The following is a 72,089-nucleotide window of genomic DNA, read 5'->3' as shown; positions in this document are numbered from 1 at the left end:
TCAAAAAAATAATAATAATAAAATAGCCCAAATTAATGTGGAATTGCAAAAATGTTCCGTAAATTTTGTGGAATTAATTATACTAATTAGTTTAATTGAACTGTAATTTTGTGATTTATTTTATGATTTTGTAAAACGCAGAATTAATTTGGTTAAATGTAAGGTAAATTTTGAGTGGTGGCAAAAATTAGTTTAATTTTAGATAACTCTGGAGGAATTATTTTAATTGTGTTTAACTTAATTATGTTGTACGATCATGAAAATATAGAGTTATTTTGGTGAAATGTAGGTTAGTCTTACAGATTAATCATAGTTTATTCTTAATTTAGATTAATTATATAACCGAGGGATAATTGAAGTATATATAGTATAGAAAATTAAAAATGTTGTATTAATTTGGAAAGGATAGAATAATTTTGTAGTTTTTCATTAATTTGGAAAGTGAAGAATTAATATATCATCTCTACATGATAATGATGGTTTTAGAGGTGTCTCTTCAGTCTTTGAATTATTCCCTTGACTTTGATGTTTTTCCTATTCCGGATAAGGATCGGTGCCATTACTATTAGGCTATTAGCCACCTAGACTAGAGTACACGTATACCTATTCTATATATGTTAAAATATTGAAACTTCTGTCCTGCTTCTAACTACAAAGAACTTTCTTAGATTCTCTTTTTAATGACGTTTTAGTGGAGAAGCCAATTTTTTAATAAGGGGAACCTAGGTTTAAGACGAACTAAGTACATCGATTAAAAAAATAATCTGCATTTCGTCAGCTCCACGGCTCCACCTCCACGGTTGTTACTTGTTTAAAAGTAAGTAATCGTTGTATTATTGCTTCAAACACTTTATTTCGGAACCAACCAAAGAGATGGAAACACGTGTAATTTCTCACAACGACAGCCCAAATGTATCCCTGATTTGTCTGCAATTCCCCAGACAAAACTTCTAATTCTACATGTTATCCAATAATGTAACTAAATGTTCAAGATCTATTCACTTCAATATTGGATAATGCAGCATTCACATACTGACATATTGATTATTCATATTATATATATTTCATAGTATATTTAGCATTCTCATCCTTCTTGATACAATACCTGCATAATAAAATAGTAATTTTTTTTAAAAATATATTTCAAAACAAATTTGTTTAAGATATTAATGTAGTATATGCTTGTATATATTTTGTTCTTTGTGGCGTATGGACTATTAGTTTGAAATTCATTGTTTGTCAAGTATCTATTATTATTTGTGTTCAGAGAAGAGTGAACAAAATACTTAATACTTGAAGAAGAAAAATTGCCCCCTCTTTTTTGACATTATTTTACCATTATTTAACTAGAACTCTATTTTTTTTTTTTAATTTTAGATAATTAAGATGAATGTTAAGTATTTAAAATTTAGATATAATGTTATCCATCTAAGAAACAAGATAAGATATGTAACAGAGGTAGAGAAAAGGTTGAAAATTATGTAACTGAGTGGTTCTTATCCAGACGCCCATAACCATAACCATAAGGCATGCATAAGCAAAGTATGTTAAAATAATTGCAAATTGTAGAATTAAATAAGATTGCAAGTAATGGTGAGGATGGTGACTTGGTCAGAGACAAAAGCTGCATGTAAATGGTTTGGGCCGCGCGATTCGCGCGGGATCTGTTTCTTGTCAGGTCACATTTCAAATCGGTCACTTCCATCTGGGCCCACACCAAAAATACAGCATCGTTATCTCGGCCCAAACAAAAGATACATAAAATAAAATCACCTCCCCCGTGACCGTGACCCACCTCAGTCATATTTCATACATAAAAAAATAAACCCAGGTAATAATTCTTCATCTCCCCGTCAACGTACCCATAAAGAACTGGGGAGAAATAAATGTTGCGCCTCTACTTTATTGTCTCCTTCGACAGTTACATTACATATCAGTATATCACAATCCAACGTGATGCGTAATTTTTTTAACAGTAAACCTACACGTATCTTTGACATACGAGTGGACAAGTTTGTTTTATTTTATATATTCTTTTCTATAATACTCCCTTACAAATTTCGATTTGCAACCCAAACATCTTCTTTTGTTTTCCCGTTTTGTACGCCATGAATATGATTGTTGATATTAACACTACAAATTTAATTATTAACACAATATTTCAGTTTTTTCATTTCCAACTGCGCTTTTAAATGTTGACTTCATTTTCTTAAGTTCTATTCATTAGCTGTGTTGTTTTTATAATTGGTAAATCTTCTTCGTTGGGAATCAAGGGAGGAACCAAGGGGTGCAAGAGGGGCCAGGCACCCCCCATCAAACTATGAATAGCACTGCTTGAGCTCATCTATACACAGTCAAACTATGAATAACACTCTATTTATATACAGTTGTTTACAGATGCATACCGATTAGCACTTCCAAAAACCCCCAAAAAATTTCAATCCCCCGAAATTCAAATCCTGATTCCGCCCCTGTTGGGAATAATCTTCTTTGATTGAAACATAAAAGATTAAAAAAAGATAACAAAAAATTGTAATAGCTTCTGCCAGGGGCGAATCCAGGTTTTCTGTCAGGGTAGGGCACTAATCGGATTCAAATTATTTAATCGGGTTCAAACCCATTAACTAATCGGGTATGCTAACTGATTTCTTCTCGCAAGAGATAGAAATGGAAGATCGTTGGATGAGCGCTTCTTCAGAATTGAGTAGATGCTTTAATCAATCCAATCCAATTTTAAATCACCTTAGGCTAAACAAAATAGGGATTAATTTCTAAGCAGTTTTTATTTTGTCAGTTTAATCTCTTTTCTATTGCAGTAAAGTAGTGGCAAACAGAAAACTGGTAACTGTTGCCCAATTAACTTTTTTTTTTCTCAATGGTCTTTTTTTTTCGTTTGCTCTCTGGCTCCAGAGACGCAAGGGTCTTTGTTTTTTTTTTTGGTTTTGCTCACCTCTCCTAGCAGCCAATGAGAATTAAGTGACTTTTTTTTTATTTTGTTGCAAGTGAGTCAATCAAAGCCTCAAAGCAGCGGAGTAGTATTTTATTTATTGGGCCAGCGAATCAATCAAAGATTCAAAGTAGTATTTTATTTAATCGGAATTAGGTAGCGGAGCAGTCAGATCGAAGCCTGTTATTTATCTTTTAATTCAATCAAGCGGAGGGGGCCTTGTTATAATTTTATCTGGACCAGGGTTAGGCACTGTATCTGAGCCAGGGTTAGGCACAAGAGTAAAAACGTACTGGGCTTAAAAAAAATTTCAAATCCAGGGGTAGGCAAGTGCCTACCCCTGGGCCTATGTGGATCCGCCAGTGGCTTCTGCTACCTTGAGCGGTGTGCTTCTGAGTTAACAATACTGCCACAAATCTAGACATATTGTACCGCTTTTGTTTTCCAATAATTTCCGAATAATTACTCAATTATCTAAAAACAAAGATATAAAAATGAGGTATGAAACATATGAGTCATTGAAACTCTCCTCTATTTATTTTGATAAGACATATCTTTACATTTATTATTTTACCAAGTACTTATTACTTTGAGAATGATTTTTTTTATTTAAATACACATTTGGCTTCGTAAATAAATAATATTCACAGTGTACCTATTGATAAAATTGTTAAATATACAAATCTAAAATAATTATGATATCTATAAGAATTTATTCAATAATTTGTTTACTTAATGAATTGAGCGTTGAAGGAAGAAACACGATCTAATAAAGAGGAAAAATAGCTTGTGAAGAAAATGAAGGGCAACATTAAATATTTGTAAATTTAAAAGTTTATATAGGATTGTGTCAATAGCAAAATTTGTCTCGTTAATATCATACCCTGACCCAGGTCCAACTATATATGGTTTCCATATCCGAATTTTAAACTCATGATCTCACACTCTTAGAGGATAGTCTTTGACACTGAATCAAATGTTAGTTTTCTGAGTAAAGCTATATATGCATTGTACTATGTACCAATATTTTTATTTTCAAAGTCTAAATGGTCAATCTGAAGTATTTAATGTGATATCTATAAGAAAATGTACTTGTAGATCAAATTTTATGTTTTACATATTTTTCTACTATTTTTTTAAATAGATAGAATATCACTTGATTTAAAGATTCATAATTATTAATAAATAACAAGGTTCTAAATAGCGTTTATAGCGACATAGCGGGGAGACAAAAAAAAAAAAAGCTTTGGCGAATAGCGCAGCTATAGCGAAAGCTATCATACATAGCATTTTTTTCCTTTTAAAAATTATATTTTATATTTACACTAATAATAAACATTATCTAATGTCCCATAGAAAAAAAAGACACCAAATTAATTAAGAAGTTATAATATTATTTTAGAGACTAGGTTTTGTTTTAATTTCTGAAGAAACCAACACACAATGCATGATACAAATAATTTAATTGATATAGCCAAACACATAATGTTCAAATTTATTGATATAGCTTCTTAAATTAAAAAAATAAACCCATGTAATTTAATTTTGGTTTGGACTTTAAAACCCATTTAAATTGCAAAACAATAATAATAAGCCCATGTAGCATAGCGGGCCGCTATTGCCGCTATGCGCTATAGCGGACCGCTATTACCGCTATAGCGGTCGTAGCTTGATTAGCGTAGTTTTACTCTGTAGCTTAGCTTTTTAGGTTCAAAACCGCTATAGCTAGCTATTTAGAATACTAATAAATAGTGGTTTTATATATATATCTAAATAATAGTAAAATAATTCTAAACATAATAAATTTTTTATGCAAATACATTTTCATACATAAATCATAATGAACAGTTCAGATTGACTATTTAAAATTTGAGAAGAAGAACATTAATTCATAATTCATTGCACATACCAATCTGTTCTATTTTTACAAAAAATAATGTGGCCACTAAGTTTACAAAAATAATTAGTCCGGTAAGATCTGCAGACTAGCTAACGCTTGTAGATTTCTTTGTTTTCAAATTTAGGTGGAGTGTTCAGTAGAGAATAGAGATGCTTTTAGAGGAAACAATAATATCTGTATGAAAAGCTGAGAGGGTGGGATACAAGGACAAACGGAGAGAGTTCTGCCACACAATTTAAAATTGTACTCCATGTAGACCCCAGTGCAATCACGTCGGTTGTCTCATCCTGGGACCCATGTCTTCTATTCATATTATCTCCAGTTCAACTTGTACATCGCTTGCTTAGTTGTCTACGGCCTACGGGCTTCTCTCTCTCTCAAAAAAAGAATAAATAAACTTGTACATCGCTTCTGGCTCCCTATCTTTTTCGACACGTATTAAAATAGTTTCGATGGGATAAATGTCACTAACTTACTTATCTTTAATTGTCGGTTTTATGTTTGATAGTGTGTAAGGTAACAAGGATAGTTTCATTTAATTCCAGTTCAAATGAAGCTGGCCTTAATTACCTGTGGCTGTGTGCCGTGACTGCCGTCTAAAGAATAATTATATTTTAATGCAAATTAGTGTATCGATTATTGCATGCAAAATTCAGAACTTGTTTGGTTGTATGACTGGAATGGAAAGATCTCTATCTGTTCCAAGGTCCATGAATTAAAATTGGGCTTTGACACTGTCTAAAGAAAAAAAAACATCCAATAAATTGGGCTATAATTGTAAACCATGAAAGTAGGTGGGCTGAGTACAAGAAAATGTCTTCAGGCTGCCCGATCAGATATCAAATGTCTTCATATCCTTCTGCCGTTTTTTTTAATCTGATTTACACTAACCCATCTTCCTTCTTAACATCTATCCCCACGCATAATCGGAAGTGTATCCTTTTGAGTTGATGGATTTGCGGATCAAATTTTAAGCTTTGCCTTTTAGAATTTACGGGTGTATTAATAGGAAATAGTTTGCATGCTTTAAATTTTTTGTGACAAGCCGGTTCAGATTTTTACTCGTATCAACTCAACAGTTATTTGCATGGGGCAGCTGGTAAGGACCGATTCAAATCAGCTGAGCAGATGCATGAAAAGTAATCCTGAAATTCCTGAAATTTCGAATTCAACCGTTGAAATATTTCGAGATGCGTGCACAGAAAAACCAGCTATTCCGAGATGCGTGCACAGAAAAAGTTGACGGTTGGATTTGAAATTCCAAGAATTTCAGCAGTACTGTTTATGCATTTGGATTTCAGCTGATTTGAATATGGTAAAAGACTTATAGTCCTACGGGAGGATACGAGTTCTATTATGCATGGAAGCAGAACTAGGGTCTTGTGCGTGCTTACAGACTATATAAATATAAATATATATATATGGATGGGCTACGCTACTCTATGGAGTAAAACGCGTTTGTACTCCACGTCGTATTTTCATTTTGAAAGTCCAAACGACCGATCCGAACCGTTAGATGTGATCTCCATATTGAAATGTGCTTGGAGACCAAATTTTACATTTTTTGGAATTTTTTATAGTATTTATCAAGCAATTTTGAAAATTATTGTTTTGTTGTGAACAGTAAAAATTTCTGGACCATCGGATCAGCGATTTTCAAAATTGTTTAATAAATAGTAAAAAAATTCCAAAAAATGTAAAATTTGGTCTCCAAGCATATTTCAATATGGAGATCATGTTGAGCGGTTCGGATCGGTCGTTTGAATTTTCAAAATAAAAATATAGTGTCATGAAGCACCAACGCGTTTTACTCCATGGAGTAGCGTAGCTCATCTCATATATATATATACTAGTATCGTGTCCGTGCGTTATAACGAGGACATATTATAAGATTGAATAGACTATGAAAAGACCTTTTTTGTTTGACATTCACACAAAATAAATAAATATTTAATGAAAATAAAAGACAATGAAAAAAAAATAGAAATCTAAATAATAAATAACAATAAAAGAAACAACAACAAATGAAAAAAAGAAGATCAAATTTAACATGAAAAAAAATCTTGAAGTATCATTGTGATTTAATATCTAATTTTCTCCACAATCAAGACAGGTCATTAAATGATTTAGAGGATAAATGATTTGTAAAGAAACAAAATTAAAAAAGATATGATTAAATGATTTAAATAAAAATTTTCTTTACATATATATTCTTCATTGAAATTTCCCTACATATCATTTCTCTACACAAAAATTTTAGATATTCTTCATTTTCTCTCTATATCAGAAAGATATGATTGTTTACATTAGCACAAGATCTGCTATTCATATATTCACAAAAATACAATAGTCCTAAACAAAATCCGAAAAGATATATGATTGTTTTTATTTTCATTGTCGAAACTATAGATAGCTGTAAGGAGAAATAATTTAATTGCTAGAATCAAAGATAGCTCTAAGGAGAAATAAGGAAATAGATCGATAGGGATTTATTCAATTGTAATGTGATAAACCATGTAGTAGTCTGTGTGACGAGTATATTTTTAACTAAAGTTAGACTTATACACATAAAATAGATGTATTTAATCAAAAAAAGATAGGTTATGTGATGGAGGGTTGATATTCAATTCGAAAATTAATATTTCAATCTCAACCGTTGGAGGATCAGGACAACTATGTGCATAATATAAGAATGGATATATATAGGAATATGCTAGCATGCTATGCATATCATAGAGCCCCTCCATGCAACGCCTTGGATTTTGACTTTTCAAAATCCTAACGGTCGATCCGAACCGTTCATCTTGTTATCCATATTAATATGTATTTGGAGACCAAATTTTACATTTTTTGGAATTGTTTTACTATTTCTTTAGATTTATTGAAAATCGCTGTTTTTTTATGGTCCAGATTTGCTGAAAACAGCGATTTTCAATAAATCTAAAGAAATAGTAAAAAAATTCCAAAAAATGTAAAATTTGGTCCCCAAATACATATTAATACGGAGAACAAGATGAACGGTTCGGATCGACTGTTAGGATTTTGAAAAGTCGAAATCCAAGGCGTTGCATGGAGGGGCTCTATGCTATGCATAGCATGCTAGCATATTCCTATATATATATAGAGGAGGGATCGGATGACACCCTTTTTTGGTGACATCGGATAACATCATGCATTTTCAAAGTTTTTAAAGTCCAAACGGTCGATCCAAACCTTTCAACTTGATGGATATGTTAAAATGTGCGTGCAGATCAAATTTTATATTTTTTGGAATTTTTTTACTATTTATTAAGTATTTAACAAAATCGCTATATTCAGACCATTGAATTTTTGTACCCATCTTAATATATATATTAAGATGTGCTTGGAGACCAAATTTTACATTTTTTGAAATTTTTTTACTATTTATTAAGCCACTTTGAAAAATCGCTGATCCAATGGTCCAGAAAATGTAAAATCAGCGATTTTGAAAGTGGCTTAATAAATAGTAAAAAAATTCCAAAAAATGTAAAATTTGGTCTCCAAGCACATCTTAATATATAGATCGCATCTAATGGTTCGGATTGACTATTCAAACTTTGAAAACGGAGAAAAATGATTTGAAAGATAGGGTGCATTTGGGTGCACAAAAATTTGGGTGCATTTGAACTGTCCTCAAGAAACAAATATATCAATGAAAATAATAATTACGTAAAAATTAAAACACATGTTAATAGAAAATTTATATGATTATGTATTTTTAATTAACTTTAATCGTGATCTCTGATAACAATTTGATGATGTGATGATTTTTTATTTTTAAGTACCAATGATATCAAATAATAGCTCGATTTGAATCTAATATCAAATATCATACAACAATTCAATATCAACATATAATATGATATCAAAAAATATAAATAAAAAGTATTATCGTATGTATGTATAGGATACACACAAACATATTATAAGAAAAATATATATTCACATACACGTTCCAATTTATATTCTTCTTTGTTTCCAATTTAGAATACACACACACACACAATGATATATTATATATCGGAAATATATTTTAAATTGCCCACACCAATATGTATAGAAACAAAGAAAGAGAAATAAGGAAATAAAAAAAAATAATTTCCATTGTGATCCATATAGAAACGAAGAAGTAAGGAAACAATAAATAAGAAAATGGAAGATGAAGTCTTCTCAATTGAAGAGGAGAAATATGGAAACAAACAAAATAAGGAAACTGATAAATATATCGCTAAATTTCAGAATTTATTTAATTTTAATTGTAACGTATCGTGTGGCAGCATATGTGGTGGGTATGTTTTTAACTAAATTTAGACTTTTATACATAAAACAAATGCATTTAATAAAAAAAAGACAAATTATGTAATTGGAGAACTGAGATCAAATCTGAAGTTTTATCTCTCAATCGTAGCCGGGCGGATCAGATACCCAACGTGCTTAATAATAGAATAGAGATAGGCTAATGTGCTTTCGGTAGCATATGGGCTGAAATACACACGGTCCAAATTTAAAATTTCAAAATCCAAAAAGTCAATCTGAACCGTTCATCTTGTTCTCCATATTAATATGTGCTTGGAGACAAAATTTGACATTTTTCTGAATTTTTTTACTATTTATTAAGCCACTTTGAAAATTGGTGACCCAACGGTGGCTTAACAAAACAGTAAAATCGTTGGATTAGCGATTTTCAAAGTGGCTTACTAAATAGTAAAAAAATTCAGGAAAATGTAAAATTTGGTCTCCAAGCACATATTAATATGGAGAACAAGATGAACAGTTCAGATCGACTTTTTGGATTTTAAAATTTCAAATTTGGACCGTGTGTATTTCGGCCCATATGCTACCGAAAGTACATTAGCCTATCTATATATATATATATATAGAGAGAGAGAGAGAGAGAGAGAGAGAGAGAGGAGGGTTCAAATGCACCCTATCTTTCAAATACTTTTTCTTTGTTTTCAAAGTCCAAATAGTCAATCCGAACCGTTAGATGCGATCTATATATTAAGATGTGCTTGGAGACCAAATTTTACATTTTTTGAAATTTTTTTACTATTTATTAAGCCACTTTGAAAATCGCTGATTTTACATTTTCTGGACCATTGGATTAGCGATTTTCAAAGTGGCTTAATAAATAGTAAACAAATTCCAAAAAATGTAAAATTTGGTCTCCAAGCACATCTTAATATGTAGATCGCATCTATTGGTTCGGATTGACTATTCGGACTATGAAAACAAAGAAAAAGGATAGGGTGCATTTGAACCCTCCTTATATATATATATATATAGAGTTAGGCTGGGGTGCTATGGATAACATAGTGGCCTCTATGCTACGGCTCAATATTTGAGTTTTCAAAATCCAAACGGTCGATCCGAACCGTTCATCTTATTCTCCATATTAATATCTGCTTGGAGACCAAATTTTATAATTTTCTGAATTTTTTTACTATTTATTAAGCCACTTTGAAAATCGCTAATCCAACGGTTTTACTGTTTTGTGCAGCCACCGTTGGATCAACAATTTTGTAAAATACTTAATAAATAGTAAAAAAATTCAGAAAAATGTAAAATTTGGTCTCCAAGCAGATATTAATATGGAGAATAAGATGAACGGTTCGGATCGACCGTTTGGATTTTGAAAACTCGAATATTGAGCCGTAGCATAGAGGCCACTATGCTATCCATAGCACCCCAGCCTAACTCTATATATATATATATATATATATATAGACGGGCTATGGTGCATTGCAATGCATGGAGGGGTTTGTGCATTGGACCATAAAACTAAAATTCAAAATTCAAATGGCCGATCCAAACCGTTCATTTTGTTCTCCATATTAATATGTGCTTAGAGACCAAATTTTACATTTTTCTGAATTTTTTTTACTATTTATTAAGTATTTTACAAAATTATTGATCCAACGGTGGCTGCTGATTTTACTGTTTTGTTAAGCCACCGTTGGATCAACAATTTTGTAAAATACTTAATAAATAGTAAAAAAAATTCAGAAAAATGTAAAATTTGGTCTCCAAGCACATATTAATATGGAGAACAAGATGAACAGTTTGGATCGGTCATTTAGATTTTGAATTTTAGATTTATAGTCCAATGCACAAACCCCTTCATGCATTGCAATGCGCCATAGCCCATCTCTCTCTCTCTCTCTCTCTCTCTATGAGTAGAACTAGGGTGTTCTTAAGCTCACCAAAGTGTTTGGTGAGCTTAACTCCAAAACCTATTAGATTAGCTTTAAACAAAAAATCCAAACCGTTGAAACCGATTTAATTCAAGAGTGATGAATTTACATGTAAAGTTTTTAAAATTTCGAATTAATTTTGTATAAAGTCAAATGGTCAAAAAGTGTTAAAAAATGAACATACTAAAATTAATTTATAAAACTTCTAATTTTGACCACTTGACTTTATATTAAAATAATTCAAAAGCTTAAAATTTTTACATGAAAATTCATCACTAGTGAAGTAGATGGATTTCAACGGCTTAGATTTTTTGTTTGAAACCGATATAATATATTTTGGAGTTAACCTCACTAAACACCTTGGTGAGCTTAAGAACACCCTAGTTTTACTCTCTCTCTCTCTCTCTATATATATATATAGGGATGGGCTACGCTACTCCATGGAGTAAAACGCGTTTGTACTCCACGCCGTATTTTTATTTTGAAAATCCAAACGATCGATCCAAACTGTTAGATGTGATCTCCATATTGAAATGTGCTTGGAGACCAAATTTTACATTTGTTGGAATTTTTTTTACTATTTATTAAGTATTTTTCAAAATTTCTGTTTTGCTGTGAACAGTAACATTTTCTGGACCATCGGATCAGCAATTTAAAAAAATGCTTAATAAATAGTAAAAAAAAATCCAAAAAATGTATAATTTGGTCTCCAAGCACATTTCAATATGGAGATCACATCTAACAGTTCAAATCGGTCGTTTGGATTTTCAAAATAAAAATATGGCGGCGTGGAGCACCAACTCATTTTACTCCATGGAGTAGCATAGCCCATCCCATATATATATACATACATATATTTATGAGGAGGGATCCACTTACAGGATCGGTTATTAAAAAGAACTTATCTTAATAGTACATACATTAGGATCAGTTCTTTATATAACCGATCCTAATAGTATCAGAATCGGTTATTATAAAGAACCGATCCTAATGTATGCACTATTAGGATCGGTTCTTTATAATAACTGATCCTAATAGTGCATACATTAGGATCGGTTGACCAAAAATACCGATCTTAATAGTTTTTAGGATCAGTTTTTTTAAGAAAACCGATCCAGATAGGTATTAGTATCGGTTGTTTCATATAGTTGATCCAGATAGGCTGATACTAATTTCAGTTTTTCCACTAGTGATTGTCTTCAAACGATGAATCCAAACCATTAAATGCACCTACTTAATGAGTGATTAATGTACATAATTTTTTTGGAAGTTTCAAATTCATTTAGTACAAAGTCAAGCAGTAAAAATAACTGAACATTTTATAAGTTGTTACTTGTATTCATTTTTCATAAATTATTTGTCCGCTTGACCTTGTACTAAATGATTTCAAAACCTTTAAAATTTTGCATGTAAATGCATCAATCATGAAGTAGATGAATTTTCGATCAACAGTTTGATTCGTTGTTTGAAGACAATCTGAATACTTTATGTATATATATCATAAATGATAAAATGAGTACTTTATAATTTTTAAATGAGTTTTAATAGAAAAGACAACAAATTGAGTATATGTGTGAGTTTTAGAAATTTAGACGAGTAAATATGGTATTGTAAATTTTAGACGGAGAAATATGTAATTTTGAGGTTTTTGAGGGGCATACATGAAATTCTCCCTCCCTCTTTTACATCCATTAACTTGAGTGTAGGAATAATATCTGATCTATATTTGATATGTATTCGAAATATTATATTTAGATATTCGATATCTGAGTACCTATGTGGATATGTATACATATATGGTTTTTCATTTCAATTATCCGTATTGAATAGTAGATACATACCATATAGTTTAATATATATTATGAACAAATTATTCTATTCATTGTTATAATTAAATAAATATAATAAACTTTAATATTTTTTAATAAATATCCGACCCGATTAGTCTCCATCTAAGATCTGACCACTTGAGTGTCTTTTCTTTTTTCAAACTCATCCTTTAGTACTACTTATTTATAAAAATGTGTCATATATAGGTTCTAAGAAATTACCAGAAATGATCATAATCTTGCTTGATATCTATTACTATTAGAATTGTTAATGGGATTCAATCTGATGTCCTGGATAGCTTAGGATCTAGCAGAATTAAGGAATATGTAGTGATCATCAGCAAAGAAAAACTTCGGGGAAGCGTAGTATATAGCATTAATGGATGAATCCATACTATTTATAGCTATTAATTAATTACCTATTCCACAATAGTTCTATCATCCTTGATTTAGTTATCTGATCTAATACAATTACACGTAACTGGTCGATCGGATGTATAATGAAGGATATCATCTTTTGTAATTAGCTCAAATTTTTCATTAATTTTCATTTAGATGGCTCAGGTGCAAATTAAGATGGTACTGTTTTTTTTTACCTTGGTAGCTACTACTAAGTTTTCAAAAAAAAAAATGGTACTGTTTTATCAGGAAAAACTATAGAGTCGACGCTAGATGCATGTAATGATGATTTTTTGATATGTCAGCTATGACATCATAATAATAACATCGCATTTTCAATTGGAACTTAATTTATTTATATATAATGTTAATTTGAACTTGATATTTTCTTGGGAAAGATCTACAGTATTAAACGTATGTATATGAAAATAATGAATTGGTACTTATGTACTTATGTGACATGAAAAAGTGCAAAGAGCAAATTAAGAAGCAATACACATAAACTATTTTTTTTCCTTATTATATTAAAACAAAAGCCCTGAACTTGTCTAATTGGGCTTACAATTATTGCCTCCTTATTTCATGATACAATATATAGTAAATTATTATTCTTTTAATTAATAAGGCTTCTGTCCAACGTAATTTCCCCTCAGATAATAACTGCATATTATAAATACGCCTTTATTATTATTACACACAACCCTTGCACACCCAATTTGGGTCGAGCTGCTCCATACCACTTGGGTGTAGTGACCGCATACTTTTCCAGTTGCACATGTGTTTGTATCATAATTGTAGTATTGCTTTTCACTTACCCAAGCATTCACTGCATCCACCCCTGTATAAGTCGTAGAAGAGCCCCAAAAAAGGTTCTCACCATATAATTGACCTCCAGAGTGGATCAAGCTGCAATTGTTCATCATTGAGGTGGCATAAGTTTGTGCGTACAATGCAACTGTGGTGTTCCAAGAGACATTGCTTACACCAACAGCAGTTCGTGCTGTGTTATGGGTGTTGACATAGTCTTGTGGGTTATTTTGAGCTAGTGTTGTGTGCGCTAATATGGCAACGACCATGACACAAGCCAAAGAGAGAGCATTCATTTTATTATGCATGCTAACTTGTAGAAATACTATAAAGAGAATATGATTGTGGATTGGTAAGGATGAACAAGGGCTCATTGAGGTTATTTATAGCAAGGGTGGATAAATAAAAGTATAGGTATTAATTGCTTGAAAAAGGAAAAGTATTGCTTTGAAAGATGAGAACTACGACTCTCTAATATACTAAAAAATTAATTATCATTCTTGGCTTGATTGGATGACCGTTATTTTATAAGAAAAAAATTGTGATAAAAATATTAAGTACGGTTATTGTAAAACAACGAGATAGGAAGATATATATACATGATATCACCTGTTTAATGCACTATTTTCATTTCATTTTGTCCAGTTAATTCAATCTAAGATGATCCAAATACTCATAATTAACAACGTAACTCTACAAATAATTTATTCGCTCTATAATTAAATCCAATAATCTCTCTTTAATTTGGAAACTATTGGAGAGACAACTCAAAGTTTCATATTGATAATTAAATAATTAATTAATTATGCAACCAGACGTACACATGCAAGTGGAAATCTTATAGACTATAAATAGACTGTAAACGAACTATGAATGCTAGCCTAAGACATAAGCACCTGAAGATACATAAACATATCATAGCTTAGGTTTAATTATGCACTTTTATTGAATAAGGCATGTTTGATCCAACAACATGAACTTGCATCCTCGATCTCATATGACTTCCCAGTCAATTTTTAAATGATGTAATTTAGAAAGTGCTATCAAACTAATTTGGAAAGCAGATGCATAGCACCTTTTTCACGCATAACCTGTCAATTAATTTTATCTAAACAGTTTGATTGCAATCATGGATGGAGCTTGGTGAACATTCGATGGTTCACATGCATTGAAAGCTGCCAAATTAAATCATATATATGCGGCTGTAGACCCTGCGGTGCATATGGATCACTGGGGTTCTTACTTCTTTGCAATTTGCTGGTGCTTATGGCGGAGCCGCAATAAGCAAATTTTTGAAGATACTGGTACAGATCCAAAATGGCTGGTACAGTATGTAGTGAAGGAAGCAAGACTTTGGATGAAGCATATATAGATAGGATGTCATTTTAGAGGTTAATGTTGGAAATTTTAGAAAGATACAACAACAGAGAGAAGAAATTTGCTGCTGAAATTAACTTCTATTGCTTCCTTAATTCGGATACAAAATACATCTGAATTTATAGCTAAACAAAAAGACTAAATTTAGAAACCTACTACAACTCATGACTCAACTAAATTTAGAAAAACTAACCCCACTACCTGCACTAATTCTGTCTAGAGTAAATAAGGAAACAATTAACTCCACTACACGCCTATAGCAGAATCTAAACTTAGTGAAGCACCAAATCCTCTAACATAGACTTCTATTTTTGGTAGACACGTCACAGACTTCTATTTCTGGTAGACACGTTATCTCCACTGAATCATAGGTTTCTAATTCAGTGTTGTTAATTTTGGATCAATATTCAACACTCCCCCTTGATTCAAAATCGGTTACTCCAAGCTTCTTTCTCAAATTTTCAAATGTGCTTAGTGCCAACGCCTTGGTTAGAATATCTGCCTTATGATTTTCTGAAGTAACAAACTTCAGCTCAACTATCTTCTCTGCCACTAGATCTCTGATGAAATGAAGTCGAATGTCGATGTGCTTTGACTTTCCATGGAACACAGGATTCTTCGTCATGGAAATGGCTGATTGATTGTCACAATAGATAGGTGTTGGCTGCTGCTGCACCTGTCCAACATCTTCTAGAATTCGCCTAAGCCATACTGCTTGACAAGCAGCTGAATTGACCGCAATGTATTCAGTTTCTGAGGATGAAAGTGCCACTGTTGCTTGTTTCTTTGAGCTCCAACTAATTGCACTTGATCCAAGGGAGAACATGTGACCCGAAGTGCTTCTATCTTCTGAACATCCTACCCAATTGCTGTCAATATAACCAAATAACTCAAAGGAATTTGTGTTACCGTACCACAGCCCGAAATCTGTTGTACCTGAGATGTATTTCAGTACTCTCTTTGCTGCTCCAAAGTGATGCTTGGTCGGATTATGCATGTACCTTGATATCACTCCAACTGCATAGGATATATCTGGTCATGTATGGGTTAAGTAAATCAAACCTCCAACTAGGCTTCTAAACTTTGTTTCATCACAAAAACCCGTACCATCATCTCTTGTTAACTTCTCATTATTATTCATGGGAGTAGTTGCTGCCTTGCAACTATGCATACCGAATTTCTTTAGCAAATCCTTTGCATACTTCCTTTGAGAAACAAAAATGCTACCATGGTCTTGCTCTACTTCCAAACCGAGAAAGTAGTGCAACAAACCAAAATCAGTCATCTCAAACTCCCTTTTCATGCTAGTCCGAAATTCATTCAACAAACTTTCACTTGTGCCCATATAGATCATATCATCTACATACAAACACACAATCAACAACTCTCCTTTTTCACCCTTTTTAACATACAAATTGGGCTCACTCATGCTTCTTTTAAAACCTGGATTGATGAAGTATGAATCAATCTTGCTATACCACGCCCTTGGTGCTTGCTTCAAACCATACAATGCTTTGTTAGTTTGCAAAACTTTCCTTGCCTTTCACTTCAAAACCTATTGGCTGCTCTACATAAACTTCCTTTATCAATTCTATTGAGAAAGGTAGATTTGACATCAAATTGATACATAACTCTTTTCATTTGAGCTGCCAAAGCTAACAACAATCTCACCGTTTCAAACCTTGCAACCGGTGAAAATGTTTCTTCATAATCTATACCATATTCTTGTGCATAACCCTTTGCCACAAGTCTAGCTTTGAACTTTTGAACACTTCCATCTGCACCGAATTTAGTTTTGAAAACCCATTTTAAACTAATAACATTTTTACCTTCATGACGCTTCACCAATTGCCAAGTTTTGTTCTTCTTACATTGCTTTGCACCATTCCTCCTTTTATGTGGCCTCTTACATTGCTTTGAACCAATTGCCAAGTGTTGTTTCGTACAGCTCTTGTAAGGTTTTGAATTTCCTTGATGGCATGTCGGGTATAGACTCAACAATTGGTCCACCCGAACTGGAACTACTGCCTGCAGGTTACTGTTGTGCAGCCATTTCTTCTACTTCTTCTGTTGTTTCTTCAATCTGTGGTTGGTGTGCAATATCCTCCTACTGCCATCTTGTTTCTTCATCAAACACCACATTTCTACTTATTAAAATCTTACCACTTTCTGGACTATACAACCGATACCCTTTAGATTGTGTACAATACCCAATGAAAACCCATTTTCCAAATTTTTCATCAAGTTCCGTTCTCTTTTGTGGATTAACAAATGCATAGGCTATACATCCAAATATTCTTAAATGACTTACCCCTGGTTTCCTCTTGAACCATGCCTCAAATGGAGTTTTATTCCATACATATTTTGTTGGTGAAATATTCAACACATACACTGCAGTTGCAACTGCCTCAGCCCAGATTGGTTTGGTAGGTTCTTGCATTTGAGCATGCTTCTACCCATCTCAACAACTGTTACATTTTTTCTCTCTGCCACCCTATTTTGCTTAGGTGCATAGGGTGTGGTTAACTCATGGTGTATCCCTTCGTTTTCACAGAAATTTATAAATTCTTTTGAGACGAACTCACCTCCTCGGTCCGTTATTAATGCCTTCAACTTCTTTTCAGTTTTCTTCACTACAAAAGCTTTAAAGACCTTGAAACTTCTGAATGCCTCTCCTTTGCTTTGTAGGAAATACACCCAACTCATCCTACTATAATCATCTGTGAAAAGAAGGAAATATTTGCTACCTCCAAGAGATTCGGTTTGCATTGGATCACACAATTCAAGTACTTGTGTTACTCTCTTGGCTTGGCCTTTTGGGAATGGAAACTTGGCTTGTTTATCGAATATACACCCTTCATAAACACCTATTTGGTTGATTTCGGGTAGACCATAAACCATTTATTTTTGGTTCAACCATTGATATTCAAATGACCATATCTAAGATGCCATAACTCAGATTGGTTCAAATCTTTTGCAACCATTGCTCTTTCCTTTACATTTGACACCGCCAAGGGAAACAATTTATTGGTTGTCATGTTCAGCTCTACCAATACCTGGTTTTCAGATTTTATTACACAAGTTTTTCCTTCAAACACAATTGAATAACCATAATCCATCAACTGCCCGACACTCAGCAGATTTTGAGTCAAGTCCGAAATGTAATACACATTATGCAATAATTTCATACCATTTTCTTTGGTGTGCACTGCAATTGTGCCCTTGCCTTCTACCTGAATCTGCTTGTCATCGCCAAGTTTAACCTACAATTTGCATGTTTCATCCAAATCTTCAAACAACTGCTTGAATCCGGACATGTGATTTGAACACCCGCTATCGAGAAACCAGATGCTGCTTGCATCAATTTTGTCAGCCGAATTGCTGGCCATGAAGAGAGTGTTAGTCTGTAATAATCTAGAAGTCAATAATACGATAAATTATCACAAAGCTTTGTTCATGAATTGAATGTTTATTTATATATCATTTTGTTGCCTTGAGTATTATTGAAATTATGGATCATTTCGAGTTCATGACTGAAATTGTGAAACTCCATAATATAGATAATATATACTCTTAAAAGTCACTGACCAAGGTAATTAGCAGGAACACTAATTATCGCGATAAGGTTAGCATGTGGATTAAAAGATGGTTAAGTTTTACAAACCACCTGACATGAGATGTCATTTTAATCACATGGATACATGTTCTAGGAACATGGTATTTGACAGACCCCGAATGAAACATTAAATAGAATTGTGTTCGTGTCATTCATGTTTTCATTCAGTGTCAAGTTCTAAAGTATGAGGTATTTATCGTTCCCACTAAGAAATATGTATGTGTGAGTGTTATTTAACGCTGTCCGTAAAAAGCAGTCATAACGGTAGCATTTCCATACGTATAGCTTAGCTGAGGAAGTGATAGTCTGCCAAGAATACTATTTGTTCCTCGTATCTCTATACGAGCTATAGCATCACTGGGCCCCTTGGTAGAGTTAGATTATCTGAATGCGGTATAATTACAAGAGTAATTATATTTGATAATCTACTCAAGATCAAGAAAAGATACAGTTAGCAAGAATGACACACATTTACCTTGAAACTGATCTGATAGCTATGAGACAGAAGAACAGACACAAGTAAATTGTTTACTGGATCGTGATATTGTACAGTACATCATCATCTGTGTAATTAGATGGTCATAGTGTATACTGCCAGATGCCTCCTATGATTATAGAAGTTAAAACAGTTTTAATTCTATTTACCAACATAACACAGATCCTATTGGGTCACACCATATAGGAGTTAATCGGATAATCTTATTGTGATTGATTATAAATTGGTTATGATCAATATTAAGATGGTTATAATTAATTATACGTGTTATAATTAAATTATATTTGTCATGTTAAAAATGACAAAGCAAAAACTAATGGTTATAATTAGTTATACTTGGTATAATTAATTAAATTAATTGTACGTCATTTAGAATGACAAACAGAAACACAGGTTTGTTTATAAACGTGTTTGACATGTTGTATAAAAATTACCAAACGAAAACCGTAAACGAATATATTTGTACGTGACAATTATACATATTTGATTTGGATATTTACTATTCATAGTGGGTTTGGGTTAATGGGATTATAATCCATTAAACTAATCTAACCAATATGAAGTTGCAAAATCAAATTTGAATGCCACATCCAAAATGGCAAAAATGTAATTTTGTCAAGTACGAGGGTATTTCGGTCTTTTGGCGAACGTCCTCATTTGCCTATAAATAGAGGGGCATAGGTGAAAGAGAAAACTCACTAATTCACGTGTTAATCTGATTACTTCGTTAATTAGATTTCTCTCTTTCTCTATTTACGGTTTTTCGATTGGTGAATAGTATTTTACCGAATTTTTGCGGTATTTCATATTTGGTTTAATTAGCAAATCTGATTGAAACGAACTTTTTAGTGAATAGTGTTTTTGCAGAATACCGCGGTTTATAGTATTTCTGGCAAAAGAAATAAACTGCTCTCTGGTTAGTCCTGGTGGATAACTAATAGAGGTATTGCACGTGTGATACTCCGAGTCGATTCCTTCCCTGGTGAGGCTCTACTCGCTCGGTCTGCATTCCAACTGTGATTTGGAAACAAGGTATAAACATGTTATATTAATCTATTTAATTGATAAATAGATTTAATGTTTTAGAAAATCAATTATGGAGTAGATCTGTAAATAGGATTAAACGAATCTTCTTGATTCATTTAATCCTTAGCTTAAGGTAGATGTAAAAGTTTTGTTTTACTCTTTCCGCACCTTAAGCATATAAATGAGTTTGAACAGTCAAAACCCCAACATGATTAATCAATGGGTTTGAACAGTCAAAACCCCAACATAATTAATCAATGGGTTTGAACAGTCAAAACCCAACAGTGGTATCAGAGCACAAGGCTCTTCCGCTGATTGATTTTCTGAAAGTTATAACTTATGCAAATAAGGTGCATATACCCTGTATCGGTTTAAATTCTTACATTTGCAGCACAAGTCCAAAACCGATTAGAAATGAGATTTTCTTGGTTCGGTTTTACCGACTAAGAAAGTTAAATTAGATTTACGCTTTCTTTATGCTTTCTTTATGCTTTCTTATGAAATGTAAATGTTTACATTTCTTGGATCGGTTTTCCGACCGAGAAAGATAAAATAGGATTTTATGCTTTCTTTATGTTTTCGTTTTCAAAACTTTTGATTGCGTTAAAGTTCATCTAAGAATGTGATGAAGCAATAAAGTACCTGAGTAAGAGCTGTTAATCTCCACCCGTAAAAGACAAGGTTAATGACAAGAAAAGTCTCGGCTTTTCGTCTAACCCTCTTTTACGTGTCCTGATAGCTGGCCCAAAGGGGACTTTGTCACGTTACCAAATTGCTTTAACACTTTTGAAATGGCAAAATTTAGTGTAACTTTTCGCCTTTTTCAAAAACCTTCGGATAAGTAAAGTTCATCGAAGAATGTGATGAAGCAATAAAGTACCTTAGTAAGAGCTGTCATTTTCACACCGTAAAAGAGATGGTTCTGTCTAGGAAAGATTGAGTCTAAGCGGTCCTTGTGACCCCGATGTTTCCTGGGAGCCCCTTTTACATGTCCTAATGGCTGGCCGAAAAGGAACTTTGTCACGTTACCAAATTGTTTTATGGACCGAAAAGAATATTTGTTTTAAACATATAAACTGTTTATATGCTTTAAACGGTATAGAATAAAGAACTGAGCATAGCTGCAAAATAAAGAATTAGGAACTGATAAATAAATATACCTGACTTGCTCCCGTATATAAGTAAATTAGATTTACTTCTTTGATATGAAATGAATAAATTAGATTTATCGCTTTCAAGGAACCGTGAAAGAACGTGATGTCAAAGAAAGATTTGTGAAGGAACTCACCGTTGTCTTTCTGGCAGACGACTTTCACGTGTCCATAAGAATGTCCAAAGTCAGTTACAAGAACTGACTGCTTAAACAAAGCTAAGCGTATCAAAGAGGTACTGATAAGAACAACAACTAATAGAGATCACATTTCGTATTCAAGACTTCCTTTCCACGACTGCTTAATGAAGCATATGAAAGAGGTCGTTATAAAGATACGAATAAAATCACATTTAGTCATTCTTACATATGCTGAGAAAAGAAAGTAATGGGGATCACATTCGATATTTTAGACTTCCTTTCCACGACTGCTTAATGAAGCATATGAAAGAGGTCGCTATAAAAATACGAATAGAATCACATTAGTCGTTCTTTCTGACATAAGCTAAGAAAAGAAATAGAGATCACATTCGGTATTCAAGACTTCCTTTCTATAATTGCTTAATGAAGCATATGAAAGAAGTCGCATAAAGATACGAATAGAATCACATTAGTCGTTCTTTTTCACATACCCTTTTGGAGATTGCTGGCACTGTTAAGCATAAACACCAACCCATCAAATAATTAAGTATTATGCCCTTCCTACTCTATCCTCCTCAGATCATTGTTCATTGGTTGATGATTGAAACCTACTCAGTAGGCATCGCCTTTTACCTTTGGTGGTCGAGGGTTATGTGAGACATAACAAAACAAAATAGAGTGATGTTACTTACCGATGATTTCTAAAAGAGTTTTAGGCTCGGGGCAAAGTCTTCATTAAAAACACGTGATGTTTTAACGAAACTAAGAATCACAAAGAGATGTGATTAGCAAGTTTGCTTACCTAAGATAACTGATAGCCATGATATGCATACACTGCCTTGGTTATTGGTGAAAACATGGATCTTGGTCCTACTGCAAAACGGGAATAAAACAAATTTGCAGTGGGAGTTTTATTATTATAATAAAACATTACATGAACAAAGCTAAAATCTTTACATTTAACATTGTAGTAATATGGCTAAAGAAACATCATTCTCTCTACGCTCCCTACTCGAAAAGATAGACATACGTGAGAAAAAGGAATATATCCTAAATACACCGGTCCCTGCTGAAATAGTAGAGAGCAGCTCTGTCAGTACTCACACGCTTCGTATGACAAGCGATGATGAGAAACTGGAGAAGCTTAACTGTTCGTGGAGCCACGAGTTGGCCACGGAAGTTATCCTGAACTCATTTCCTCCCAGCTATTCGGAGTTCATTGTGAACTCCCATAAGCAAGAGTTGGATAAGAGCTTGCAGGAGCCCCAAGGGATGTTGAGGATCACTGATAAAGACATTGAGAATAGCTCTCATGTCCTCATAATCCAAGAAGGTGGGAGGAAGATAAAGAAAGCCCCAAAGAAGGTGGCTCCGAAGTACAAAGGCAAAGGGAAGTTGGTTCTAGGAACGAACTCTCCCAAGATAAAAGTTTCTGCTAACTTTGACTGCTATTTCAGCAATAGCAAAAGTCATTGGAAGAGAGACTGCCTGAAGGATCTAGAAGTTCTGAAATCTGGGCGAGTCTCAGAAATTTCAGTTTCTGGTATCAATGTTATTGAAGTTAACGTTGCAACCTCTATTAATGATTGGGTACTGGATACCGGATCATGTGCTCATATTTGTTCAAATGTGCAAGCACTGAAAAATAGGAGGAAACTACATAACAAGGAGATACAACTCCAAGTTGGAAACGGAGCACGAGTTACAGCCGTGACAGCTGGTAGTATAGAGTTGTATTTGCCCAGCGGGCTTGTAATGGAACTAGAAAATGTATATTTTGTTCCTAGCATTTCCAGAAACATCATTTCAATCTCATGTTTAGAGATGAATGGTTTCTCTTTTGTAATAAAGGACAATAGATGTTCTATATACAAAGATGAATTATATTATGGATCTTCATATATGATGAATGGTCTTTATATACTGGAAATGGAAAAACCCGTATTTAACATCAATAACAAACGACTCAAAACATCACATGAAAGCACGACTTACATGTGGCATTGTCGCATTGGTCATATAAATGAGAAACGCATCAAGAAGTTACATAAAAATGGACTTCTTGGTAAATTTGATCTGGAATCAATTGACACATGCGAATCTTGTATACGAGGAAAAATGACCAAAGCGCCTTTCTCCAAAAAGGGCAAAAGGGCAAGTGACTTATTAGGTCTAATACACACAGATGTATGTGGACCTATGAGTACTTGTACAAGAAATGGTTTTTCTTACTTTATCACATTTACTGATGATTACAGTAGATACGGTTATGTCTACTTGATGAGACATAAGTCTGAATCCTTTGACAAGTTCAAAGAATTCAAGACTGAAGTAGAAAATCAATTGAACAAAAGTATTAAGGCTCTACGTTCTGACCGTGGAGGCGAATACTTAAGTTTTGAGTTTAAAGAGTACTTAAAGGAATGTGGGATAGTCTCACAGCTCACACCTCCGGGGACACCACAGTGGAACGGTGTTTCTGAGAGACGGAATCGAACTCTGTTAGACATGGTTCGTTCCATGATGAGTGAAGCCACACTTCCGAAATCGTTCTGGGGGCACGCACTAGAAACTGCTGCACGAACAATAAATATGGTTCCATCCAAGTCAGTAGAAAAGACTCCATACGAGTTATGGTTTGGGAAACTCCCAAATATGTCTTATCTTAAAATATGGGGTTGCGAAGTATTTGTCAAACGTCTGACGTCTGACAAACTTGATCCCAAGGCTAACAAGTGCTTCTTCGTAGGGTATCCTAAGGAAACGAAAGGATATTACTTCTATCACCAATCTGAGAACAAAATAGTTGTTGCTCGTGATGGTAGATTTTTGGAGAATGAGTTTCTCGCAAAAAGAAGTAGTGGGAGTAATGTAATACTTGAAGAAATTCAAGATACATCACACAATATAATATCTGATACAGATCAGATAAACCCACCTCTTGATTTTTCGGCTGATGTGCATCTAGAAGTACCAAATCCACAAGTAGTTATGGATGAGGTTCTAGTCCCGAGCTCAAGTACTTCAACGCAAGTTGAAGAAGAACTAGATCCGCAGACCGTTGTGGATCAAGTTCAACAGCCCGAAGAACAAGTGCTACGTAGGTCAACAAGAACAGTCCATGCACCCGAGAGGTACTTGTTGGGTTTCGGGGAACGGTTCAAACCCATTTAATTAGCTTAACCTGCGGAAAGAGTAAAACAAAATTTTTTTACATCTAACTTAAGCTACGAAGATTCGTTTAATCCTATTTACAAATCTACTCCATAATTGATTTCCTAAAGCATTAAATCTATTTACAAATTAAATAGATTAATATAACAATTTATACCTTGATTCCAAATCTCAGTTGGAATGCAGACCGAGCGAGTAGAGCCTCACCAGGGATGGAATCGACTCGCAGTATCACACGTGTGATACCTCTATTGGTTATCCACCAGGACTAACCGGAGAGCGATTTATTTCTTCTGCCAGAAATACCGTAAACAGCAGAATTCTGCAGAAACACTATTCACCGAGAAAATGATGAAATAAATATATTTATGTCCCGAAGTAACTCGGTTTTGCTTAAAAGCTAAACCGCAGGATTACACAAAATATATTATTTCCTAATCTCGAAATAACCGAAATCAAGGAAGAGAGAAAAACCGATTAACGAAGTAATCAGATTAACACGTCAATTAGTGAGTCTTTCTCTCTACCCCTACCCCTCTATTTATAGAGTTTTGAGGAGGTTCGCAAAAGACCGAAATACCCCTCAAAACAAATCTATTTACCAAAAGCCCTTGACACCTCATCCTTTTATCATGTGAAATGACCAAAATACCCTTGCCACCTCACATGACACATGTCAACACATGCGAAGTCGGCACCAAGGTAAAAAAACCATTTTACCCTTGGTCCATTAAGGCATGAATAGTGTTGGGCTTTGATTTTGGGCTTTGACTTTTGGGCTTTTAATTTTAATTAAGGCTTTGATTATTTTGGGCTTTTAAATCCATAATTCAAACCCATAATTAACAAATTAAAATCCAAATCAAATATATATAATTGTCATATACAATTATATTTCTTTTCGGTTGTTGTTCGGTAACTTTTATACAACGTAACGTGTACGTTTATAAATTAACCGTTGTTTCTGCTTGTCATTCTAAATGACATTTATAATTTAATTATATCATGTATAATTAATTATAACCATCTTAATATTAATTATAATCAATTTATAATTAATCAGTAAGATTCTCCGAGTAGCTCCTATATGGTGTGACCCAATAGGATCTGTGTTATGTTGGTAAACAGAGTTAAAACTGTTTTAACTTCTATAATCATGGGTGGCGTCTGGCAACACATCATGACCATCCAATTACACAGATGATGCTGTACTGTACAATATCACAATCCAGTAAACAATTTACTTGTGTTAGTTCTTCTGTCTCATAGCTATCGGATCAGTTTCAAGGTAGATGTGTGTCATCCTTGGTAACTGTATCTTTTCTTGATCTTGAGTAGATTATCAAATATAATTACTCTTGTAATTATACCGCATGCAGATTATCTAACTCTATCAAGGGGCCCAGTGATGCTATAGCTCGTATAGAGATACGAGGGACAAATAGTATTCTTGGCAGACTATCACTTCCTCAGCTAAGCTATACATATGGAAATGCTACCGTTATGGCTGCTTTTTACGGACAGCGTTAGATAACACTTACTCATATATATTTCTTAGTGGGAACGATAAATACCTCATACTGTAGAACTTTGACACTGCATGAAAACATTAATGACACGAACACAATTCTATTTAATGTTTCATTCGGGGTCTGTCAAATACCATGTTCCTAGAACATGTATCTATGTGATTAAAATGACATCTCGTGTCAAGTGGTTTGTAAAACTTAACCATCTTTTAATCCACATACTAACCTTATAGCGGTAATTGGTGTTCCTGCTAATTACCTTGGTCAGTGACCTTTTAAGAGTATATATATCATCTATATTATGGAGTTTCACAATTTCAGTCATGAACTCGAAATGATCCATAAATGCAATAATACTCAAGGCAACAAAATGATAAACATTCAATTCATGAACAAAGCTTTATGATTAATTTATCGTATTATTGACTTCTAGATTATTACAAACTAACAGTACTTGGGACTGCACGAGATCTCAGTCTATGACACTGAAGATCCTTTGACCTATGCGGAAGCAATGGATAGGCCCGACTCCGATAAATGGCTGGAGGCCATGAGATCCGAAATACAGTCCATGTATGACAACACGGTCTGGAACCTAGTTGTACCACCTGATGGGGTAAAACCCATAGCCAACAAGTGGGTTTTCAAAATGAAAACAGAAATGGATGGTAAGATGACTATATACAAAGCACACGGCTAGTAGCGAAAGGTTTCAAACAGATTCTCGGTGTAGATTATGATGAAACTTTTTCGCCCGTGGCTATGTTTAAGTCAATTCGGATACTCCTAGCAATTGTCGCATTTCATGATTATGAAATATGGCAAATGGATGTCAAAACCACCTTCTTAAATGGAAATTTAGAAGAGGATGTGTACATGACACAGCCTGAGGGTTTCAAAGATTCAAAGAATGCTGGGAAGGTGTGCAACCTTCTTAAATCCATTTATGGACTGAAGCAAGCATCACGGAGTTGGAATCTTCGATTTGACGAGGAAGTCAAAAAGCTTGACTTCGTTAGATGCGAAGAAGAACCATGTGTATACAAAAAGACTAGTGGGAGTGCCATCGCTTTTCTTATCCTATATGTAGATGACATACTACTAATGGGAAATGATATTCCTCTTTTGCAACAAGCCAAGTCTTCGTTGAAGAAAGTCTTTTCAATGAAGGACTTGGGCGAGGCTGTCTATATACTAGGCATAAAGATCTATCGAGATAGATCAAATAGACTTATAGGTTTAAGTCAAAGCACGTACATTGACAAAGTACTGAATCGGTTCAGCATGCAGGATTCTAAGAGAGGACTCCTGCCAATGTCACATGGTGCTCAGCTAAGCAAGACTCAGTGTCCTTCGACAACTGATGAGCGAAGCAATATGAGTAGAGTACCATACGCTTCGGCTATTGGCTCTATCATGTATGCCATGTTGTGCACTCGCCCTAATGTCTCGTACGCTTTGAGTGTGACGAGTAGATATCAGGCTAATCCAGGGAAAGAGCACTGGATTGCTGCAAAGAATATCCTTAAGTACTTGAGAAGAACTAAGGATATGTTTGTTGGGTTTTCGTGAACGGTTCAAACCCATTTAATTAGCTTAAGCTGCGGAAAGAGTAAAACAAAAATTTTTACATCTAACTTAAGCTACGGATTAAATGAATCAAGAAGATTCGTTTAATCCTATTTACAGATCTACTCCATAATTGATTTCCTAAAGCATTAAATCTATTTACAAATTAAATAGATTAATATAACAATTTATACCTTGATTCCAAATCTCAGTTGGAATGCAGACCGAGCGAGTAGAGCCTCACCAGGGATGGAATCGACTCGCAGTATCACACGTGTGATACCTCTATTGGTTATCCACCAGGACTAACCGGAGAGCGATTTACTTCTTCTGCCAGAAATACCGTAAACCGCGGAATTCTGCAGAAACACTATTCACCGAAATAGGGACAAATTAAATATATTTAAGACTCCAAGTTATTCAGTTTCACTTAAAAAGCAAAACACGAAATACCGCAGAGTTTGCAAAAATATATTTTTCCGAATCTCGTAATAACCGAAATCAGGGAAGAGAGAAAAACCGATTAACAAAGTAATCAGATTAACATGTGAATTAGCAAATTTTCTCTCTACCCTCACCCCTCTATTTATAGTGTTTTGAGGAGGTTCGCAAAAGACCAAAATACCCCTCAAAACAAATCTATTTACCAAAAGCCCTTGACACCTCATCCTTTAATATGTGAAAAGACCAAAATACCCCTTCCACACCCTTCCACACTCTTCTCCATGTTTCTACACCCCTAAGGTGTCATGCAAGGTGGCATAGGTGTGAAATGACCATTTTGCCCTTGGCCCATTAAGGCATGAATAGTAAAAGGCTTTGATTTTGGGCTTTGACTTTGGGCCTTTAATTTTAATTAAGGCTTTGATTATTTTGGGCTTTTAAACCCATAATTCAAATCCATAATTAACAATTAAAATTCCAAATCATATATATATAATTGTCATGTACAATTATATTTCTTTTCGGTTATTGTTCGGTAACTTTTATACAACGTAACGTGTACGTTTATAAATTAACCGTTGTTTCTGCTTGTCATTCTAAATGACATTTATAATTTAATTATATCACGTATAATTAATTATAACCATCTTAATATTAATTATAATCAATTTATAATTAATCAGTAAGATTCTCCGAGTAGCTCCTATATGGTGTGACCCAATAGGATCTGTGTTATGTTGGTAAACAGAGTTAAAACTGTTTTAACTTCTGTTAGTCATGGGTGGCATCTGGCAACACATCATGACCATCCAATTACACAGATGATGCTGTACTGTACAATATCACGATCCAGTAAACAATTTACTTGTGTCAGTTCTTCTGTCTCATAGCTATCAGATCAGTTTTAAGGTAGATATGTGTCATCCTTGTTAACTGTATCTTTTCTTGATCTTGAGTAGATTATCAAATATAATTACTCTTGTAATTATACCGCATGCAGATAATCTAACTCTATCAAGGGGCCCAGTGATGCTATAGCTCGTATAGAGATACGAGGGACAAATAGTATTCTTGGCAGACTATCACTTCCTCAGCTAAGTTATATATATGGAAATGCTACCGTTATGGCTGCTTTTTACGGACAGCGTTAGATAACACTTACTCATATATATTTCTTAGTGGGAACGATAAATACCTCATACTGTAGAACTTTGACACTGAATGAAAAACATAAATGACACGAACACAATTCTATTTAATGTTTCATTCGGGGTCTGTCAAATACCATGTTCCTTGAACATGTATCTATGTGATTAAAATGACATCTCGTGTCAGGTGGTTTGTAAAACTTAACCATCTTTCAATCCACATACTAACCTTATAGCGGTAATTAGTGTTCCTGCTAATTACCTTGGTTAGTGACCTTTTAAGATTAAGAGTATATATCATCTATATTATGGAGTTTCACAATTTCAGTCATGAACTCGAAATGATCCATAAATGCAATAATACTCAAGGCAACAAAATGATTTATAAATAAACATTCAATTCATGAACAAAGCTTTATGATTAATTATCGTATTATTGACTTCTAGATTATTACAAACTAACAATCTCCCACTTAAGCTAGGAGCCAATCATCGTAGGCCCTACTTATACAAATCTCTAGTATTCTAAAAATCTCGTAGATCTAAAGAAAAACTCATAGCCAGTCTCCTATGTGTCTCAGACCCATAGAGGCAATATGCATCTGGTGCTTGGCTTGAGGAAGAGGTTTTGTAAGTGGATCAGCTGTGTTGCTGACTGTGTCAACTTTACATATCTTTACATCACCTCTATTTACGATCTCTCGTATCAGGTGAAAACGTCGTAGAACATGCTTGGATTTCGAGTGCGATCTCGGTTCTTTGGCCTGAGCTATAGCTCCATTGTTGTCACAATAGAGGTCCACAGGGCCTTGAACACTGGGAACCACACCAAGTTCGCTAAGGAACTTCTTGATCCAGAAACCTTCTTTAGCTGCCTCGGATGCAGCTATGTACTCTGCTTCGGTGGTTGAGTCTGCTGTAGTCTCTTGCTTTGAACTCTTCCAGCTCACAGCACCACCATTGAGTATAAACACATACCCAGACTGTGATCTCGAGTCATCATGGTCAGTTTGGAAACTGGCATCAGTGTAACCATTTATTACAAGCTCGGAATCACCACCGTAGACGAGAAACATATCCTTAGTTCTTCTCAAGTACTTAAGGATATTCTTTGCAGCAATCCAGTGCTCTTTGCCTGGATTAGCCTGATATCTACTCGTCACACTCAAAGCGTACGAGACATCAGGGCGAGTGCACAACATGGCGTACATGATAGAGCCAATAGCCGAAGCGTATGGTACTCTACTCATAATGCTTCGCTCATCAGTTGTCGAAGGACACTGAGTCTTGCTTAGCTGAACACTATGCGACATTGGCAGGAATCCTCTCTTAGAATCCTGCATGCTGAACCGATTCAGCACTTTATCAATGTACGTGCTTTGACTTAAACCTATAAGTCTATTTGATCTATCTCGGTAGATCTTTATGCCTAGTATATAGACAGCCTCGCCCAAGTCCTTCATTGAAAAGACTTTCTTTAACGAAGACTTGGCTTGTTGCAAAAAAGGAATATCATTTCCTATTAGTAGTATGTCATCTACATATAGGACAAGAAAAGCGATGGCACTCCCACTAGTCTTTCTGTACACACATGGTTCTTCTTCGCATCTGACGAAGTCAAACTTTTTGATTTCTTCGTCAAATCGAAGATTCCAACTCCGTGATGCTTGCTTCAGTCCATAAATGGATTTAAGAAGCTTGCACACCTTCCCAGCATTCTTTGAATCCTCAAAACCCTCAGGCTGTGTCATGTACACATCCTCTTCTAAATTTCCATTTAAGAAGGCGGTTTTGACATCCATTTGCCATATTTCATAATCATGAAATGCGGCAATTGCTAGGAGTATCCGAATTGACTTAAACATAGCCACGGGCGAAAAAGTTTCATCATAATCTACACCGAGAATTTGTTTGAAACCTTTCGCTACTAGCCGTGCTTTGTATATAGTCATCTTACCATCCATATCTGTTTTTATTTTAAAAACCCACTTGTTAGCTATGGGTTTTACCCCATCAGGTGGTACAACTAGGTTCCAGACCGTGTTGTCATACATGGATTGTATTTCGGATCTCATGGCCTCCAGCCATTTATCAGAGTCGGGCCTATCCATTGCTTCCGCATAGGTCAAAGGATCTTCAGTCTCATAGGCTGAGATCTCGTGCAGTCCCAAGTACCTCTCAGGTGCATGGACTACTCTTGTTGACCTACGTAGCACTTGTTCTTCAGGCTGTTGAACTTGATCTACAACGGTCTGCGAATCTAGTTCTTCTTCAACTTGCGTTGAAGTACTTGAGCTTGGGACTAGAACCTCATCCACAACTACTTGTGGGTTTGGTAGTTCCAGATGCTCATCAGCCGAAAAATCAAGAGGTGGGTTAATCTGATCTGGTTCAGATATTGTATTGTGTGATGTATCTTGAATTTCTTCAAGAATTACATTACTCCCACTACTTCCTTTTGCGAGAAACTCGTTCTCCAAAAATCTACCATCTCGAGCAACAACTATTTTGTTCTCGGATTGGTGATAGAAGTAATATCCTTTCGTTTCCTTAGGATACCCTACGAAGAAGCACTTGTCAGCCTTGGGATCAAGTTTGCCAGACGTCGGGCGTTTGACAAATACTTCGCAACCCCATATTTTAAGATAAGACATATTTGGGAGTTTCCCAAACCATAACTCGTATGGAGTCTTTTCTACTGACTTGGATGGAACCATGTTTATTGTTCGTGCAGCAGTTTCTAGTGCGTGTCCCCAGAAGGATTTCGGCAGTGTGGCTTTACTCATCATGGATCGAACCATATCCAGTAGAGTTCGATTCCGTCTCTCAGAAACACCATTCCATTGTGGTGTCCCTGGAGGTGTGAGCTGTGAGACTATCCCACATTCCTTTAAGTACTCTTTAAACTCAAAACTCAAGTATTCGCCTCCACGATCAGATCGTAGAGCCTTAATACTTTTGTTTAATTGATTTTCTACTTCAGTATTGAATTCTTTGAACTTGTCAAAGGATTCAGACTTATGTCTCATTAAGTAGACATAACCGTATCTACTATAATCATCAGTAAACGTGATAAAGTAAGAAAAACCATTTCTTGTACAAGTACTCATAGGTCCACATACATCCGTGTGTATAAGACTTAACAAGTCACTTGCCCTTTCGCCCTTTTTGGAGAAAGGCGCTTTGGTCATTTTACCTCGTAAACAAGATTCGCATGTGTCAATTGATTCCAGATCAAATTTACCAAGAAGTCCATTTTTATGTAACTTCTTGATGCGTTTCTCATTTATATGACCAAGGCGACAATGCCACATGTAAGTCATGCTTTCATGTGATGCTTTGAGTCGTTTGTTATTTATGTTAAACACGGGTTTATTCATTTCCAGTATATAAAGACCATTTATCATATAAGAAGATCCATAATATAATTCATCTTTGTATATAGAACATCTATTGTCCTTTATCACAAAAGAGAAACCATTCATCTCTAAACATGAGATTGAAATGATGTTTCTGGAAATGCTAGGAACAAAATATACATTTTCTAGTTCCATTACAAGCCCGCTGGGTAGACATAACTCTATATTACCAGCTGTTACGGCTGCAACTCGTGCTCCGTTTCCAACTTGGAGTTGTATCTCCTTGTTATGTAGCTTCCTCCTATTTTTCAGTGCTTGCACATTTGAACAAATATGAGCACATGATCCGGTATCCAGTACCCAATCATTAATAGAGGTTGCAACGTTAACTTCAATAACATTGATACCAGAAACTGAAATTTCTGAGACTCGCCCAGATTTCAGAACTTCCAGATCCTTCAGGCAGTCTCTCTTCCAATGACTTTTGCTATTGCTGAAATAGCAGTCAAAGTTAGTAGAAACTTTTATCTTGGGAGAGTTCGTTCCTAGAACCAACTTCCCTTTGCCTTTGTACTTCGGAGCCACCTTCTTTGGGGCTTTCTTTATCTTCCTCCCACCTTCTTGGATCATGAGGATATGAGAGCTATTCTCAATGTCTTTATCAGTGATCCTCAGCATCCCTTGGGGCTCCTGCAAGCTCTTATCCAACTCTTGCTTATGGGAGTTCACAATGAACTCCGAATAGCTGGGAGGAAAAGAGTTCAGGATAACTTTCGTGGCCAACTCGTGGCTCCACGGATAGTTAAGCTTCTTCAGTTTCTCATCATCGCTTGTCATACGAAGCGTGTGAGTACTGACAGAGCTGCTCTCTACTATTTCAGCAGGGACCGGTGTATTTCGGATATATTCCCTTTTCTCACGTGTTTGTTTTTCGAGCAGGGAGCGTAGAGAGAAGGACGTTTCTTTAGCCATATTACTACAACGTTAAAAGTAAAGATTTTAGCTTTGTTCATGTAATGTTTTATTCTAATGATAAAACTCCCACTGCAAATTTGTTTTATTCCCGTTTTGCAGTAGGACCAAGATCCATGTTTTCACCAATAACCAAGGCAGTGTATGCATATCATGGCTATCAGTTATCTTAGGTAAGCAAACTTTGCTAATCACATCTCTTTGTGATTCTTGGTTTCGTTAAGACATCACGTGTATTTAACGAAGACTTTGCCCCGAGCCTAAAACTCTTTTAGAAATCATCGATAAGTAACCTCACTCTACTTTGTTTTGTTATGTCTCACATAACCCTCGACCACCAAAGGTAAAAGGCGATGCCTACTGAGTAGGTTTCAATCATCAACCAATGAACAACGATGTGAGGAGGATAGAGTAGGAATGGCATACTACTTAATATTAATGGGTTGGTGTTTATGCTTAACAGTGCCAGCAATCTTCAAAGGGGTATGTCAGAAAGAACAACTAATGTGATTCTATTCGTATCTTTATAGCGACTTCTTTCATATGCTTCATTAAGCAATTATAGAAAGGAAGTCTTGAATACGGAATGTGATCTCCATTTCTTTTCTTAGCTTATGTCAGAAAGAACAACTAATGTGATTCTATTCGTATTTTTATAGCGACCTCTTTCATATGCTTCATTAAGCAGTCGTGGAAAGGAAGTCTAAATATCGAATATGATCCCCATTACTTTCCTTTCTTTGCATATGTAAGAATGACTAAATGTGATTTTATTCGTATCTTTATAACGACCTCTTTCATATGCTTCATTAAGCAGTCGTGGAAAGGAAGTCTTGAATACGAAATGTGATCTCCATTAGTTTTTGTTCTTTATCAATATCTCTTTGATATGCTTAGCTTTGTTAAGCAGTCAGTTCTTGTAACTGACTTACGGACACGTGAAAGTCGTTTGCCAGAAAGACAACGGTGAGTTCCTTCACAAATCTTTCTTTGACATCACGTTCTTTCACGGTTCCTTTGAAAGCAATAAATCTAATTTATTCAATTCATATTAAAGTAGTAAATCTAATTTACTTATATACGGGAGCAAGTCAGGTATATTATTTATCAATATACGGGAGCAAGTCAGGTATATTATTTATCAGTTCCTAATTCTTTATTTTGCAGCTATGCTCAGTTCTTTATTCTATACCGTTTAAAGCATATAAACAGTTTACATGTTTTTTAAAACATATATTCTTTTCGGTCCATAAAGCAATTTGGTAACGTGACAAAGTTCCTTTTGGGCCAGTCATTAGGACATGTAAAAGGGGCCCCCAGGAAAGATTGGGGTCACGAGGACCGCTTAGACTCAATCTTTCCTAGACAGAACCATCTCTTTTACGGTGTGGAAATGACAGTTCTTACTAAGGTACTTTATTGCTTCATCACATTCTTCGATGAACTTTATTTTTCCGAAGGTTTTCGAAAAGGCGAAAGATTTACACTAAATTTTGCCATTTCAAAAGCGTTAAAGCAATTTGGTAACGTGACAAAGTTCCTTTTCGGCCAGCCATTAGGACGTGTAAAAGGGGCTCCCAGGAAAGATCGGGGTCACGAGGACCGCTTAGACTCAATCTTTCCTAGACAGAACCATCTCTTTTACGGTGTGGAAATGACAGCTCTTACTAAGGTACTTTATTGCTTCATCACATTCTTCGATGAACTTTAACGCAATCAAAAGTTTTGAAAAACGAAAACATAAAGAAAGCATAAAATCCTATTTTATCTTTCTCGGTCGGAAAACCGATCCAAGAAATGTAAACATTTACATTTCATAAGAAAGCATAAAGAAAGCATAAAGAAAGCTTAAATCTAATTTAACTTTCTTAGTCGGTAAAACCGAACCAAGAAAATCTCATTTCTAATCGGTTTTGGACTTGTGCTGCAAATGTAAGAATTTAAACCAATACGCGGTATATGCACCTTATTTGCATAAGTTATAACTTTAGAAAATCAATCAGCGGGAGAGCTTTGAGCTCTGATACCACTGTTGGGTTTTCGTGAACGGTTCAAACCCATTTAATTAGCTTAAGCTGCGGAAAGAGTAAAACAAAAATTTTTACATCTAACTTAAGCTACGGATTAAATGAATCAAGAAGATTCGTTTAATCCTATTTACAGATCTACTCCATAATTGATTTCCTAAAGCATTAAATCTATTTACAAATTAAATAGATTAATATAACAATTTATACCTTGATTCCAAATCTCAGTTGGAATGCAGACCGAGCGAGTAGAGCCTCACCAGGGATGGAATCGACTCGCAGTATCACACGTGTGATACCTCTATTGGTTATCCACCAGGACTAACCGGAGAGCGATTTACTTCTTCTGCCAGAAATACCGTAAACCGCGGAATTCTGCAGAAACACTATTCACCGAAATAGGGACAAATTAAGTATATTTAAGACTCCAAGTTATTCAGTTTCACTTAAAAAGCAAAACACGAAATACCGCAGAGTTTGCAAAAATATATTTTTCCGAATCTCGTAATAACCGAAATCAGGGAAGAGAGAAAAACCGATTAACAAAGTAATCAGATTAACATGTGAATTAGCAAATTTTCTCTCTACCCTCACCCCTCTATTTATAGTGTTTTGAGGAGGTTCGCAAAAGACCAAAATACCCCTCAAAACAAATCTATTTACCAAAAGCCCTTGACACCTCATCCTTTAATATGTGAAAAGACCAAAATACCCCTTCCACACCCTTCCACACTCTTCTCCATGTTTCTACACCCCTAAGGTGTCATGCAAGGTGGCATAGGTGTGAAATGACCATTTTGCCCTTGGCCCATTAAGGCATGAATAGTAAAAGGCTTTGATTTTGGGCTTTGACTTTGGGCCTTTAATTTTAATTAAGGCTTTGATTATTTTGGGCTTTTAAACCCATAATTCAAATCCATAATTAACAATTAAAATTCCAAATCATATATATATAATTGTCATGTACAATTATATTTCTTTTCGGTTATTGTTCGGTAACTTTTATACAACGTAACGTGTACGTTTATAAATTAACCGTTGTTTCTGCTTGTCATTCTAAATGACATTTATAATTTAATTATATCACGTATAATTAATTATAACCATCTTAATATTAATTATAATCAATTTATAATTAATCAGTAAGATTCTCCGAGTAGCTCCTATATGGTGTGACCCAATAGGATCTGTGTTATGTTGGTAAACAGAGTTAAAACTGTTTTAACTTCTGTTAGTCATGGGTGGCATCTGGCAACACATCATGACCATCCAATTACACAGATGATGCTGTACTGTACAATATCACGATCCAGTAAACAATTTACTTGTGTCAGTTCTTCTGTCTCATAGCTATCAGATCAGTTTTAAGGTAGATATGTGTCATCCTTGTTAACTGTATCTTTTCTTGATCTTGAGTAGATTATCAAATATAATTACTCTTGTAATTATACCGCATGCAGATAATCTAACTCTATCAAGGGGCCCAGTGATGCTATAGCTCGTATAGAGATACGAGGGACAAATAGTATTCTTGGCAGACTATCACTTCCTCAGCTAAGCTATACATATGGAAATGCTACCGTTATGGCTGCTTTTTACGGACAGCGTTAGATAACACTTACTCATATATATTTCTTAGTGGGAACGATAAATACCTCATACTGTAGAACTTTGACACTGAATGAAAAACATAAATGACACGAACACAATTCTATTTAATGTTTCATTCGGGGTCTGTCAAATACCATGTTCCTTGAACATGTATCTATGTGATTAAAATGACATCTCGTGTCAGGTGGTTTGTAAAACTTAACCATCTTTCAATCCACATACTAACCTTATAGCGGTAATTAGTGTTCCTGCTAATTACCTTGGTTAGTGACCTTTTAAGATTAAGAGTATATATCATCTATATTATGGAGTTTCACAATTTCAGTCATGAACTCGAAATGATCCATAAATGCAATAATACTCAAGGCAACAAAATGATTTATAAATAAACATTCAATTCATGAACAAAGCTTTATGATTAATTATCGTATTATTGACTTCTAGATTATTACAAACTAACAATGTTTCTCGTCTATGGTGGTGATTCCGAGCTTGTTATTAATGGTTACACCGACGCCAGTTTCCAAACTGATCGTGATGACTCAAGATCATAATCTGGGTATGTATTCATACTCAACGGTGGTGCTGTGAGCTGGAAGAGTTCAAAGCAAGAGACTACAGCAGACTCAACCACCGAAGCAGAGTACATAGCTGCATCCGAGGCAGCTAAAGAAGGTTTCTGGATCAAGAAGTTCCTTAGCGAACTTTGAGTGGTTCCCAATGTTCAAGGCCCTGTGGACCTCTACTGTGACAACAATGGAGCTATAGCTCAGGCCAAGGAACTGAGATCGCGCTCGGAATCCAAGCATGTTCTACGCCGTTATCACCTGATACGAGAGATCGTAAATAGAGGTGATGTAAAGATATGTAGAGTTGACACAGTCAGCAACACAGCTGATCCACTTACAAAACCTCTTTCTCAAGCCAAGCACCAGCTGTATACAACTTCTATGGGTCTGAGACACATAGGAGATTGGCTATGAGTTTTTCTTTAGATCTACGAGATTTTAGAATACTAGAGATATGTATAAGTAGGACCTACGATGATTGGCTCCTAGCTTAAGTGGGAGATTGTTAGTCTATAATAATCTAGAAGTCAATAATACGATAAATTATCACAAAGCTTTGTTCATGAATTGAATTTTTATTTATATATCATTTTGTTGCCTTGAGTATTATTGAAATTATTGATCATTTCGAGTTCATGACTGAAATTGTGAAACTCCATAATATAGATAATATATACTCTTAAAAGTCACTGACCAAGGTAATTAGCAGGAACACTAATTACTGCGATAAGGTTAGCATGTGGATTAAAAGATGGTTAAGTTTTACAAACCACTTGACACGAGATGTCATTTTAATCACATGGATACATGTTCTAGGAACATGGTATTTGACAGACCCCGAATAAAACATTAAATAGAATTGTGTTCGTGTCATTTATGTTTTCATTCAGTGTCAAGTTCTAAAGTATGAGGTATTTATCATTCCCACTAAGAAATATGTATGTCTGAGTGTTATCTAACGCTGTCCGTAAAAAGCAGTCATAACGGTAGCATTTCCATACGTATAGCTTAGCTGAGGAAATGATAGTCTGCCAAGAATACTATTTGTTCCTCGTATCTCTATACGAGCTATAGCATCACTGGGCCCCTTGGTAGAGTTAGATTATCTGCATGCGGTATAATTACAAGAGTAATTATATTTGATAATCTACTCAAGATCAAGAAAAGATACAGTTAGCAAGGATGACACACATTTACCTTGAAACTGATCTGATAGCTATGAGACAGAAGAACAGACACAAGTAAATTGTTTACTGGATCGTGATATTGTACAGTACATCATCATCTGTGTAATTGGATGGTCATAGTGTATACTGCCAGATGACTCCTATGATTATAGAAGTTAAAACAGTTTTAATTCTATTTACCAACATAACACAGATCCTATTGGGTCACACCATATTGATAGGCCTAAATTATATACATATTCGATCTGATTTTTATCACGAAAAAATACCAAATATCTTGTATTTTGAATATAAAGTGAATAGAATACACTTAGAATCAAGTTACTGTGTTTGCTTGATTTTAACTTGCAGGAAATGAAGAAAAATGAAGAAAACCGAAGAAAAATGCTCAGTGTGGACACACGGTTTGCGATATGACTGCACTAAGTACTTAGATGGATTTCTGGACGCGCGCCAATTTTAAAAAGGTATAATAAGTTGTACATCAAAATTCGTGCGGATGAACGGATATTGATGCGGACGCACGGATCTCGATGCAGCCGCACTCCGGGCGCACAGGAAAAGTCCGAGCCTAGTACGGATCTTGATGCAGCCGCAGTGCGGATCCCAGTGCGGATGGTACTGTAGCAGTGCAGACGCACTATAGCAGAACGCATAACTGGAGCCTGATCTTAAAATAGCCATAACTTTTGACTCGTAGCTCCGATTTAGGCTTGCGACCACTTTTTGGAAAGCTAGGAAGAATATCTACAACATGAGTAACTAAAAAAGGAAATTTGGAGTCGTTCGGATGCATTAAATTCGCAGACAGCCAGAAATACACGTTTTTGGACAGCGTTTCTATTTTTGGCGCATGATGGACACGTTTTTACTGTCAAACATGGACAAGTCATCATGGGAAAAAATCCAAATATAGCACCCACTAACTCCACTTCCCAGCCTCTTAATTGGGCATGGTCCTTGGCTATAAAAGATGAGGTTCATTCCCATTTACAGGATCCATCCATCCATCCTCATCTCTTTCCATCTCTCACATCTCTCTTCCTCTTTCATTCTCTCTCTATATACACAATACTTAGCGATAAATTCTGGAGAAAATGAAAACTTTCAAGCAAAGAGAAGAAGGGTTTCCTGAGCAAGAAGTCGGCAAGATAGAGGTTTTTGATTTGTTAAAGGGTGTAATTACTTCTTTTATTTCATTTTTTCTTACTTTGCCAATTTTTGTAATGGATCTCTCCATGAAGGAGTAGATCTCTCTCTAGGGGTCTAGGTCAATGCATGAACTTGTTTGATTCTATTTTATTCGGTTATTTGTTTTTATTATGATTGTTTTATGGGATTTGATTGTTAATTTCTGTGATTTATCATTTGTGTTGATTACATAGTTTAGTACTTGAAATCGCGGTAGTCCCGCTTTGGAATCGGTTTGTTAAGCAAAAGATCCAAAGAAGGATGAGAGGAGAGTACTAAATTATAAACACAAATATCTTAGGTTTTAGGTTAGAAGCGACCGTACTTTGATACCTATAACCGGAACTATAGAAATTAAGGGTTAGGGTTTGGTGAAGAACGACCGTGAAGTCAAACCCCTACTTAGGACACCTATATTGATTAAGTAATTAGTCAATATAGGCTAACAAGAGCTTAATGGGTCTAGATAATTAGGGTGAAGAACGACCGTGAAGTCCGAAATTATCTAGGCAAGTTATTAATTCACGACCGTGACCCTTTTTAACACTTTAGGTTAGAAACCTCATCAAATCATACATGAATTCAAACAAATACTGAATAGATAGAGTTAGCAAGGGATTGTAGACCAAAGACCCCTAGATCTCTAAATCTTGAAAGCAAATCAATTCCTTTCTTTTACTTTTATTTACAATTATTGTTTCAAACTCCTTTCTTTTGGGTATTGAACCCAACCTTAGGAATTGTTAGAACAAAACCCCCCCAATTTACTTTTATTGCACTTTACTTTATTTTATTTTCTGAAATTTATTACTAAAGTTTAAACTAAGTTTTTATCGTACTCCCTGCAGTTCGACACCTCAAATACTACTTTGATAGAATTGTGCACTTGCAATTTAACTCAAACGTGTGTTAAAGGTTTAAAAAGTACATCATTGTACTGAAACATTGTGCATACGTTTTTGCGCACATCACATATAGGAGTTAATCGGATAATCTTATTGTGATTGATTATAAATTGGTTATGATCAATATTAAGATGGTTATAATTAATTATACGTGTTATAATTAAATTATATTTGTCATGTTAAAAATGACAAAGCAAAAACTAATGGTTATAATTAGTTATACTTGGTATAATTAATTAAATTAATTGTACGTCATTTAGAATGACAAACAGAAACACAGGTTTGTTTATAAACGTGTTTGACATGTTGTATAAAAATTACCAAACGAAAACCGTAAACGAATATATTTGTACATGACAATTATACATATTTGATTTGGATATTTACTATTCATAGTGGGTTTGGGTTAATGGGTTTATAATCCATTAAACTAATCTAACCAATATGAAGTTGCAAAATCAAATTTGAATGCCACATCCAAAATGGCAAAAATGTAATTTTGTCAAGTACGGGGGTATTTCGGTCTTTTGGCGAACCTTCTCATTTGCATATAAATAGAGGGGCATAGGTGAAAGAGAAAACTCACTAATTCACGTGTTAATCTGATTACTTCGTTAATTAGATTTCTCTCTTTCTCTATTTACGGTTTTTCGATTGGTGAATAGTGTTTTACTGAATTTTCGCGGTATTTCAGATTTGGTTTAATTAGCAAATCTGATTGAAACGAACTTTTTAGTGAATAGTGTTTTTGCATAATACCGCGGTTTATAGTATTTCTGGCAAAAGAAATAAACCGCTCTCTGGTTAGTCCTGGTGGATAACTAATAGAGGTATCACACGTGTGATACTCCGAGTCGATTCCTTCCCTGGTGAGGCTCTACTCGCTCGGTCTGCATTCCAACTGTGATTTGGAAACAAGGTATAAACATGTTATATTAATCTATTTAATTGATAAATAGATTTAATGTTTTAGAAAATCAATTATGGAGTAGATCTGTAAATAGGATTAAACGAATCTTCTTGATTTATTTAATCCTTAGCTTAAGGTAGATGTAAAAGTTTTGTTTTACTCTTTCCGCACCTTAAGCATATAAATGAGTTTGAACAGTCAAAACCCCAACATGATTAATCAATGGGTTTGAACAGTCAAAACTCCAACATAATTAATCAATGAGTTTGAACAGTCAAAACCCAACAGAGAGTTGGTTGCGCATCCTCCTCTTTTGTATAATTTGCTTGACTTTCTTTACTTTGTTTCTTGTAGCATTCTGCTTGGCAGTGTTGGGTTTTATCAACGGTTCAAACCCATTGATTTAGCTTAAGGTGCGGAAAGAGTAAAACAAAATTTTTTACATCTACCTTAAGCTACGGATTAAATGAATCAAGAAGATCCATTTAATCCTATTTACATATCTACTCCATAATTGATTTTCTAAAGCTTTAAATCTATTTATCAATTAAATAGATTAATATAACATGTTTATACATTGTTTCCAAATCACAGTTGGAATGCAGACCGAGCGAGAAGAGCTACACCAGGGAAGGAATCGACTCGGAGTATCACACGTGTGATACCTCTATCGGTTATCCACCAGGACTAACCGGAGAGCGGTTTATTTCTTCTGTCAGAAATACCGTCAACCGCAGAATTCTGCAGAAACACTATTCACCGAAAAAGGGACAAATTAAATATATTTAAGACTCCAAGTTATTCTGTTTCACTTAAAAAGCAAAACAAGAAATACCGCAGAGTTTGCAAAAATATATTTTTTTTCCGAATCTCGTAATAACCGAAATCAGGGAAGAGAGGAAAAACCGATTAACGAAGTAATCAGATTAACATGTGAATTAGTAAGTTTTCTCTCTACCCTCACCCCTCTATTTATAGTGTTTTGAGGAGGTTCGCAAAAGACCGAAATACCCCTCAAAACAAATCTATTTACCAAAAACCCTTGACACCTCATCCTTTAATATGTGAAAAGACCAAAATACCCCTTCCACACCCTTCCACACTCTTCTCCATGCTTCTACACCCTAAGGTGTCATGCAAGGTGGCATAGGTATGAAATGACCATTTTGCCCTTGGCCCATTAAGGCATGAATAGTAAAAGGCTTTGATTTTGGGCTTTGACTTTGGGCTTTTAATTTTAATTAAGGCTTTGATTATTTTTGGCTTTTAAACCCATAATTCAAATCTATAATTAACAAATTAAAATCCAAATCAAATATATATAATTGTCATATACAATTATATTTCTTTTCGGTTGTTGTTCGGTAACTTTTATACAACGTAACGTGTACGTTTATAAATTAACCGTTGTTTCTGCTTGTCATTCTAAATGACATTTATAATTTAATTATATCACGTATAATTAATTATAACCATCTTAATATTAATTATAATCAATTTATAATTAATCAGTAAGATTTTCCGAGTAGCTCCTATATGGTGTGACCCAATAGGATCTGTGTTATGTTGGTAAACAGAGTTAAAACTGTTTTAACTTCTATAATCATGAGTGGTATCTGGCAACACATCATGACCATCCGATTACACAGATGATGCTGTACTGTACAATATCACGATCCAGTAAACTATTTACTTGTGTCAATTCTTTTGTCTTATAGCTATCAGATTAGTTTCAAGGTAGATGTGTGTCATCCTTGCAAACTTAATCTTTTCTTGATCTTGAGCAGATTATCAAATATAATTACTCTTGTAATTATACCGCATGCAGATAATCTAACTCTACCAAGGGGCCCAGTGATGCTATAGCTCGTATAGAGATACGAGGGACAAATAGTATTCTTGGTAGACTATCACTTCCTCAGCTAAGCTATACATATGGGAATGCTACCGTTATGACTGCTTTTTACGGACCGCGGTAGATAACAATCACACATACATATTTCTCAGTGGGAACGATAAATACCTCATACTTTAGAACGTTAAATACCTCATACTTTAGAACGTGACACTGAATGAAAACATAAATCACACGAACACAATTCTATTTAATGTCTCATTCGGGGTCTATCAAATACCATGCTCCTAGAACATGTATCTATGTGATTAAAATGACATCTCGTGTCAAGTGGTTTGTAAAACTTAACCATATTTTAATCCACATACTAACCTTATCGCGGTAATTAGTGTTCCTGCTAATTACCTTGGTCAGTGACTATTTAAGAGTATATATCATCTATATTATGGAGTTTCACAATTTCAATCATGAACTCGAAATGATCCATAAATGCAATAATACTCAAGGCAACAAAATGATAAACATTCAATTCATGAACAAAACTTTATGATAAATTATTGTATTATTGACTTTTAGATTATTACAAACTAACAGGCAGTGCCATACTTGTTGCAATAATAGCATTGAACGTCCCTATTGGAATCATCGTATGTATTTGATTGATTGCTTCTACCTCGACCTCTGCCTCCTCTGCTGGGATTGTGGCTGCCTCTGCTCGAATGATTTCTTCCTCTTCCTCTGCCTCTTGGGTAGCCATTAGATTGGCCTCTTGATGACTCCCCCTTCATGTAAAATGCCTTGCCATCGCCTTTATCTTCAACCTTTGACATCCTTAATTCATGAGTCTACAGTGATCCCATGAGTTCATCAAAGGTGTAGGTTACAAGATCTTTGGACTCTTCAATTGCTGCAACTACATGATCAAACTTGAGTGTTAGGCTCCTTAACACTTTTGCCACCACCGTCTTCTCTTCCATGGTGTCTCCAAATGCTCGAATTTGGTTGACCACCTCGTGTACTCGTGAGAGAAAAATTTGCACAGATTCTTCCTTGTTCATCTGCAATGTTTCAAAGTCCCTGCATAGGCCTTGAAGTTTGATTGCCATGACTCGAGTACTCGAAATATTATTTCCAGGGCTGTCTATGCCTCCTTTGCGTTGGTGGCTGCTGCAATTTTCGAGAAGATGGTGTCATGCACTGCTTGTTGGATGAAGAATAGCGCCCTTACATCTTTTTTTCTGATTTTCTTGCGGATTAGGATCTGGATTAGGAACTCCATTTGCTATCAAGTCCCATAAACCATGGGACTTGAACAAGGTCGACATCTTGATACTCCAAAACTCATAATTCTTGCCTTTGAAGAGAGGAATTGCTGGTTGTGTGACATTCACGATGGTGCTGCCGTTTTCTGACATGAAAACGCCCTCAGGTTGATGAACCTGGCTCTGATACCAATTTGTTGGAAATTTTGGAAGGATACAACAACAGAGAGAAGAAATTTGCTGCTGAAATTAACTTCTATTGCTTCATTAATTTGGATATAAAGTACATCTGAATTTATAGCTAAACAAAAAGACTAAATTTAGAAACCTACTACAACTCATGACTCAACTAATTTTAGAAAAACTAACCTCACTACCTGCACTAATTTTGTCTAGAGTAAATAAGGAAACAACTAACTCCACTACATGCCTATAGCAGAATCTAACTTAGTGAACCACCAAATCCTCTAACATAGACTTCTATTTTTGGTAGACACGTCACAGACTTCTATTTCTGGTAGACACGTTATCTCCACTGAATCATAGGCTTCTAATTCGGTGTTGTTAATTTTGAATCAATATTCAATAGTTAATTATGTTGTTCTTTCTGATGTGTTCTTGCTATTATATTTTTTGGTTGCAATTATGTCGTAATGGTAGTTGGAACTGTCTTCAAAAGACAGGTGTAACTTTATCTGATAGTCACTATTAGGTTTTCAAAAAAAAGAAAGCTGCCAAAATCATATTAGTTTTTATTTATTTATTTATTTATTTTAGTAAAGGTTAGATGTCAAGTTCATCTAACTATTTAAATCCACAAATGATTGATTGCTCTTTTTAGGTTTCAAACCTACAACCTTCTATATGAAGAACATTTTGTTAATAAATCAAAGGCTGGTTCTTCAACATATCAACTATTTTGCCTATGATATGTTAAATCTATATTATAAAGATGGAGTTATATGCATTGAAATAATCTTGCTTGTTCTTAATCTCTTCATGAAGTATATTGGTTAACTTCAAAATCTTATGTATTGCTTAAATTGTTGAAACTGATCTATTTTATAATTGAAACATTATATGCAAAATTTATAATTTTTTTCAATTTTAGTATAAATTCCGACACTCAGAAAATAATATAAAATTAGTACAATAAAATTAACTTATAAGCATTTTTAATTTTATTTTGCATATAATTTATTTCAATTAATTTAGTATAAATTCTGGTACTCAGAAAATGATATAAAATTAGTACAATAAAATTAACTTATAAGCATTTTTTATTTTAACAGTATGACTATAGTATTTAATTAAATAAATATAAAATTTACATATAAACTCATCACTTGTGAAGTAGATTAGCTTTAACGAATTGAATTCATTATTTGAAACCAATTCAATAGAATTTGATTTTAAACCAATCAAGTTATAAACTTAAAACAATACAATTTTCGTACTCATAAATATATATATATATATATATATATATATATATATATATATATATATATATATAGGAGGGATCCACTTACACAGTTTTGGTGACCCCCAATTACACCTTTCGATCCAGTTTGTTCAACATAATGGATATATTAAAATGTGCTTGCAGATCAAATTTTACATTTTGTTATATTTTTTTTTACTATTTATTAAGTATTTTACAAAATCATTGTTTTCAGACCATTGAATTTTTGTACCCATCTTAATAAATAGTAAAAAAAAAATGTAAAATTTGATCTACAAGCACATTTTAATATATCCATCATGTTGAATGGTTTGAATCGACTATTTTAACTTTGAAAATATAAGATTTAATCCGGTGTCATCCAAAAATAGTGCAAGTGGGTCTCTCCCCATATATAATATATACTAATATACACACACGCGCTGGTCTTTGTAAATAAACAAGGCGGACTTTCCAAAAATAGTGCAAGTGGGTCTCTCCAAAAACAGCGATTTTCAATAAATCTAAAGAAATAGTAAAAAAATTCTGAAAAATGTAAAATTTGGTCTCCAAACACATATTAATATGGAGAACAAGATGAACGGTTCGGATCGATCGTTAGGATTTTAAAAACTCGAAATCCGAGCCGTTACACGGAGGGGCTCTATGCTATGCATAGCATGCTAGCATATTCCTATATATATATATACAAATTAAAGGGAATGACTCTGATCGATAATACATGCATCTTTCGGCGTGCATATGATAGTTTGACGAATTGCACCTCGAAAATCCCTCTCCTGCTGCCCTTGCGTGCATGGCATCTATACGACCTTCGCTTTTTAATTTTGAATGATAAAATAATTACTAATAATGCTTCTCTTTAATTTTCTTCATGTTATCGCTAAGGCATGCACAGATCCGTTTTAGTTCTAACATTCCTCCCCCCTAAATACTTATTTATCGCTCCATGCATGTTCCGAAATAACGCAACGTCACATGATTAATACAAGTTGCATGCTTGTGATCAACTAAAAAAAAGTTGCATGCATGTGCCTTTCACAGCGACTTTCAATGTATACATTATCTTTTCCAATTCTATATACAGTATAATTAAAGGAGAACGAATTTTGAACTCAAGAATTCTATTATTAAGAGCTGAGAGATTTTTTTTATTTCAACTTTGTCCTCAATAAATTTAATAAAACATTTGAGACTTAACAGCACAAATGACATATCTTGTATATTTATGAAAATCATAAATAAAAGAATGCAATTATTTCAACTTTGAACCATATGATCATAATTACAATATGAACCAATTTATTTTATCTTGAAGATTAACATTTTACCACTAAAATACAATAAAAGGTATCCACAAAATGAAAATATCTATTTTAATTCACAAATAAAATACTTGGGAGATTAATTACGAAACGTTTATTAACTTCTAAATATTAGTCAATGACTCCTCAATTGAAAAAGGTTCCAAAATTTAGCATGTTATATTTATTTCATAATTTTATTTGCACATATTAAAACTAAAGAATTTGACCATCTTTTTAATCAAATATTTTTCGTTGGATCAAATAAGAATTTGTTCTACCATTAATTTTTTTTACTAATCTCAATAAATGATCTCATCAATTCATTACTTAGAAAATTTAATTTCCTAAATTTGAATCAATATGGAGTTGTATATGTAGAAGAAGCAACTTTGTTAGGCATGAATTATTTGATGAACAAAAGCTTCTGTAGCCATGAATTCTCCTTCCATAATTAATAGCTAGAATTAATTAGAAGCAAAATAAGAATTTACTAAATAATGGATTAAACTAGATTAAAAATAAAAAGAATTCTCTCAGCATTTAAAAGTAAAATTCGTGTGCTTAAAATAGCACTCTCCATAATTAAAATTAGGCCTTCAGAATTTATCGGATTTTAGTTGTACGTACGGGATATTTCTATATTCTTGTTCGCATGCATGTATATACTACAAAACATACCGGCTTCATTTTATATATAGCATTTTACACATTACAAATTAAACCAAACGGGCTAGTCAAAGTCATTGCCAGAACTCAGGACCACCAGTCAACCAGAATACCATGTGTGCATGCATTGCAGTATGAGGAAAAGAGGATATATAATCTTACCATCTTCGCATAAATTTCGGTAGTAATAGTTAAAATCATAATTAACCAGCATTAATTACTGGTTTTTCCTATTTTCTACATGGCGTGCATCTCTCGATAGAGAATTTGCCATGCATGTGAACTTTGACAATTGGCGACAATTAATATTTTGTCCTACTTCAAAAAGACAAAGTAGACAATTGACAACAATTTTTATCCAGTAACTTGCAAATATTGCATGGTTAATTTGGAAAAAAATTTATATTTTAGTTAATTTCGTTTTGATTCTTGTGCCATATATATATATATATATGAATTGCTTAATATATATACACTAGAGTCCACTTACTGAATTAATTCCAATGTACTCATAACGCGTCTAATTAGATATTTCATAGTCTATTATTCAATATATATTTATATCACATATAATTCCACATATATTGTAATTAATTGAAATTAATTCCAACAATCTTCCACTTGGGCTATATGTATATCCAAGTAAGATATATTGATAAAACTGAATTGAGTACTCAAATTGTGCTGTCGAAGCCTTTTGTGTCATCAATTTTTATTGATAAAACTGAATTAATTGATCCGGGTTATTTGCTGCAGTCTTTTTAATAAATCAAATTATATTGTATTTCATCTATTTTTCAAGAAATATATTCAACATTTCTAATATTTTAATACAAAAAATAAACAAATTAGAAATTTCTGTTTTTAAAAAAAAAAAAAAAAAAGAAGCAAAATTCACAAATCCGGTTAACCGATAACCAGACTCTTAAAAAACAACCTTTCCGGTTACCCATTAACCGGACCTAGAATCCGGTTAACCAATAACCGGTTGCATGACATATTTCCCGTTAATGGTTAACCGGTTTGGCTAGTTTTCGAAATAAGTTGAAAAATGGGTTAGATTCGATAATTTGTTATTAATTTTGAGTATTTATAAAAAAATCGGAAATATATCTATGGCGATACAAAAAAAAAAAAAAAAACTTGAGCTGTAACACCTTTTTTTGAAATTTGAGCGGTTGGTAGAATGATCTTGCTGGCTTTGATCACTAGCTGACTTCAAAAGTTGCTTGCTTATTTGATTTATTGAGATCCTCTGCAGTATCATAATGACGATACGATAGATGAACAATATCGTGAAATTTGATTTCATTTTGAGTTCTTCAGCCATAAATTTTGCAATTTGATTAATTTTCATTCTTGTGGATGAAGAATCGTACATTTGATTGAGTCCAAGTACAAGAGAGAATCTGCTTAAATTTTTTATTTTTGGTAGAGAATCTGCCATCTTATTTTTTTTCTTTAATTGCTTATTCGACGAGAGACTATGCATTAATTGGATTAATTGAAGAAAGATAATGCTGGGAGGGTAAAACTGGAATTTAGTTAAAAAATATTCTCTCAGCGCTAGATTTCACAAATGCTGCGTGTAGAATAGCACTCCCAAAAAAAAAAATTTAGCTCTCAAAATTAAAATAAATGCCTTTAATATAGCACTCCCCTTTCAGAATCATTATGAATCACATAAATAAGCCAACAAGTTCCGAAGATAAAAATTCTTTTCGGAAATCACATAGCACTGTCATGCGGAAAACAGACTTAATTAATTTGAATCAAAATAGAAACTTAGAAAACAGAGTTACGTACAAGCCGTATGATCAAGAATTTTGAAAATTGATTTTCGAAAATTTCCAAATAAAATTAATTTCTGAAATAGTAATCTTTCTGTAGAAATTAATCGGTTCAACTAGAGTAGGCTCTGATACCAATTGATAGAATTTATTTTATGCAGAACCGTACTATATATATAAACCCTAGATATGCCACGATCCTCTAGTGGACCTCTAATATGAAATTCTAGATTATCTTAATCCGTAGTCATGGTCTTTCAGAAATACACAATAACCGTTGATCACCGGAAGCATTTTCTTTTCAAACAATTCCTCCCAAGTTCGATGGAGAGAGCGAGAGAGACGGCAGCGGCAACGTTCTCTTCTGCACAAGAAGAGATACCTTATTCAAGTTCTCAACTGAAAAAAAATCATGTATTCATTCACTCAAATATCAATCTCTAATTTTGTTTTTATGTAGAGAGAGAAACTAGAGAGAGAGACTAGAGCCGTATCTTAATTATTAGATGATATAGACCCATTCATCATTCAATAGGCGCCTTTTTTCTTTTTTAATTAATTAATTAATTAATCTTGTTTTTCTTATCGGATATGTAACCTATTTTTTTATTGAATCTTTAGTGAGTCTGAATTCAGAACTTGCCTTTTGGGTATTTTCTTATTTACGGAATATTGTCCTATTTATTGTGTTACCCAAGGACCAATTGTATAATTATATTATTACAAAATTTTATATAATTTAGACCATCACTAAATCATAAAGTTATTAATACGCATTTCACACATTAAATGCCTCATTTCTCATGACATATATTGAATCCCAGGGGCGGATTTATGTGTATGGTAGGGGGTGCTAAGCCACTCTATGATTTTAAAATTAGTAATTATGTATATTAAAATTTAGTTGAACTTTTGAATTTTTTGAACTTTTATATAGTTGAGCCTCTCTCATAAAATAATAAAATTGTATTGGTAGTCTAGTGGTTTGTACTCTTGTTGGTATGTGTGAGGTCATGGGTTCAATTCCCGCTAACCACACTCTTTTTTTTGTCTTTTTTCACATATTACATTTTATAAATTAGCCCCCTCTATTCAAATTTTCTAGTTCCGCCCTTGTTGAATCCGATAAATAATACTTAATTTGATCACTTCATAACGGGTTTAATTAGATATTTCACAATCTATTATTTATATATATTTATAGAGGAGAGATCGGATGACACCCTTTTTTGGTGACATCGAATAACATCGTGCATTTTCAAAGTTTTCAAAGTCCAAAAAGTCGATCAAAACCGTTCAACATAATGGATATGTACTTAAAATGTACTTGCAGATCAAATTTTACATTTTTTGATTGATTGATTTAGGACGTGGCTGTGGAAGGTTAAAAATAATCCTTTCCTTTTTTTTTTTTCAGACGGGCTTAAAAAGAGTTCTGATTTTAAGTTTGGACTTCATATTTTTGACTTCGGATCTGAAACTGCTAATCTGGCCTGGGCTGCACGGTAATTCGCAAAACATTTTTTTAAATAGTTAATTTAATTTTTAAATTAGTTTAAGCAAGCTACTATTTTTTGCTTTAATTTTTTGTAATAATTAATTAGCTAGGGATATGTTTATTCAATGTTGCGATTTCTATATGAAAGAATGATGAAATCGGAATATTATTGCAGTTTCTTCTAGTTCGTCAAAAGATCATGAAATCATATATACTTCTTATTTAAAATTTGCAGAAGAAAAAAATAATAATGAACCTACATCTTTCAAAATTGGAATTTTTTTATTAACCACCTTCTACGGGAAGAATCGGGGAATAAACTAGGCCTGCAGTTTATTTAGCCTTTCTATAAATGATCTCATTAATGTTGTTTAATATTGCCAATAAATACAAAGCACAATTTTATTTCATTCAACATAAATATATTACATTCAACATATATCACGAAGCAAATCAGCAATCAAGAGTTAACACTTCAAATCCAATATTATTCCATATATAACACGTACGATAGGGATAAACGGCCCTTATTTGTTATATAATATCATACAATTAATAAGCCATGCATGTACTATGGATGTATATATTGCATCAATTGGGCCGTGAGTACTTGAACCCTTTTAATTAGTAAGGGCGCTGACCATTAACGTTGCCCGGTGGAGAATAATTGCATATGATGAAAATACCAGCGTTGTTATCACACACCACCTTGGCGCATCCTATTTTAGTGGAACTACGCCAAACAACCTGAGTATAATGACCGCACACTTTGCCTGAAGCACAACTATTGCTGCTATAGGTGTAGTATTGTTTCTCAGACACCCAAAGATTAACTGCATCTATACCAGAATAATCCTTACCGTTGCCCCAGAAAATATTTTCACCATATGGTCCACCGGAATGAACAAGTTGACAATCGCCTTTTCTTTTATTGGCATAACTTTGCGCATATGCTTGCACTGTCTGGTCCCATGTGACAGGGCCAACACCAACGGCAGAGCGTGCAGTGTTGTGGGCATTAACATAGTCTTGAGGAGTGTTTTGTGCTAAGCATGTGTTTGTTATGGCAAGAGCCACCACAAATGCAAAACCAAAGGCTACCACTTTGTTGCCTAACATTTTGTTGTATTGCAAAAGATAGTTTGTGTGTGTGTATGTTGCATGTAAGGTCCAATAAGGAGTTTAAATCATTTATAGAGGAACAAAAAAAAAATGCCGTAGTCATCAGGGAAACTCCAAGCAGGTTCCTGGCTATTATAGCATTAGCATATTTTCATGCCGCAACCTTATGTGACTCATGCCGCATCAGCATCTGACGTGTAATCAAGGGAGTCCAAATGAATAGTCATGCTGTGGCAACTTATGTTGCGGGTTGCTTTTTCCCTATGAAATAACATAGTAGTGACAAGATTTCGGTATAATTCGTGTTTAATTTGCGTATTAAATGTTTTTTTGACGTTTTTGAACCGAACTCTGAATAAAACGCAAAAAAATGTATAAAACATCTTATTCGCGAATAAAACGCGTATAAAACGCGAGCCACGTATTATTCGCTAGAAAAACGCGAAACAAGCCATTTTTTTTGTAGAGTAACGAAACTAAATTTAAATGAAAATATATATCTCGAAAAAATAAGTCTTATGAAAATAAATGAAAATTTAAAGTAACGAAACTAGAAATTCAAATAGTGATTTGGAGAATTGAGGTCCGTAGTCTCGTCTTGTTGTCAGAGTCTAAAATTTCATCAATATCCATGTCCTGTTGTCTGCTTTTCCAAGCTTAATTATCCTTTCAAAATATTTCGAGCCCGCAAATTAAGAATCATTTATATGGTGGACTTAAGACTTTGACGATGTAATTCTTTTAATTTGAAAAATTATGTGATAGATTTACTTTCAACAATTATTTATCGACTGAGTTGTTTAATTTGGTAATTGATTATATATATGGGAAACCATATATAATAACCATACCAGTACCTCTGCAACTTGATGAAAATCATATCATTCATAAAAATGAACCAATCAATATTAATTTCCAACTGTCAAGAAGCGATCAGTTCGAGTACCTGTTGGGCTTTTTATTCTTAAAAATGAATCCTATGCGGAGGTTTGGAACTTGCCCTTCCATTCCATAAAAATCTGTCCGCAGCTTTAGATGATCTCCTAATTATCCTCCCTTTTATTATTTATTTGGTTAATTATAACGACTTCTATTGGAACTGTTCATCAGTACTACTAATATCATGCTACCTCTGCCTCTTACATCACCATCACAACTCGTGTAGCAAGGGCCAGAAGAAGTCGAATCGGGTGAGAATTAATTGGAGTTTCATGTCTAAACGAGTACAGATCTACCATATATCGACTCTATATATATAGTATTTGGCGGATTAGCTCCAATCTGAATCAATTTGGGTATATATACATAGCAGTTTTATCTAATTCTATTCAAATTAAGGTTCAAATTGTTGATCTATGTCACACCTCAAATCGGGTATAACAGCCTGCCACGTATATTTATTAAAAACATATACGTAAGGCAGTGGATCTTTTATATGCATTACCAATAATACCATTACATATTAACCACATCCCAAAGTTTCTTACAAAATTTATCTGACAGAATACGGCAAACTATATTTTAGAAATATCTCCCGCATCCTGTCAGTTTTAACATTCCAAAAAAATTCCAAAAAATCAGAAGCCACCGTTGGATCAGCAATTTTCAAAGTGGCTTAATAAATAGTAAAAAAATTCCAAAAAATGTAAAATTTGGTCTCCAAGTAGATTTTAATATGTAGAACACATCTAAAGGTTCAGATTTATCATTTGGACTTTAAAAATCGGAAACCCACTCGGTTGCACGGGAAGGTTGGTGCAAACGTTTTGATATTAGCCTCTCTCTCTCTCTCTCTCTCTCTCTATATATATATATATATATATATATACTAGTAATCGTGCCCGTACACAGCAACGGGAGCAAATTATGTAGTAGAAAATCTAATTTACTAAAGTATTTTTTTATGATAAAAAATAGAGAAAAAAATATATCGCTAAATGTAAACTAAGATATTATATTTGAATTGAATATAGGAAGAAAAAAATATAGCATTCTCTAATAAAAGCCATAAACATACAAAGCTAAAACAAAACAAACAACCTAAAAGCTACTGAAGTCAGTAATTGCAATACGTTGACACCACATTTGGTAGCACCTCACAGCATGTTGAGTCTGCACATAGTAAACAAACTGTTTTAATCAAGGAACTTAGCATTAATCTTAATTTATTAGTTTGTCATATATTGATCATTCACCTTGATCTAAATTAATCTAATTTAATCATAAAATAATTTATATGTTTAATAATTTAATTTGAAGATATATTGCTTGTAAAAATTCAAATATCAAAATATTCGCAAAAATAATTATTCGTTAGTTACATAAATTTTAAATGTGCCTTACCTATTAATAGATCATAATTACTTGCCTATTTGATTTATTTAAACTCAACTCTAATTATTTTAAATTGGTCAAAATGCGGTTTCGAAGGTTAATTTATTATTAAAATTTCCTAATGCTATTATTTTACTAAAATATGTAAACTGTGCAATTATTACTAAACTATATTGTTAGTTTAATATATTTTAGTTTATAATTTAGATACATAATTTATTTATAAAATTTTAAAAACGAATTGTTTATCCATTTTACGTGTTTTTAATTATTTCTAACTAAGCCGCACAATTCGATATTTTATAACTACTCTAATTGAAAATATATTTTAATAAAAAATAGATTAATAAAAAAATAATAATTCAATAATATCTATAAATGATATTCAAATAGATTCGTTCTAAATCCAAATTATAAATAAAGTTAGAAAATGAGAATTCCTTCCCTTTGTTATGCTCTATCTAGTAATAGTTGATTTCTAAATACCACTGAACCAGTTTAGGTACTGTGTACTGGTAACATTATCCCACCAGGACACATTTATCATACTATAATTGAGATACCATTTACTATCAACAAAGAGGTAAAAAAGTTAGTTGAATGAGGCTATGGTATTATGCATAGCACATATTGGTCCGTACAATGGATCAATATATGAAAATGTACTTAGGGACCAAATTTACTGGTTTTTTAGACAAGTATATGTATCATATCTTATAATTTTGAAAAATTGGATTTTGCTGTATCACACCGTATCCAATACAATACTTGTATCCATATATGTGCAGCAAAGATCTGCACTTTTACCTGATCAATACTAAAAAATATTTGCTAACTTGATGTGTTGAATAAATTCTCTGGCGTGAGAAACGACAATAAAAGTTTTAGGTCACTTCGTCAGATATGACTCCAGCCATAAGACAGTGTGGAGATGTAGATGGTTCTGCAAATAAAAAAAAAGGAATAGAAATTTAAGTTGTAAGAAAAGACATACCATATATCAGATGTTATTCCAGAACAATAATAAAAACAAGTTACCCTTAGTTCAAGAAGTAAAAGATCAGGTTCAATAAATAGAGCACGTGCAAGTGCTATGCACATTCGGCAACCACCTGAAAATGCTCTTGTCGGTTTTAACATCATTTCTTGTGTAAAGCTTAGTCCCTGAAAAAAAAAACAGTTAATTGTCAATAAATTTAAAACATTAGATGCAACAAGGATGCATATTCAACCGGAGGATATGAAGTTTTCCAGTGCAAGTGAAATTTCTTAACAGCTTAATATTTTGGCATCAGTTGAGGTCTGCTGTCGCCTCTATCTGGGCTTTTACTAATGAATCAAATATTGAGAGGTTAATAATAAATTATGATTGAAAGTAGTGTCATTTGTGGCTATTAACAACATCAACATGTGATCGGTACTCAGATATTGGATTCACTCAGCCAAATCACCCTCTTTCAAAATTTATAACCACAAAATTCATCAAACAAAATGCTATAGGATAAGATTCTCTTTATAGATAAACAGACCTATAAATATCATTTTCCAAACTTTAAAGACAAAATAGCAAGGTGGGCACCTGGATAATTGGGTCTTTGTGCATACCTGCCACGTCTTCATTTTTGAAACCCCTTTTGATCTATCCCTGAGAGCACAGCACAAAAAAAACCAGAATATGATAGCTAATAGGTGAAAATGCAGCCTGGTAGTTTAGCTACCAAGACATATCGTTGGTACCAGTACCAGTTACACAACTAATAAGCAGACCTTAGATGAGTGTCTATATAATCTTCTACACAGAAGTGAACAAAAAAAAAAGGAACTTCTTTCTTATACTAAATAGTTACCTTGTAGTAATATCTCTTTCCATTCTCTAATCCTTTCATGATGCCATCATGTATAAAATCAGGATCTCTCCATCCAATACTATGATTAGCTGGGTAGTCACACATATGTGCCTGTTTGTACCGGTTCACCTCTGTACCAGCTGTCTGGTTCAATGTCCCTCATCCAGCCCGTACCTGTTATGATTCCAATTATGTAGTAATATCTCTTTCCATTCTCTAATCCCTTCATGACGCCATCATGTATAAAACCAGGATCTCTCCATCCAATACTATGATTAGCTGGGTAGTCACACATAAGTGCCTGTTCGTACCGGTTCACCTCTGTACCAGCTCTGGTTCAATGTCCCCTCATCCAGCCCGTACCTGTCATGATTCCAATTCTGTATCAGTTCATTGTTGCATACTTCCAAAACTCTTTGAAGAGATTTTCAATTTTCATGCACATTATTTCCAACATCCTGTTCAAGTTTAGTCAAGAAGTTTGATTGGCAACGTGAATGCAAATACTAATTGCATTTTGCCTATTCCTGAATAGCAGGATATAATTTCTTGCAAACAACTCAGTTCATTCTAACTTCTACAGAGAGCCTGATCATTCAGTGAAAAAAGAATTCAATATTTTGCAAGTAATGATACTTGAAATCTTCCTTAAGCTATATCTAAGGAAGATTTGGGCATCCGACAAACTCCTCTCTAATTCTTAACCCTTAGTTCAGATTTCACATGCCCCTAATCATTAGCGGGGCCTTAGAGTTATATTCTCAACACTGATTTGGCCAGTATTCCATAAATACCCTTATAGTTATATATTCTCAACACTATTATAATTAGGAGATACATAAAATAATTGACTGGTACCAACCTTTTTGTAGACTGATCTTCAGTTATAATCTCCAGCTCTTAATGCTCCTTTATATCTAAAATTACTTTTCATGGATATAAATTAACAAATATTAATAAGGTCAAGTTTAAATTTTAGACCCCAATTTGTACTATTTGCATGAAAACCCTAAATCTAACATCAGGAATTGAAAAAACTTGGTATAAAGTAATAAAGAACTACCATCATTCCCATATACAAAATTCAATATAAAGCAATCCTGTACTGGAATGGAATAATTCCGCTTGATAATTTCTTAAGGTCGGTGGTTTCTCTGTGGCTCGCAAATACTGAAAATCAAGGAGTGTTTTTGCATGGTAAAATGAAAAATTGAAAATTACTCATGACAAAACTTACATGGATCATTTCAGTAATTTTGGCGACACTCTGCTGCCGTGATCGCAGCCCTTCTGATAGGGTGTTAAATACTCCTTCAGCAGTGGATTGAGATATCGGCATATTTAATGCTGAAGCCATGAGCAACAAAACCTAAATTTTTATCGAACAATTACCATTAAAAGGGAATCGTTTATGGGTAAGAAATAAGCTAATTGACTTGTGCACTGCAAGAGTTTTGATTAAGTGTGTTATAAGGTAACGTTGCTTTTCTAAGATGCAATATATCACAACAAAAATAATATTCTTCTTCAACAAACTGAGATTACAAACACATGAACCAAATAGCAATTCAATACAACATCAGTGGGAAATAGAAATAAAACTGTCCCAAAAAAATTGCAACTACAAGACTTAACATGAAAAAGGCACAAATTAAAAAATAAAAACTGAATAATCACAGGTTCTGACACCAACTCCTTTCTACAACCACGATTATGAAATCAAATCAAAAAACCTAACACCTCTTAAGAGTTCATTTGCTATTTCGACTCTACCGACACCGATTCCGTAACAAAAATTGAAGGAAGAGAAGAGATCGGAGACCTTGTCTTAAATACCGTCGATCCGATTGAAGACAATGGCGCGATGACCACCATCGATGTTGTAGAGGCTGTTCAAGGCGGCGTAGACGGCGGGCGGCGCCGAACAACGCCAGCTTAAGCATTGCGGGGGGAGGGGGTTGTGCTTGGTACTCGGGCAAGAGAAAGAGAGGGGGAGGCCATCGGTCTGAGCAAAAGGGGGAGAGATGGCTCGGCGCGGGTCAGGTGAGAGAGCGAGAGAGATGGCGGAGATGGCTGAGGCGATTCGGTTTCTTTTTCTCTTTCTTTTTCTTTGGAAAGAAGGGATAGGGGACGGGGACGAACAACAAGCGTCCCAGCGAAAAAATTTGTCCATCTGAGATTAAATCTGCACGATTTTTGATTCAGATCCAACAGTGCAGAATAAAAATACTTGTGACAATATGTGTGATAATACGTGTGACGAGTCCAATTTGAACTAAATTTAAACTTCTACACAGAAAAATGGTGTATTTAATCAAAAAAAGGTGCGATCTGAAAATTCAATGGCTGAGCATTCTTCTGTCAAAAAAACAGTAAATCAGAACCCTTGCAGGATCTAGACATTAAGCTCCTTAATAAGGAGGAGATAATATATATATATATATATATAGAGTTAGGCTACTCTGCTTTGCAAAGCAAACAGCCATCCGTGCTTTGCATTATGGTCCCTTGGATCCCCTTCAAAATTCGTGCAAATCCATCTGATTTGATATGTGAAATTTCGCTAAAAAAATTAAATGGACCCCTCCATTTGCAATTTGAACCCCTTTTTCTTCCTCTCCCGACTCCTCCCTTCCTGTCTTTCTCTCTTGTGCAACTTTCACTCCCAGGGCGATAAAACTCAACCCAGCAGCGCCACCTCTCATGCGCGATTCACTCCCAGCGGCACTGCCAGCGGCGATTCACTCCCAGCGGCGATTCTCTCTTGCGCGATTCACTCCCAGCGGCGACCTAGGGTTTCGGCGGCGACTTGGGTTTCTGCGACTAAGGTTTCGGCGGTGTCTCACAGCGACGACTAAGTAAGTTATCACCTCCCTCTCCTCCTAAACATTGTTTGGTTGGCTTCTACAAAATACCAGTTTTACCCAAACTAGTCCCAACTGATATTGAACTAATACGGTACCATATGAACATGATCGCTTTTGGGTCTTTAAACCTTAGCTAATTGTAAGTAACTTTCTTATACGTCTTCTGACAGCATGTCTAGCAAAATCTTTATTTTAGTTTGAAATTTACAAAGAATGAAAGTGATAATTTTATCATGGACAGGCCATTAGATCCGTAACTGGGCCCAAGGGTTGCATTCTCATTGTAACGGTACTTGCCAAAATCTCTTTTGTGTAATTTATTATGGAGAAACGTTTTATATTTTATTTTATTTTATTTTAATGTTTTGTTTGTGATGGATATATATTATTTTTTTCTTCCACGATGTTTAACAGAATTTTTTTTTTTTTTTGAGTATTTTGTTTGCAATATAACCCTGAAATTTTAGTGCCGTATGGCCAGAACTCTGGTACTGGTACGAAATTGTATGAACCATCAAGCATGTATTTTTATTGGTTTGACCCCTTTTTGGCAATTTTCAGGTCCCTTTCATTTAGCTAAACAGGTGACAGGATCTGGAATCAGTGCCAGAAATGCTTCTCCCATTCTGAAATTTTAGGTCAGAGTGAAATCATTGCAAATTTTATTAGAACTGATTGGGCATATATAATTAGAACAGATTAAATTGTGCTTGGAGACCCGAGTATATGCCAAATCAAATTTATTAGAACTGATTGGATATATGCCAAATCAGTTCTATAAATTGTGATTGGGTATATGCCAAATTTGACCTGTTAGTGTTAAATTGTGTTTGGGTATATGCCATGGTAGTGTTAAATTGTGATTGAGTATATGCCAAATCACAGATTAAATTGTGATTGGGTATATGCCATGGTAGTGGTAGTGTTAGTGTTGAGTATACTAAATTGAACTGATTGGGTATATGCCAAATCAAATTTGTTAGTGTTAGTGTTAGTGTTAGTACCTGCCATGCTAATCCTTGTTCAGTTCAATTTATTAGGACTGATTGGGTATACTTGATTAGAACTTCTTTGGCATATCAAATTTTATTAGAACAGAGTGAAATGCGCCTACTTGATTAGGTCAGTACACTGGGTAAAATTAAATTGAGTGAAATGCTTTCCTTTTGATTTTTCTCCAAAGCATGACTTCTCTTAATTTTTTTTTTGTGTAGGCAAAATGACTAGCCAAAATAGTCATTCTTCATCAAACCCTTCTTGCAAGAGATACCATAAGCCTACGGTAGTGAAGTGTTCATGGACCGCGAAGAACTACGGAAGACAATTTTATAGTTGTCCAAATTGCAATATGTGGAATTAATGTATTTTATGTGTTAATTGTGGATTAATTATACTCTGTGTAAGAACCTAATGCTTATCTTATTTACATGAATTATGTATGTTGCCTGATAATTTCTTTGTATGCTTGAATTGTATGCGCATTGGATGTTCATTGCTATGTATTTGTTGATTTTATGAATCCTTTTTCTTGAAGCTCAGTGTGTTTATCATAACTTGGCAGCATAGTGGGCTATCATTTTCGAATGTTGTAATCCTTTCCAAATATCTTGGGTAGTGATTGTATATGATCAGGAGGGTCACATCTCATAGAAAAAAGGCTTCTATTCATTAAGTCATACATCCCAATCATACATCACACAGAAAAAAGGCTAACTGAGATATGAAGTTATTGCTATTTCTAAACTATAGAAAAGATACGGATACAGACATACTATTCTTCCAACCTCTTATATAATTTTCCATGGATTGAATTTGAACTTGACTTGGATATTGAAAGATAAGCAGTTAGGCCCTTACAATTATGAAAAATGCACCAAGAAGGTAGTTTAGTTTCATCAATGTAGGTCAGTTTAAATGCAGTATGTAAAAGGGAAATAAGTCAGTCAGTTTAAATGCAGTATGTAAATTTCCGAATATTTCATCAATGTAGAATATTAGAGTTCAGATCAAGGCATATGAAAACATCTTGAAATTAAAACATAGTCTAGAGAGAATAAAATTACAACATAGTCTAAATAAAATTAGTCTAGAGAGAAAAAGATAATCTAAATAAAACAGTTCATAAATCGTCTTCATCAGATTCTTGAGTTGCCGCCATCTTGTGAACACCACTCTCCTCGTCATTAACCGCCTTTCGTTTGCCTTTTTCATTGTTTTTCAACTATCACAATGAACAATTCATGAATTAAAATTGAGTAATAAAATTGAGTAATAAAATATGTAAAATTTTCATTTGCCTTTTCCATATGAGTAATAAGATACTCTGTTAAAAATAATAATTCAAGTTCGGACAATGTTTTCATTTGCTTTTTCCTTGTCTGATATTTCAACCCTATTTGCAATGTTTTGGACATTTTTATGGAAAAATTCAGTACTGGTACGGTTGTCAGGTTCCAAGTATAACACAGTGAGCACTAAATTGAAATTTTTATTTAAAGTTGAAATTAAGGAAAAAATATATAAATAGAATTGAACCATTGGGCAAGTCCTTGAGTTGTGGCCCTCTTTTTCGCCACATATGCTACAAGTTCTGCGCTTCTTCAAAGAAGGAGGCACCATCCGTGTCGGATTCTTCTTTCTACCTTTGCATTGCGACTCTCGTGGGTCATGAAATATGGGATTGGCATTAAATTCCTCATTCCCTGACACTTCTTTGAAATTAGCTTCAAGGCTTGGTATACAACCTGCTTCTGCTTGCTTATCTAGTACCTAACTGAGTTAATTTGCCCTTCTTTCATATTACAATTGAGTTAATTTGTTTACTCAACTGCAATCTAGGGTTGGCTGTCTCAATCTAGGGTTCATCAAATAAAATGTGAGAAATTGAAGGTAAAATTGAGTTAATTTGTTTACTCAACTGCAATCTAGGGTTGGCTGTCTCAATCTAGGGTTCATCAAATAAAAGGTGAGAAATTGAAGGTAAAATTGAGTTAATTTGTTTACTCAATTGCAATCTAGGGTTGGCTGTCGCACATAGCTGTCGATTTATTGCAAGCCGCCAGGGAAGGAGGGGGCAGCCGCTGGGTCGGGTGAGAGACGGTGGAGCTCTTCCGTGGTCGGGTGAGAGAAGGTGGAGATAGGCGTGGCCGGGTGAAATCGCCTCCCTGGCGCCTTCTATCGCCACTGGGAGTGAAGTTGCGCCAGAGAGATGGCCCTGGGAGTGAAAGTTGCACAAGAGAGAAAGACAGGAAGGGAGGAGTCGGGAGAGGAAGAAAAAGGGGTTCAAATTGCAAATGGAGGGTCCATTTAATTTTTTCAGCGAAATTTCACAGATCAAATCAGATGGATTTGCACGAATTTTGAAGGGGATCCAAGGGACCATAATGCAAAGCACGGATGGCTGTTTGCTTTGCAAAGCAGAGTAGCCTAACTCTATATATATATATATATATATATATATATATAGATAGGCTAATATCAAATCGATTGTTCCTGGGGCATAGAGCAATCAAGTTTTAAACCGTCTGATTTGATTTTAGATCCGTGCTTGATGAGATTAGATATTGTCGCTGGAGTCACTAGTTTCAATTGAACGGAACGGAAAAAGTTACAAATTTGCTCCGTTAGGTCCCATTCTCTCTCCAGCGCCTTCATCCCTTTCCTCTCTTTAATTCATGCGATTTTCTCACGACGACAGCCTCCACCGCCCTCTTCACCACGGCTCCGCTTGTCTCCTCCTTAGCGCCTCATCTCTCTCCACCGTCTCCAGCCTCGATCTCCGCCTCCACCAAGGCCCCGCTTGTCTCCTCAGCGCCTCATCTCTCTCCACCGTCTCGATCTCCGCCTCCACCAAGGCCCCGCTTGTCTCGTCCTTCGCGCCTCATCTCTCTCCACTGCCTCCAGCCTCACTCTCAGCCTCCGATTGCTACCAAAGGTTCCTGTAGCAGCATGTTTAAGATTATTATTTATTCAACTTTTCTAGGTTATTATCTTGCGTCAATTCTCACTTGAGTTTATATGGAGTACAGATTTGGTCTTTTATAATAATTTGTTGCAAAATAACCAAGTAAGAAACAGGTGACTGGTATTTAATAATAATATGTCATTTAACAAGTCAGGTACTGTAGATCATAAGGCCCTTACACAAGCATATAATTTAAATTGTAGAGGCTGACAAGTACTAATTTTAAGTATCAATTCAACTATTGTTTTTAAATTTTCTAGTAATTGTAGTGTTTTTTAATCTAATTTGTAGGTATTATATTTTTTTTGTAGATAAATAGATAATTTGGAAGTAGATGAAATAGAAGATATAGTGATAGTTGGAAAAAGGAGAAGAAAGTTTCGAGCCTCGTGAAGGGATATATGATTCTATGATATATAATGCAGTTTGTTCCACGAGTGTAAACAGTGATATATGATTCTATGATATATATTGTAGTTTATTCTAGGGTGTAAATAGTCAGATATGTTTTTGTTTACATATCTTCATGTTCTTGTGCCTTCGAAATTCATGCTCGGCTCTTGAAAGAAATTCCATCTTTCATTCTCTACAAAACAGAAAGAAGAATGAAAGAATAAAATTGAACTCATTCACACCCCCTCTGCATAATTATAACAGAAATGTATCAATACTAGATTACTAGTATTGATATGATTTGTTTTAAAAACTGAATACTACAAGCAAAACAAAGCTGAAAGCACTTCACAGAAACTAAAATTTTCCTTACATTTGGTCTTATGTGCAAACATCTCAACAGAGTAGGGGGATAGTTGGAAATACAACAATTATTATATAGTCGCTATTTGGAAAAGCACCTCACAAAACTATACATGTAATTGATGAACAGTCAAGTACACTTATTTGTTATCATACAACAAAAATTGCTCTCAAAACCAGTGACATTTGATTTTAAGAGGATGTAACCAATAAAATCAGTGCCTAATTAATAAAGATTTAATCTTGATCTTAGAGAAACACTCGCCAAAAGAGTATGCTCAAACTGAGCGCTCCTTTTTCCATCAGCAATTACAGGAGTCCATCCGTCAGGCGGTTAGCATAAAGCAATGCTCATTTAAATTCCAAGAAAGAAAACAATAGCATGTTAGCATATTAAACTGCTTATATTTTCTAAAATAAAGGTCAGCCGGTTTCTAATCTTAGGCAAAAATAAGACAAAAGTAAATTGTTTATATAAACTGCTTTCAATATACCTTTCCTTATAGCTTTGGATTTACACAAAAACTGCACAAAAACATCACATGTATTGCGCATATTTCAAAAAAAACTTTTTTTTTTTAAAATCATGCTATGCTCTCAAAAGAGGTCTTCTTCATCCCCATAAACCGTATCAGATTCATATGCATCATCTTCGCCATCTTCATCATCTTCAGTTATAAATTCAGATTCGTCTTCACTCGCATCTTCTATGGAAATTGGTTCTTTTCTTTTACGCTTGTCATTTTGTATGGAAATTGTCTCTCCTTGTTGCCTTGCCTTGTCATCCTCTTTTTTCTACAATCATAACATAAGGTACTAATTATCATTGAAACATTCACAAACAAATAAATAGTAAATCGATCACAAACAACATTGAACAATTAAAAAATAATTACCTTTGGACAATTCCTCATGTTATGACCCTCTTTCTTGTGACAGTAACTTTAAATATAAAGAAAAATGAAGAAAATGAAGAAAATACATCTAGGATCAAGTTACTGCGTTTGTTTGGTTTTAATTTGCAGAAAATGAAGAAAAATGAAGAAAACCAAATAAAAATGCTCACTGCGGACGCACGATTTACGATACGGCCGCACTAAGTACTTAGATGGATTTCTGGATGCGCACCAATTTTAAAAAGGTATAATAAGTTGTTCGTCAAAATCCGTGCGGACGCACGGATTTCGATGCGGCCGAAATCTGGGCACACAGGAAAAACCGAGCGCAGTGCGGGTGCTCGGGACGCACTGTAGCAACCAGTGCGGGTGACCCGGCCGCACTGTAGCACTATAGCAGCCAGTGCGGACGCACTGTAGCAAGTCAGCCAAAAATGAGTCTGAACTTAAAACGACCATAACTTTGACTCGTAACTCCAATTTAGGCTTGCGATCACTTTTTGGAAAGCTAGCGAGAATATCTACAACATGAGAAACTAAAAAAAGAAAATTTGTCCAGTGCGGACGCACTCAATACTTAGACGAATTTTCAGCATCTCAGAAAAAAATCCGAGCCTAGTGCGGACACACAGTGCGGCCCGGAGCACCCGCACTGGATCCGCAGAAAGCCAAATTTATACAGTTTTAACACGGTTTCTATTTTTGGCACTTCGTTAACGCGTTTTACAGCTAAATATGGACAAGGCAACCTGGGAAATGATCCGAATATAGCACCCACTCACCCCACTTCCTAGCCTCTTAATTGGGCATCTCTTCGCAAAGATCATTCATTATCATCCAATCTCATTCTCTCTCTCCACACACACAATACTTAACGATAAATTATGAAGTAAGGAAAGCGTTCAAGCAAGGAGAATAAGGGTTTCCTGAGCAAAATTCAGCAAGATAGAGGTTCTTGATTCAATAAAGGGTGTAATCATTTCTTTTTTATTGGGTGTAATCATTTCTTTTTTATTTCATTTCTTCTTTCTTCTTACTACACAGTAGGATTGTATACTTGCAATCTGAACCAAAAATGTATTTAAAGATAAAAGATACATCTTGATTGTACTGAAGCTTTGTACCATACCATTTGAACGTATCATATATATATATATATATATATATATAGGAATTGCTTCATATATACTAGAGTCCAGTTACTGAATTAATTCCAAAGTGAGTGCTATTTTGACTTTTGAGTACTCATATTGCACCATTTAGATTAGAGAGAAATCCATCTCCCATTATTTCAGATATATTCTTATTTGATACTTTTTTTCAGCTGCTAAATGATCATGTATGACTTTCCTCTTAAATTTGTCTTTATCATCACTGCTACTATTTTCTTGCTTACCTCTCGTCTTCTTTCCATCTCTCTTTATAAATCTAAAAAATAAATTGGAAAAGAATCTGTCAAATTTCAGATAATCAAAGGCACAAATAACACCACACTTCCTCAAACTGCCCTTCTTTTCTTTTATATCATTGAATTATATATTTTTCTTACATAGTTATCTCTATACACAGAGAGGATTTATATCAATCAAAGAGGCGCACAGCTTACCTCTCTTATCTAAGAAACAAATTAGAATTCAATCTAAACTTGGAAGTAAATTACACACCAACCAAATATGATAAATTAAAAAATAAAAAATAAAATTAGTCCAGCCGTTTATTAACCAAAAAAATATCTGTTGGTTTCTTTCTTCATTTCTTTCTAAATCTGAAAAAAATATCTGTTGGTTTCTTTCTTCATTTCCTTCTAAATCTGATGTGACGTATTAGCTTACAACTTCAACAGAATCTGTCATATCGTTCATGTCTCTTAATTTGTTCCTTTATATTTTCTTTCTCACGCTTTGTCTCAAGTAAAAACAAATTAAAATGAAAAATGTATTGCCGCAATCTGTCATAGACTGTCGAGGATTTTTGGTCAGAAAAACAAAAGAAGAAAACCAGAAAGTCTATAGAGTGAAACAAAATCTCTATTTGCTCGCAAAATATTTTGCTAGCGTAACAGAGGGCGGTCAATGCAAGAATGCATATTTCTTGCTTTATCTCTTTAGACAGTTATTTATATTTACCAGTCGAGTGTCGGCTACACATTACAACTCATTTTTACCCAGTTTACAGGAGCTAACTTTCCTGTTATCGAGTAGCGTGCTACGAATCTGAAGTTAGCAGTTAAGGCAGTTGGATCTCAAGTTTGAGTGTTATCTACAATAAATGAAACGTTCGATCAGAATATGTACAAATATTAAAAGGCTCAGTGGATTTTACTAATGGCCGAATTAGTCCAGATTCCGATCGGATGTTTCAGATCTAAAAAAAAATATTATGTTAACTCTAAGGACATGGATTCAACTTTTTTGGTCCTTTCTTTTTTTTTTCAGACGGGCTTAAAAAGAGTTCTGATTTTAAGTTGGGACTTCATATTTTTTTACTTTGGATTTTCTGAAACTGCTAATCTGGGCCTGGGCTGCACGGTAATTTCGAACACATTTTTAAAAATAGTTAATTTAATTTTTCAATTAGTTTAAGAAAGCTACCGTTTTATTTTTATTTTTTATTATTTCTTGTATTAGCTAGGGATATGTTTATTCAATGTTTCGATTTCTTTATGAAAGAATGACAAAATCGAAATATTATTGCAGTTTCTTCTAGTTCGTCAAAAGATCATGAAATCATATATACTTGTTATTTAAAAATTGCAAAAGAAAAAAAATAACGAACCAACATGTTTGAAAATTGGAATTTATTTATTAACACCTTGTACGGGAAGAATTGGGGAATAAACTGTACGGTGAGTTGCTAGGCCTGCAGTTTACTTAGCTTTGCCATAAATGATCTCATTAATATATTGCCAAATCTTTAATATTGCCAAATACAAAGCACAATTTTATTTCATTCAACATATATCACGAAGCAAATCAACAATCCAAGAACACTTCAAATCCAATATTACATATATGATTAACACGATAGGGATAAACGGCCCTTATTTTTTTTATAATTAATATGATACAATTAATAAGCCATGTACTATGGATGTATTGTATCAATTGGGCCGTGAGTACTTGAACCCTTTTAGTAAGGGGGCTGACCATTAACGTTGCCCGGTGGAGAATAATTGCATATGATGAAAATACCAGCGTTGTTATCACACACCACCTTGGCGCATCCTATTTTAGTGGAACTACGCCAAACAACCTGAGTATAATGACCGCACACTTTGCCCGAAGCACAAGTATTGCTGCTATAGGTGTAGTATTGTTTCTCAGACACCCAAAGATTAACTGCATCTATACCAGAATAATCCTTACCGTTGCCCCAGAAAATATTTTCACCATATGGTCCACCGGAATGAACAAGTTGACAATCGCCTTTTCTTTTATTGGCATAACTTTGCGCATATGTTTCCACTGTCTGGTCCCAAGTGACAGGGCCAACACCAACAGCAGAGCGTGCAGTGTTGTGGGCATTAACATAGTCTTGAGGAGAGTTTTGTGCTAAGCATGTGTTTGTTATGGCAAGAGCCACCACAAATGCAAAACCAAAGGCTACCACTTTGTTGCCTAACATTTTGTTGTATTGCAAAAGATAGTTTGTGTGTGTATGTTGCATGTAAGGTCCAATAAGGAGTTTAGATCATTTATAGAGGAACAAAAAAAAATGCTGTAGTCATCAGGCAAACTCCAAGCAGGTTCCTGGCTATTATAGCATTAGCATATTTTCATGATGCAACCTTATGTGACTCATGCCGCATCAGCATCTGACGTGTAATCAAGGGAGTCCAAATGAATAGTCATGCTGTGGCAACTTATGTTGCGGGTTGCTTTTTCCCTATGAAATAACATAGTAGTGACAAGATTCGAGTATAATTAGCGTATTAAATGTTATTTTGATATTTCCGAACCGAATGCCGAATAAAACGCAAAAAAATGTATAATACAATTTATTCGCAAATAAAACGCGAGTCACGTATTATTCACGAGAAAAACACGAAACAAGCCATTTTTTTTTAGAGTAACGAAACTAAATTTAAATGAAAATATATATCTCGAAAAAATAAGTCTTATGAAAATAAATGAAAATTTAAAGTAACGAAACTAGAAATTCAAATAGTGATTTGGAGAATTGAGGTCCGTAGTCTCGTCTTGTTGTCAAAGTCTAAAATTTCATCAATATCCATGTCTTGTTTTCTGCTTTTCCAAGCTTAATTATCCTTTCAAAATATTTCGAGCCCGAAAATTAAGAATCATTTATATGGTGGACTTTGACGATGTTCTTTTCAATTTGAAAAATTATGTGATAGATTTACTTTCAACAATTATTTATCGACTGAGTTGTTTAATTTGGTAATTGCTTGTATATATGGGAAACCATATATAATAACCATTCCAGTACCTCTGCAACTTGATGAAAATCATATCATTCATAAAAATGAACCAATCAATATTAATTTCCAACTGTCAAGAAGCGGTCAGTTCGAGTACGTGTTGGGCTTTTTATTCTTAAAAATTCCTTATGCGGAGGTTTGGAACTTGCATTGCATGCCCTTCCATTCCATAAAAATCATCATGTCCGCAGTTTTAGACCTCCTAATTAATTATCCTCCCTTATGGTTTAGGATACTTGCCAAAATAAATGAGAAAAAAATAATGTTGTATTGCAAATTAAAGATTGTGTGTGTGTGTGTAATATGTTGTAAGGTCCAAGTTGGGGTGTCAATGGGTAGGATACGGGATACGGATAGGGTGGAAGCATTTTCATATCCAGATTCACTAAGAATTATCTTACTCATATTCTACACTTATTCATTAAGAATTTACCATAAAGTCAAACGGTCAATATTAGAAGGTTAATAAATTAATTTTAATGCATTCATTTTTTGAATGTTTTTTTACCACTTGACTCTAAGGAGAATTAATTTCAAAAAAAAAAAAATTTACATATAGACACATCACTCTTAAAGTAAACAGGTTTTAACGGTTCAGATTCGTCGTTTAAAGCCGATTCCATGAGTTTTAGACTTGAGTTCACCAAGAAACTTGGTGAACTTATGAACACCCTAGTTTTTTCTTTTTTTTAGTAAAAGTTAGATATCAAGCCACCCAACTATTTAATACCTCTGTTAATAACTTAATATATAACAAATGATTTCTCTCATCCAGATTTTGAATCCATGACCTCTTACATAGAGACCGTGTGTCTTTGTCACTAGACCAAAAACTCGTTCTAAAAAACCCTAGTTCTACTCTAATAATTTAATATATATGCAGGGGCATAAGAATAATCGAAGATAAGTAATGTACGTAAAAGTTAGAATTAGTACGTTCTTGGATGGATATCGGAGTTCAATTCTCTTGAGCAAGACTAAGTTTAATTAGGCTAACGCAATCAAAATTAAAGTCTATTTGCCAAAGTCTTGTGAATATCTCTCAATTATCGCCATCAACATGTAAATAATTTTCTTCTTTAATGAAATATGTTGGTTGGCTATTGGCCTGCTGACGTTAAAATAAAAAATATATATATATTATTGACATCAAATACATAGTAAAATCAAGAATCTGTTTATGATTTAATGATAAAGCTAGATACATAGCTCTCATGTGGAAAGTAAATTCACTGTAGTATACACATGGATTTTAAAATGTATTAAATAGATTGACTTTCGACTCATAATTTAAAATATATATATGTGTGTGTGTGTATTTTCTGCCATCAATTATCATCAAAATTAATTTGTGCCCTCTTTCCGTCAAACTATTTTGTACGCTATTAGTAAATTTAAAGAAGAAAAATGCATAGTATTTAACTTGTCCTCCTTGGAACTTCATCCAAATATATATCTCGAAAAAATATGCCTAATGAAAAAAAAATGAAAATATAAAGTAACAAAACTAATTAGAATTCA

General features: G+C 34.2%; 1 protein-coding gene, 3 long non-coding RNA genes and 2 pseudogenes across 6 annotated transcripts; 2 read left to right on the top strand and 4 right to left on the bottom strand.

The window, feature by feature from the left end:
• Window positions 1-13,805: 13,805 nt before the first annotated feature.
• Window positions 13,806-14,439, bottom strand: LOC144574216 (pathogenesis-related protein PRB1-2 pseudogene; annotated as a pseudogene). The gene has a single exon (XR_013518145.1). The product of XR_013518145.1 is annotated as a pathogenesis-related protein PRB1-2 pseudogene (transcript).
• Window positions 14,440-42,784: 28,345 nt separating this feature from the next.
• On the top strand, window positions 42,785-45,840 carry LOC144574256 (uncharacterized). Its single transcript, XR_013518155.1, has 2 exons — window positions 42,785-42,868; window positions 44,952-45,840. It is a non-coding gene; the product is annotated as an uncharacterized LOC144574256 (long non-coding RNA).
• A 7,125-nt stretch (window positions 45,841-52,965) lies between these two features.
• On the bottom strand, window positions 52,966-53,495 carry LOC144574188 (pathogenesis-related protein 1-like). The gene has a single exon (XM_078324076.1). The coding sequence runs from the start codon at window positions 53,458-53,460 to the stop codon at window positions 52,966-52,968; it is 495 nt and encodes a 164-aa protein (XP_078180202.1). The 5' UTR covers window positions 53,461-53,495.
• Window positions 53,496-56,408: 2,913 nt separating this feature from the next.
• On the bottom strand, window positions 56,409-57,669 carry LOC144574445 (uncharacterized). Of its 2 annotated transcripts, none has more exons than XR_013518216.1 (4): window positions 57,645-57,669; window positions 57,377-57,442; window positions 56,836-56,961; window positions 56,409-56,740 (listed from the first exon to the last, which is right to left on the bottom strand). It is a non-coding gene; the product is annotated as an uncharacterized LOC144574445 (long non-coding RNA). The 2 variants fall into 2 exon arrangements; XR_013518217.1 differs by having other exon boundaries at window positions 56,910-56,961.
• A 2,576-nt stretch (window positions 57,670-60,245) lies between these two features.
• Window positions 60,246-62,044, top strand: LOC144574365 (uncharacterized). The gene is made up of 4 exons (XR_013518196.1): window positions 60,246-60,502; window positions 60,753-60,800; window positions 61,073-61,149; window positions 61,726-62,044. It is a non-coding gene; the product is annotated as an uncharacterized LOC144574365 (long non-coding RNA).
• A 7,176-nt stretch (window positions 62,045-69,220) lies between these two features.
• LOC144574138 (pathogenesis-related protein 1 pseudogene) lies at window positions 69,221-69,782 on the bottom strand (annotated as a pseudogene).
• Window positions 69,783-72,089: the final 2,307 nt, after the last annotated feature.

The sequence above is a fragment of the Carex rostrata genome, chromosome 22 (assembly GCF_964058835.1).
Source record: "Carex rostrata chromosome 22, lpCarRost1.2, whole genome shotgun sequence".
In the NCBI taxonomy this organism is placed as follows: domain Eukaryota; kingdom Viridiplantae; phylum Streptophyta; class Magnoliopsida; order Poales; family Cyperaceae; genus Carex; species Carex rostrata.
The sequence above is the reverse complement of the archived record's forward strand: the minus strand, read 5'-3'. Positions and strand labels throughout refer to the sequence as shown.

Coding starts and splice junctions, on each gene's coding strand:
- LOC144574188 (XM_078324076.1), bottom strand. CDS start 53,460: ATGTTAGGCAACAAAGTGGTAGCCTTTGGTTTTGCATTTGTGGTGGCT.